The 72,089-nt window shown below is 36.7% G+C and overlaps 1 protein-coding gene across 2 annotated transcripts; it reads right to left on the bottom strand.

Moving 5' to 3' along the window:
- Positions 1–13,801: 13,801 nt before the first annotated feature.
- Positions 13,802–47,598, bottom strand: LOC109814590 (Spc97 / Spc98 family of spindle pole body (SBP) component). 2 transcript variants are annotated; one of them, XM_020379050.3, is made up of 19 exons: positions 47,407–47,598; positions 45,941–46,075; positions 45,151–45,282; positions 37,915–37,998; positions 37,734–37,832; positions 37,558–37,649; positions 32,613–32,685; positions 32,374–32,526; positions 32,116–32,235; positions 31,623–31,676; positions 23,419–23,502; positions 23,197–23,271; positions 22,982–23,113; positions 22,779–22,904; positions 22,593–22,700; positions 22,243–22,305; positions 15,665–15,739; positions 14,274–14,467; positions 13,802–14,171 (listed from the first exon to the last, which is right to left on the bottom strand). In XM_020379050.3, exons 1-19 carry the CDS (start codon positions 47,467–47,469, stop codon positions 14,036–14,038), a joined length of 1,998 nt encoding a protein of 665 aa, XP_020234639.1. In that variant the 5' UTR covers positions 47,470–47,598; the 3' UTR covers positions 13,802–14,035. The 2 variants fall into 2 exon arrangements, with proteins under 2 accessions (XP_020234639.1, XP_029130443.1); XM_029274610.2 differs by lacking the exons at positions 45,941–46,075; positions 47,407–47,598 and having other exon boundaries at positions 45,134–45,274.
- Positions 47,599–72,089: the final 24,491 nt, after the last annotated feature.

The raw sequence follows: 72,089 nt of genomic DNA, 5'->3' as shown, positions 1-72,089 counted from the left end.
GTGGCTTGGAAATTTCATATGTTTCAAGCTTCAACTTAGGATATCCGACTAGTTGCTTACATTGTTTCCTTTAAGTTTCTTGTCCTTAATTGTTTAATTTTGCTGCCTTGAAACGTCTAGAATTGTGTAGTTTTATTTGTTCACGCTTAGTTTAAGTGTCAAAACAAACAATTTGTGAAAAAAGCATTCAAAATTTTTGTGAAAAGTTTTGGGGAATCAAAGATACCACAAAGGAGTTTAGTGATTTCCACTTGAAAAGACTTGGTTATTAAGTGGCTCTTAGTAGCTCACCTCCCTTGATAGTGCAATTTGTACACTTAGACTTCCAAGTGCTATTTTTGTTCCTAGAAAATCTCAAAAACATTTTATAACTTTTTGCATAGCATATAAAATCTCATTGCTTAATCATGAGTCACCATTCTCCAAGTAGTAGTCATTTTGATACTCCTAAAAGTTTTAAAAAAATTGCCAAGGAGGTTGAAGCACTAAAACTTTGGAAAAATGATGAGATACTTCTAAAACAAAAAGAAAAGCTTGAAAAGGAAGTACAAATCATGGCTTTAGAACAAGAGATTCAAAAGATTAAGCAACGAGAAGAAAAACTTTTAAAAAAAATAAAAATAAAAGTCAAAAAGGTTCTTCAAGGAGCTCAACCAAGAGCTCCAATGATTCTCAAAGCCAAGATAATGATGGTAGTATGCATATGGATGCTTATTATCAACCCACACCTAGGAGAGTCATTAAAGAACACAAAGTGAGGGAATCAAGGATTGATCTTCCTTACTTTCATGGAAAAGATAATGTGGACACCTACTTGGATTGGGAGATGAAAGTGGAGCAAATCTTCACTTGTCATCAAGTAGGTGAGGAAAGAAAGGTTCCTTTGGCCACCCTAGCTTTTCAAGGACAAGCCATGTATTGGTGGACATCCTTGGAAAGAGAGAGAAGACTTCACAATGATCCTCCCATCACTTATTGGAATGAATTGAGGAGTGCTATGAGAAGAAGGCATATTCCTTCTTATTATAGTAGGGAGCTTATGGATAAGCTCCAAAGACTCCAACAAAAGAATATGAGTGTTGAGGAGTATAGACAAAAAATGGAGTTATATCTCATGAGGGCTGGGATAAGGGAAGAAGAAAGATTGACCATTGCTAGATTTTTAAGTGGTCTCAATTTTGACATAAGAGATAGGGTTGAGTTACTCCCTTATAGGGACCTTGATGATTTGGTCCAACTTTGTATAAGGGTGGAACAACAAAATTTAAGGAAAAATTCTTTTAAAGGTAAAACTCAAACTAGCTCTTATATCAAGAAAGAAGACAAGAGGGAGGGTCAATTTGACTCTTCTAAAAACTCTAGTAAGGGTCAAGAAAAAGAAATAGAAAAAGAAAAAGATAAAAATAAAAATGTTGTCACTTCTAGTAGTAAAACTAGTGACATCAAATGTTTTAAATGTCTTGGGAGAGGCCATATAGCTTCTCAATGTCCAACTAAAAAGGTTATGATTTTGAGAGGACAAGACATTTATAGCACTCATGATGAATCTAGTTCTACCACTTCAAGTGATAGTGAGACTAGTGAGGAAGATCATCCAAGTGAAAAGCTATATCCTGTTGATGGTGATCTTCTTCTGATCAAAAGGCTTCTTGGAAGTCAACCTTGTCCCACTTCACTATCACAAAAAGAGAACATCTTTCACACAAGATGTTTAGTTTCCAAAAGAAATTGTTCTCTTATTGTTGATAATGGATCATGCTCTAATTGTTGTAGTACAAGGTTGGTTAACAAGTTAGCCCTTACCACTATTCCTCACCCTCATCCTTATAAACTTCATTGGCTCAATGAAGGTGAGGAATTGGAGGTAAATCAACAAGTGAAGGTCAAGTTTTCTATAGAGGACTATAAAGATAAAGTTTTATGTGATGTGATCCCTATGGAAGCTTGTCATATTTTGCTTGGTAGGCCATGGCAATTTGATAAACACACTATACATGATGGCATCACTAACAAAATAACCTTCACTCATAAAGATAAGGAAATTGTTTTTAATCATTTAACACCATCCCAAGTGTTTGAGGATCAAAAGCAAATGAAAAGAAAAAGAAATAAAGAAAGGAAAGAAGGAAAGAGTGTGGATGAAGGGGACTCCACTAAAACATTTGTGAACAAGGAGAGTTATTTTATTACCAAACAAGCCTTGCAAAGAACTCTCTTTATTCATAAAAGTTTTGACTCTTATCCTAATGCTGCCACTAATCTTAAAGTTGAGAATGAGGAACAAAATCAATTTCAAACAAAGAATTCTCAACTTCGGGATATAGTGAAGAAGGAGAGGACTATTTTTAGTTTTACTCCTTATACTACTTCCTTGGAGGTGCACAAGGGAGAAAGTATTTTTGTGGTCTTAATAAAGCACCCAATTTTTGGTTTATATTGTTTGGTAGATACAACTTGTAATAATCTATATTCTATGTTTGCTTCTATGGGAAGATCTTATTCTTTTGAACTTAATATGATTCCTTCCCTACAAGACAAATATAGTTTATATGATTATAAGTATCTAGCAAACAATCAAATCCAAAATTGTTTAGGATGTTTTCTAGTAGTTTTTTCTTTATTTTTTAGGAAAAGCCTAGGTTACCATTTAGGGTACTTTAGGCAAGATATAGTAGTGTTTAAAAATCAATCTTTCCATTGTCTTAGTCATAATCTTCTCACATTTTTAGGTTTTACTTCTAGGTTATGCTTAGGAGAGGAGCCTATTTCTAGAGAGTCTAATATTTTATCTTTCTTTGTTAGGTTAGAAAGTAGGACTCCTCTTAGGATCCATGATCTTTTTTCTTACCATGTCACTTCTTATTCCTTGCATGTTTTACATGTAGGTGCTAATGTTTCTTCCATGCATCCTCTAGATTTGAGGACAAATCCTTTTCAAGAGGGAGGGGATGATGGAATCATACTTGGGAATGCAAGAGGTGACACACTCAAAGATCCAAGAGGAGTTGGCTAGACATGAAGGTTTGGGCCAGTTAGGGCCTAATGGGCCTGATGGGCCTGAGAAGGCCCAAGTTGAACTTTTCATGGGCCATATTTTGTTATAGCTATTTTCATATGTTTTGTATACATCATGTTAGTATAGGTACCATATATTTTGGTCTTGTATTTTGGACCACATAGAGTAGCATTTTAGGTTTTAGGCTAGTTGGGCCTAGTTTCGGGCTTCATGGGCCTTTGGGCTTTTGGTACCCAATATTGGGCTCATTTTCATTCTTGTAATTTTTCCTTTCCATTGTAATTGTTTGACCAATGTAATTAGGTCATTAGAATAGGAAAATACAAGGAATACTAAAGTATGCTAATTAGGTTAAACTAGGTTTAATTTGGAAGCCATTTAAGTTACATTTGAGTCACATGTTTTGCACCATTGGTGGCTGAACATGTGACACTCAAATTAACCCTAAATGACTCTCAAATCAGACCTAAATGCACCTTGGGACCTAAATTTTCGGACTTACACATGTGCACCAAAGTTTGAATTCAAATTTCAAATTTGAATTCAAACTTTAGGTGCCAATTTGTGTAGCTTTGGTTTAGGTGCCTATGTGCTTCATTTCCGTGCATACTTAAGTCCTCCCTTCACATTTTTATATTCACTTTGAACCATTTATGAAATTTGTGAGCCATAGTGCCGAGTTTCTCTCTAAAAGTCTCTTAGAGTTCATCTTCAAAAACCTTAGGAATTCACCTAGATTCCTTCTCTTTGAAGTGTGCTCTCCATTGATGCTTGAGCTCGGATGCTTCCATCCTAGTTTTAGGTTGAGTTCATCCGTGAGTTCTCTAGTTTGCAAGTGTTCTTGAGTTGAAGAATCAAGTCTCCATTGAAGAAGATCCGGCCTAAGCAAAACCATGTAGAAGAACCTCCATTCACTTCTCCTAGTTTTGCTATCATACACTCACTAAGGTTTTCATCCTTAGTTTTAGCAACGATCGAGTGTAGTTTAATCTCACATAGAGGATACAAATTGTTACACTCCCTAAGGTACACATTCCTAAGTTACACTTAAACTCCTTAGTCTACGGAGAGAAATACACTTAGGTACATTTGACTCTATATGCTCTGTCTCTAGCTTCGTTGCTATATGAGCTTGATATCACTTTTTGTTTGTATTCGAAAAGGCAACCTTTCAAGGTTTGAAGCAGTGATAGATATATAGTCTCGTAGAAATTTTCCTGTTGCAAGTGTCCGTTGAAGCTTATATAGTCGTTCATGACTAGTTTGATCCTTTCATTTAATGCACTTGATGTTGCGTTAAATGTTGCTTGCTATTTATGAACATTGTGTATGTTGTTCTAGATTTGTAAAATTCTAACTTTCACAAAATCCTAGGGATTAGCTATAGAGACGTTATCTTTAGCAGAAAAGTAGGTGTCATTTTTCTAACACACTCGGGATTTGACGTTTTGTGCTTACTTTCCTTATTTCTTCTTGTCTTCTCACAATTTCAATGACTTCGTGTGTTCTCCTATGGGTGTGGAGGATATTCAAATTTTCCTTTGAAAGTTGATTCCTCACGTGATTGCGTGACAATTTTCTTCTACGTCTGGTAGTCTATATGTAGCTCAAGTTTTGACCTTTGTTTGAGCACTTGTTATTAATGCATTGACTTTTCCTTTCGTCTGGTCAAATTTTATATGGTTAGGCTTTCAAATTATCTTTGACCAACCTTCGTCTGAGTCTTTATGTTTCGCTTTAGGTTGTGCTTGACACGCTTTTGTCTTGTTCTTGATTTGGTTTGTGGGATGCTTGTGTTGGCCTTTCATCTGTCGTCTTGTATCATCTGGTCATTATGCTTGTTCTTCACTTTTCATGTACTTATGTTCTTCTGAAACACTAACACACTTATTAGAGATAACCACGTGCATTATATTTGTCACACTCAAAACCTTTATGGGAATTGCTTTGTCTGGCTTAACAATACCCTCCTAAGTATCCTCACTCGGCCAAGGACGAATACCAGAATCCCTCACAAGCTCAGACACTTGATTAAGGTTTATTAGGAATACCCTCCCAAGTACCATCACTCGACCATGGGTGAATACCATAATCCCTCCCAAGCTCAAACACTTGGTCAAGGTTGATTAAGAATACCCACCCGAGTACTATCACTCGGCAAAGGACGAAAACCATAATCCCTCCCATGCTAAGGGACTTGGTCAAGGTTGATTCAGAAAACCCTCCCGAGACCTATCACTTAGCCAAGGAGGAATACCATAATCCCTCCCAAGCTCATGCACTTGGTAAAGGTTGATTGAGAAATCCTTTTCGAATAAACCCACTTAGCCAATGTTACTGATGGAAGACCATGGGCGAAAGGTCCAATGACTAGAGATATGGCTAGGAGCATACGGGAAGGATTGGCTAACGTAGAGGATGGTGGGCCTACCAAGCCCAAATTACTCATCACGTGGGCCATCACATCATGAGGCTAGGCCTATTAAGATTGTACATAGTTAGGCTTATTTTGTTATATTTCATCAGCCTTGTATTTATAGCATTTTTTTACCATAGGCTTTATATAGCTAATATTGGTGTTGTTTTCTTTATCTTTTTATTTTGGGAATTATTGTATCATTTGTTTTTGACCTTATATTTTCAGTCACTCAGTATACGACATTTTAGAATAGGAGAACCTTCATGTTCATTAGAATTTAATTTAGGGTTGCATTTTTTATGCATTTGAAGCATGCATTAATGGTCACGCCTAGGTGCCATTTGCATGAATCAAATCCACATGAAATATAGACTAAATTAAATTCCAAATGAACCCAAGATTCATGTGCTATGGTGTGGAATGAGTGGGACGGCCAAAGCCACCCAAAATTGAATTTAAAATTCTAATTTACGCGGACTAAGTTTAAAAGAAACCATACCATGGTTCTTTTTAACCCTAGTTAAGCTTAGTCTCTCTCACAAGCTTCCTAACCCTTTAAATAAGCATATTTCGACATTTGTAACACTTATGATGCATATGTGAATTGAGTTTTTAGAAAATTCTCTCTTTAAAGAGTCTTCTAATCTAGGAGAACACTTTCTCTTTAAGAACCTTCACATAGGAATCCTTCCTTTGTGCCTTCGGTTCTTATTCTATTTATAGGAGATTGGCGTGCCAAACCTTGCTTCCAAAGCATTGGATTGTGATTTATCAAGTGTTATTCATCCTCAAAGAAAGATTGTGGAATTTGGAGGAGCAAGGACAAGAGCTTCAATTTAATTCTTCAAGCTACTTCCATTAGTTAAACACCAAGTTCTCCTCACAAGTATCTTCACTTGACCAAGGTCGAATAGAATCCCTCCTTAGTCTATCTACTTGGCCAAGGTTGAACACCATGTTCCTTCCTAAGCACCTACACTCGGTCAAGGCCAAATTAAATCTTGCAAAAATATACCCATTTGGCCAAGATTGCACATCAAAGGTACCTCTTGAATACTTAACGAGGATTAGGGTTCACCCTTGATCACACTCGAACACAACTTAGAAACAACACTTGATCTTGAAGCCCAAGATATCATTCCAGGGCAAGCCTACCAACCCTCCCTAACTTACCATAGTCACAAGCATAAACACACAAGGTCGAACGTGTTACACACATATCTGAATAGGCCAAAACATAAAAATCGAGGCGACAAGAATCATAAACTTAGGAAATAAGCAAGGTTGAAAAAGCAAAAAGACTGCATAACTTGTCATTAATACAAAAAGAATGAGCATTATCGGCCCCAAGTACAACCAAATATAAGACCAATAGGACCAAAATAAGCAAAGGTATACCCTCCCAACCTAAATACAGAAAAACCTACCCCTCTACATCATTCACAAAATAGATGTATCAAAAAACCCAAATGATCAGTCATCGGCCACGATCTAGTCATCCTTGTAACCATCCTTAGTATCCTCATCATCTTGAATAGTGGTTTCAGGGTCCTCGACACGGAAAACTAGGAGGGAACCACCTCATCGCGATCAGCATCATCATGCATCTTGTTGTATTTCATGTACAACCCCTTGTAAAAATCTCTGTTTACTTCAAAAGTAAAGTCCAGGGAGACACTACAAAAATAAGTTGCCTAACGGATCATATGCTTGAAACCTGACTCATGCCCTTGGATGATCTTGTTCTCGCACTCGGTTTGAAACTTCTACTTAGCTACCTACATCTTGGCCTTAGGCTTGGCCTATCGCTCCAAAACCTCCTTCAACTCAGTCACCCGCATCTTTTCAACCTCCTTAGCTGTAATGGCCCAACCCTCCATGTCGTCGAGAGCCTCCTTTAGGTGCACCATCTCGACCTTAAGTTCCAATTTCTTGGTCGAAGTGGTCTCATGGGCCTCAACCGAATGCTAGAGGGAAGTCCTCGCCTCCTCAAAAGACTTCTTCAAATTCTGAGCATCTATGATTGGCTTTAAAGCTAGTTTCCAAAGGATTGTGGTTGCATGAACCTAGAGTTCATACGCCATTTCCCACTGAGCTAAAGTAGTGGATTCCAACATCTGATGTCCTTATGCAGAAAGGAGGTTAGGGACCACAGCTTAGAAGGACAAACTTCAAGATCGAGGAAGTCACGGGCAACTATGAGCGAAGGGATGGCCAAGTCCGAATGGGTGCCATTGACTCACCTATGCTTCGAGCGCAAACCATGTACCAACCTGACTCTAGCCGACCTGAGCCAAGTTGTGCGCGGGTGGAGGTAGGGAAATTAAATCTGCATGATTAGCTTCTTCCAAAATATTGACTCGTGGAGCATTAAGAGGTGTATAAAATTCATACCTGGGACCCCGTGATTGGCGGGGTCGTTTGAATTTCTGATCAAAAAGAGTTTTGGATTTTTCCCTGGAACTTGATTCTCCCTTAGCAGTGAAACTGTTGCGAACAGAATTTCGGAACTCGGCGTGTTCCTCCATTTGAATGTATCCTGCTGCGCGGGCTCGAAGTTCATCCATACTGGTTGGTTGATGTCGACACAGACTATCAACAAAAGGTCCAGGTTTCAATGCCAAGCATAGAATGGAGAGCGACCTCAGGGTTGAGATTGCGGATTTTGATAGAAACACTGACAAAACGCTCCATAAAATGACGTAGAGACTCGTCGTCCTGTTGTCGGAGATTTGAAAGTGCGGCTGATGTGATGTGATGAGGTCTACTAGTGGCATACTGGGCAGAGAAAAGGCGCACCAGAGTATTGAAGTTATCTACCGATCTGGGTGGTAGTTGGGTATACCAACTAAGGGCGGCACCCTTAAGGGAGGTAGGGAAAACACGGCTCATGATGGCATCTTCGTTTGTGTAAAAGTTGATTTGAGTGGTATATGCATCAATGTGCTCATCCGGGTCTGAGGTGCCGTCGTATCGCTCGATATTCAGTGGCTTCCAGGCAGGCGGGAGAGGAACTTCCATGATTCCGTCGACAAAAGGATGTCGGCGGACTGATTGACGATCACCAACTGGATGACTAATATGAGTTCGCTCCGAATGATGAGATCGAGTTGGATAGGTAGGATCTGGAGAGGAGTGATGTTCCTCGGCGGCGGGAGAGACATGACTGGTGTGTGGTGGTTGATGATTTTGCCATTGATTTCGAAAAGCAGTATGCTCGGCACGCATTTGTTGGAGGTCGGCCTCATGTTGCTTACGAAGATTTTCCATTGCTTCGGCATGTTGCTGTCGCATTAACTCGACTTGTTCGAGTAACCGTCGCAAGGTCGGGTTATCTTCCATGTTTGATGTGCTAGAACGTAATGGACTCGTCGCTCTGTTGGTCTGACTTCGGGTTGATACCATAAGGGAGGAGGAGGAGAAGTTTTACCAGGCCCTCCTTCTAGCGCCAAATGTACTTACACGAACTAGGTCGTCTTCCTAACTCGGATAAGTCATCTCTTCTGCTCGGCTTGTTTGAGAGCGTACGAGGTTGATTGACAAGATGGGATTCCTTTTCTTCGGTCTCTCTGTTTGAGCGTCTCGGATGTACATGCAAAAAGGACTCCGACCATCAAGTTAGCCTAGGTTTTCCAGTTTTGCATATTATATTATTACCTGTGTGGAGTCGTCCGAATAACTGTGCAACTGCTATATGGTTATCTTCTGAGGGTGGTTACTTGTCCTTGTTTTCGTTAACTTACCGAGGTATCTTAATGATGCCTTCTATGATATGTCAGCATTCTCTGACGTCATCTTGGCCTGCTTAAGAGGTCACCTCGGGGTGGATTAATTTGTGGGTATAGCCAAGGTTGGCTCTAGTTAGGTTGGTACAATGAACTCGGCTCAGGTCGGCTAGAGTCAGGTTGGTACACCATCCTATGCGCTAGGCTTTGCCCTCCTCTTACCCTTGTCCATTCACTTCTTACCGTGAGATTCCAGAAGAGGAATATCTCCAAGAGGGCCTACGCCTCACTAGTTGTAGGTGTAGCATCGATGGCCATGCATCAATGGTCTTTAACCGAGGTATTGAAAGGGGCCCGGTTACGCACTACTTGACAATAAGAGAGTCCCAATCCTTTTTGCATCATCCAACCTGCAAAAAAATAGTAACGAATCAACCTAACCTGAAACCTAAAGTAAATCATCATAAGCACAAACTTTCTAAGTCAAAGCGAGGCAGAGGCGACCTCGGTAACAAAACTAAAAACCGAGACAACATCTCTCAGGGTTGAGTATTCAGATACGTTAGCGAATCGGCCTCGTCCGGAATGAGCAATTGGATTAGATATTCATCATATTTTTGAGGTACTCGAGTTTAATATATGGGGAACAACGGAGTCCCTTCACTATCATAGAAGTAGTTCCAGCTGACCACCAGATCTATCATCACTTTTAAAAACCCTGCCTTGAACCCCTTAAAGGAAGAAATAAATGCCTTAAAAAGAGGTCAATCCATATGCCTTCCCATCGACCCACTCATACCCCAAAATCTCACCGGAGGGAAATTTTGTCTGTAATCCTAAGGATCCATCTCAGCATTAGGGAGTTCTGACACATAAGAATTACCCAAACTCTCAATGGCATTGCTACCACAAAGTTGTCTCGAAGAACTCGTAGACATCTCGACATCCCTAAAATTGGTCGAATTCCCAGCACCAGACAAAGATCCAATTGATAAACCTAACACTTCAACAACTACCATGACGAATAACCCTAAGAGATCTGATCAAACATACAACACACACAAATGTACCTAAAGAAATTTTTGAGAAGGAGAACAAGGAGAAGAAAGAATATCTCGATATAGACAAGAAATGCGAGGCTTCACTCCCAGGAACCTTTATATATAGATCTCTCGGGAAGAGGAAGGGATGCCTCACTTAAAACACTCAATTAACCCAAATCTAACGGATAGATTCGTACCATTTCAAATCAGTGCACGAATCTCAAAATATATGAAAACAACGCAATTAATTCACTATTGTAGAGGATAATGAACTCCACATCCTGAAATAATAACATGCACACCTCTTAACCAATAACACACACGTTGGTTCAGGGAAATATACACCCCTTCGTCCAGCTAATGGTGAGAATACCTTTTTAAAACACAAAATTGTGCATGAAATGGTACACTCCTTGGCCACATAATGGCATGAGTACTCTTCCAAATCCTTCAACCATTTACGAAAGGATACACCTCTCCGGCCACATAAGGTTACAAGTACCACTTTTACGGAAGGATATACCCTTTCGTCCATGAAAAACCATAAACACCTCTTTGGCCAGTCAACATACCGAGCACCCTTGCAAATCACGTAGGCACACCTTTCGGCCAACGCAAGTCATAACCATCATATGAACAAATCACACCACAACGGTTTTAAACTTGTTCGGACATCTCGATACCTTTTTGTTGTAACCAAGGGTCGCATCCTCAAATCTCCCCATTCCTTGAACCTCTTGTTTAAATCCCTTCGTCATGCCTCCTCGAGCTTGGGGGGAAGTGTACTGGGGAATCAAAATAACCTTTTGGTCTCCACATAAGCCAAGTACCTGATACCCGACCGAGCACCCCTTCGGCCTTGGCACGACCTGAGTGGCCCAATTACCCTTGAACATGCCATGTAGTCCAAGCACCTACCCAGAAGTCATGACAGCCGAGTGCCTCTTAAAGTAACATGGCTTTCCAAAGTTTGTCATTAGTGATAAAGATTCCTTTTTCTTAAGTAAGTTTTGGAAAGAGTTTTTCGTCTTTAAGGGACTGTCCTATGGATGAGTGCCTCTTACCATCCTCAAAAGGATGGGCAAACAGAGGTAATGAACAGGTGCTTTGAAACATATTTGCGCTATTTTGTTTCAGAACAACTCAAATAGTGGCATGTCTAGGCAGAATTTCAGTATTACAAAAGCTTTCCTTATCTCTTGTTGATTCAAACCGAGAAGAAGACAATAGAAGAAATGAATTTCATACAACCTTCGACTCTAGGTTTCCAACTCTGAAAGCTCGAAATCTCCAACTAGCCAAATGAATCGGCTACAAGAAGGAAGAAAGAAAATATTTTCAATTTAGAAGAAAGAGAAGGAAACTTTGGGTTGAAAGAACTTCCCTCTAGAATTACTTAAAATATAAATTTATGATATTTACGTCTTAAGAAAAATCTTATATACCTTTCTCGGGGCTAAATAAACTTCATTACACCTAAGATTATCTCAAAGATAACCTAACTCTTATAGTGTGTTTGGATGAGAAATTTTACAAATTCAAGGAATTTTAAATTCTTGGTATTTGAATTACTTTGATTTCAATTTCTATCATTCTTAAAATATTTTGTTTGGATGAGTCAATTTAAATTTCTTAAATTTTAAATTGTTAGGTTAAATATGATAATTTTATTCCATCATAGTAAAATTGATTTTAAAAATATATTTATATGTTGAAATTTTTAAATTAAATTTTATAAAAAAAATATTAATCCATTTTTAAATATTTAATAATTTTAAAAATTAATATTAGATAATGTTTAACAATTTTAAAAATATTTTTGAATATCCAAAATAATTAAAAAAATGAAGAGATAAGATAAAATATATAAGTGAAATAAGAAAAACAAATATGAGGAATTTCAAATTCTTCCATTTTTTGGAGAATTTGAAATTCTACTATTTTAAGGAATTTCACAAATGCTTGAATTTCAAATTCTTTGTAAATTCCTCATCCAAACAAAGCATTTCATCTCAAGGAATTTGAAATTCTTCAAATAAATGAATTACCCTATATAAATTCCTCATCCAAACTAGGCATGGCAACGGGGCGGGGCGGGGGTGGGTTTTACGTTCCCCGCCCCCGCCCCCGCAAATTTAAACCGCCCCCGTACCCGCCCCCGATACCCGCCGGGGGTAAAATCTAGGTCCCCATCCCCGTCCCCGGCGGGGTTCGGGTTTCCCCGCCCCGTCCCCGCCCCCGCTCCTATTTTTTTTCTTTTTTTTTTCTTTTAAATAAATATGAATAATTTTAAAAAAATAAAAGAAAAGAAAAATAATATAAATTTTTACATAGAAATATTTTTAATTTTGGTTTATATATATATAAAAATAATTTTTTAATTATATTATTAAGCGGGGCGGGGGCGGGGGGCGGGTATGGGTGCGGGGGCGGGGTGGGTATTAACATCCCCGTCCCCGCCCCCGCCCCCGATTTTATCAATCGGGGAAAACCCGAACCCGAACCCGAACCCGATAAACACGGGTTTTCCCCGTCCAAATCGGGGCGGGTTCAGGCGGGTACCCACGGGGACGGGTTAGATTGCCATGCCTAATCCAAACACACCATCAGAGTCTGTTAACCACCAAAATTCTGAAACAGTAACACCATCAACCACTTACAACTAATTATACCATTAATCATAAAATTAATTTAAAACATAACAAAACATACAATGTTACAGAAACATTATTGTAATTCTTTAATTCTTTTTCTTTTTTTAAAAAAAGAGATGTTTTATCAATATCACTAAAAATGTCATTGATGTGTATGTATTGCATGTATAAACAAATATTGCTGAAATATAAATTATGTAATCTAAAACGGGAGTTAACAAAACATCGGTTAATTGATTAATGATTCTTTTATTAGTAAAAAAATAATATAGAAATATATATCTTGGAAGTTAAATTTTAAAAATGTCAAAAGAAAAATTGATTGATGAATAATTCCATTTTGTTATGCAGAAGTATTTATTGGTATTCAATTTATAATTGAAGAAATATTTTCATTTAGATTTTTTAAAAAGAAAAAAAGACTTCAATAACTTTTTCGTAGTGGTTTTCAATTTCGTTCTTGTAAAATACTTTTGCTTCATTTTTGCCATTACCCTCAAATTAACCATTAAATTTATCGACGAAAAAAAAAATAATAAAGGCCAAAACATTAGAGACTAGACTTGGATATCTTTCCATCCCTAAAATATACCTAATTTTGCTTTTAGCCCAAGAAAAGCATTGTTCAAATATTTGCCACGTCATCCAATATATTTCATGGACCATAAGCAAAAAAATCAATATATTTCAAACAAAAAAGATACTTAAACCCTTATTCCATATTCAAAAGATTGTTATTACTAGAAGTCGCAACGCAACCAACTAAAATCTAATCTCTTGAAACATAAAAATCGTCAAAATGAAATTTCTCTCCTAGCAACGCATTTTTCTTGCACGCCAAATGAAGTTACATTTACAGGCTCAGTATTCACAGTAAATATTGAATTAGTTCGATGAGAATTACTAATTCCGAGATCTTTTCTTTCGAGCTAATAACCACGGGATACGACTATCAAATAGTTGTTGCCTTTGAGGGCCAAATCATTAATTGGCAAGCAAATTTTAGCAAAAACGTATCAGAAAACACTCCCAAAAAAACACAACCAACATTATTCTCAAATATAAAATATACACTCGTAGCCACCGGCCTTAGTGAGAATGCCAATGCCTATACTTGAAAATTACACTACATTAAGCATAATTGCTTAAGCATCTTACATAATCGAAGTTAAAACCCATCACAAACCTTTCTGTTCATTTTTAACACCAACAATCCATTGTGCAAGATGAGCTAGATATGGCTCTGCCTGGGAGCTACTACTCAAGATTGATCCAAGACTCTGAAGCTCGGTATTAAACTCTTTCTCAAATTTGCTGCAATTATTTATTTTGGTCAGAATGCTCATGTGACGTGAAATAATTAGTATAAAATAAAACACATAATATGGTTGCCAAAGGTATTGTTTTTGGACTTACAGGACAGAATCAGTGACTGCCACATTTCTAGTGGTTGACTTCAGGACCTGACCTGATTTCCGATATTTGCCTTTATTCAAGCCAATTGAATCATCAATAAGTTCCTCTGGATTATGTAATTCAATAGAAGATGATATGAGCCACTGAGTTGCCGCTGCATATTGTAGGCACATGGATTTAAGCCTCTCCACCTTCTGCAATTGAGAAACATCAATCATGAGAAGTACAAACCTTTCCAATTAACAAATAGAAGATATCAGCGTGTACTTACTTTGACCATAAAACGAAGAGTTAAAATAAGCAAGAAAACATAATTCTGATTAAATTTATCAAACTCCACATTCATGAAAAAAAGTAAATTCATTATATTAGCGTATCAATAGGTAAATAGCAAACCAAAAAGATTATGTTAATACACATCCACTATTTTCCATCTACATTACCAAACATGATTGTAGTAGGCAATGGAGCTCTAAATATAGCTTGTACTATTCTATAGAACATCAACAAGGATGGGTTAGAAGTTTAAGCATTTTAGTAAACAATGCATCCTAGAATTTCAACATTGTGTTGTAAGATTACTATGATATTAAGAAAAGCCCCTTTCATTAGTTTTTATTACAAATTCGACTATCATTGCATTTCATATTCTTGGTTCTTGGTTAAATTGCATTTAATTGAAGAATCAAGAGATTAAGGTTTGATAACCTGAGCACATTCCACACAATGAGCTGAAAAGCTTGTTCAATCACAAATTGATTGGTTGAACCAATTTGGTAATTCATTGAATCATATGGCAGGCATATTATTGATATTTTTTTTTCTCCAATCCCAAACATAAATAACATTACTTCACTATTTACTAATCATCCAAGACATGTTTCGCCAATCTATTTGCTAACCAAAGAACAGTTTTATTGTATTACCTATTTCAAGCTTGAAAAACAAATGTTGCATGATCCAGGAGTTTGTCATATCATATGCATAAGTGGGTTTGTATCTCATGTTTCAACTTTCAAGTTTTTTTCTTTATCTTATTTGCGGCTTTTGCCCATCAAAATATATTTGGGCTGTGATTTTGGTTACGCATGCTAAACTATTTTAGTTGATCTTGGCCTCCTCCCATTTTGTCCATAAAATATACAAGTGGTTATGTTATGCTTTTTCTATTTTAATGTAGTTTTCCATTAAGATGCTTTTAGTTAAGATATTTCTTTCGCTCCAAAATCTTATTTGGGATAAGTGATACCTTTGGTACCAAAATAATTGCATAACCATTAGAACAAAAAACAGAAAATTATATGAAAGTACAACGCAAAAAAAAAAAAAAAAAAAAAAAAAAAAAAAAAAGAGAGAGAGAGAGAGAGAGAGAGAGAGAGAGAGAAACTAACCTTCAGCAGCTCAGGTAAAAGAAGTAAACATTCTCTCAAACATTTATCAAGGAAAAAATCATGATGTTGTATAACCTGTTTCAGACATATAATGTTAGACTTTCTTAAGCATCCACCACCCCGCCCAGCTGAAAAAAAAAATACCCCGACACAACAGCCAAAGATATACACATTATGTACGTCACATGTAATTTTTAACTATATTGCATCAGATAGGAACCTTTGAAGAACAACATCACAAAAGTTAACCATTGCAGTTGGAGAGCTCAAAGACCTTATAAACCCCACACCAGAATCCCATAATTCCAATGTCGAACTCAAGTCCCCTACTTAACATTTGGATCCTTACATTCTGCTTTGGTACTCTGCAAACGCCTTTGATGACGGTAGTTCTAGGAATAGAGATTATTCGAAGAACTTACGGATTTAAGGATTTTAAAGATGAATCCGAAGAATTGTATATCAAATAGAGAAAAAGATTAGAAGAAGATTGTTTTCAAAAGATTTTATAGAGGTGCATTGCACCAACTAACTAAAACAACCAACAACACAAAAATTGGAAATCCTAACAGAATTATCAAAATTAAACTGATTGGCTGCCACGTGGCTTCCTTATTAACTTCCTACATCAATTCCCCTGCCTTCAAAAAATCCTTGACCTCAAGGATCAAAGAAGAACTCCCAATTCGCATCTTCTATTAACTGGTGCTTCCACTTGACTAACACCTTGGTGACAGCTTTGTTGCCTCTCTTGACAGTTGTTCTATCCAGAATTCTCTCAGGTTCTTTGCCTCCCATAACATCATCGGAATCTGTAGGAAAGGAACTTGAAACTGGTGTTTCACCCACATGCCTTTTTAAGCTGTGACACATGAAAAACATCATGGATTTTAGACCCCAGTGGAAGCTTCAGCTTGTAAGCTACAACTCCAATCTTATCTTCAATCAAAAATGGCCCAAAGTACTTAGGTGCTAGTTTGGCATTAGGTCTGAATGCTACTGAAATCTGCTTGTATGGATGGAGCTTGACATACACAAAATCACCAATTTCATAGGATCTATCACTTCTCTTCTTATCTTGCAATTGCTTCATTCTTTCTTGAGCCCTTTTCTCTGCAAACTTCTATCAATTACTTCCACCTTTGACTCCCCTGGTAAATAAGGAAGGTAAATTGGAGGAGGTTGGCCAAACATAACCTCATAAGGACTGCACTGTATGGCAGTATGATGGTTGGTATTGTACCACCATTCTGCTAGAGGAAGCCATTGAGACCACTCATGAGGAGTATCACAACACATACATCTCAAGAATGTCTCCAAACATCTATTCACAACCTCAGATTGACCATCAGTTTGGGGATGGTAAGCTGAGGAGAGCTGTAACTGAACCCCTTGAAGTGACATCAAGACCTTCCAGAATTGACTAACAAATATAGGGTCTTTATCACTGGTTATGGAGTCTGGAAAACCATGTAACTTGAACACATTATCCAAGAAAGATTGAGCAACTTCAGTAGTAGTGTAGGGATGTTTTAGGGACATGAAGTGGGCAACCTTGCTTAATCTGTCCACTACCACATAGATCACTTGTTTTCCCTTTGGAATTTGGAAGTCCTTCAATAAAATCCATGGTTATATGTTGCCATATCCTCTCTGGAATTGGTAAGGGTTGTAGCAAACCCGGATAGGCAGATTTGTCATATTTACATATCTGGCAGACTTCACAAGTTAGCACAAATCTTCTGACATCCTTGGCCATGCCTCTCCAATACACAACTGATTTCAACCTGTTCAATGTAGCTTCTCTACCCGAGTGGCCACTAGTAGATCCAGCATGTACCTATTGTAACAAATCAGTCCGTAGGGTAACATCTTTCCCAACTTCCAATCTTCCCTTCCTTCTGAGCTCATTCTAATTCCAAGTATAATGCTTATGTGATGAAGCATCTGTTTGTAAATCTTGGATCAATTTTTGAATGTCCAGATCAGCCTGCTAAGAGCCTATGATTCTGTTCAACATATTGCTTTCAGGTATGAGTGTGGTGATTGCCTGGCAGTCGACTGTGTCCTGTCTTGATAAAGCATCTGCTGCCAAATTTTCTCTTCCCTTTTTTAATTCAATTGTAAAATCAAATTCCATCAATTTCACCAACCATTTCTGTTGGAATGTTGTGGTCAATCTCTAACTCAGTATGTACTGCAGGCTTCTATGGTCTGTTCTGATAATAAAGTGAGTACTCAACAAATAATGCCTCCACTTTTGGACTGCAAAGACCACTGCCAACAATTCCTTCTCATATGTGGACAGTGATTGTTGCTGCAGATTGAGGACCCTGCTAATAAAAGCAATCGGGTGGTGATTTTGCATCAGTACAACACCAATTCCATAACCGGAAGCATCAACCTCAACCACAAACCCCTTAGAGAAGTCAGGTAATGCTAATACGGGTGATTAGATCAAACTATCCTTGAGGGATTGAAATGCAGCCTTTGCCTCTTCAGACTAATGGAAGTTATTCTTCTTCAACATGTTAGTTAAAGGCCTTGCAATACTGCCACGTGGCTTCCTTATTAATTTCCTACATCAGCCTTGGTACCCACACGGGCTGGCTATACACTAGCCCTAGGTGAAACACCGCCAGTATCACCACCATGGTAGTCAAAATCGCGGTTTGCCGCGTAAGATCGTAAGTGTTCACGATCTTCTTCACCAATTTCGTGCTCGCGCTTGCCTTGGATCGCAAAATTTGCGGATCGTACTGGATCGACGTGGAAGACCGTAAATCGCACAGAAGCGACGCTCTTTTGCGTGCCTAATTTTAGGTTTGTGGGTCGGACTTGTGACCTGGTTTTATGACCCAGAATTTAAAACACATTCAGCCCAAAAAAACCCTAACGGAAGCCCATATTCCCCCAAAGCCCAATAACTTAAGAAACATTAAAAGGTGCCCTCTGCCCCACATAGATTAAAAAAGATAAAAACCTTTCCACTCCCATTACAAAAACAGAGAACTAGAAGCCTTCGCTGCCTTGACTGCCGCTCTTCTTGATTCTTCCCTTTACAAAAACAAAGACGGCTACTCTTCTTTCATGAATAAAAATTAAATCTTCTTCCTTTTACGAAAGTAGAGACTCCCGCTCTTCATACATGAATAAAAAATAAATTACCGCTACTTCTACTCTTCTAAACCTATTTAATAAGTTCCAATCCCACTTATATTTCATTCCATCTTTCTTATTATCCCTTTGTGTGGGCTGTGAAATTCTGATTTCCTCTCCTTGCTTATGTTCTCTCTTGCCCTAGAAGTTACAAACTGATTCAGAATTGGATTTTGTTTACTGCAAGCCTGTACGTTTTTGCTGTAACCGTAAGCCTACACCTTCTCTTATTTGTGCCATTTAATTCTTTTATTTTTTTTAAAAGACTGTTACATAAATTATTAACTCTTCTACTATTTCTTATCTTCTAGACAATCATTAAAATGACTTCAAATCCAACTCCAAATTCCTCTGCCCCTGTGCCTCCCAAAAATGCTCCTGGAAATAGGAGTGATGTAGCTTGGAAGCATTGTATTTCAGTTGGTGGGGATACAAGGAAGCTTCAATGTAAATATTGCCAGAAGGTAATAACAAGGGGAGTTTATAGGTTGAAGCATCACTTGGCTGGTACTCAAAAAGATGTTGGTGCTTGCAAGGTTGTTACGGATGAAGTGAAGAAGGAAATGTGGGAAACTGTTGTTGGTTTGCAACAAAATTTGATCAAGAAATCAAGCCTTAATAAGGAGGAGAAAAGTCTAGAAGCTGGTGATAAAAGAAAAGGCAATGAAGCAATTGACACTCGCAGTCCCATAAATATTTTTAAGAGAGTAATTAGTACACAAGCCACCATCAATACCATGTTTAAGAAAGGTGTAAGAGAGGAAGCATGTCAAGCAATTGCTAGATTTTTCTACAACAACGCAATACCTTTAAGGAATTCTTTGCTATGTTTGATTTGGTTTCAAAGCATGGCCTTGGATTTAAGCCTCCATCATATCATGAGATTAGAGTCAAACTTTTGAAGGAGGAAGTGAAAAATACATCAATTACTTTGCAATCATATAGGGATGAATGGGAGAAAACTAGATGCACAATTATGACTGATGGCTGGACTGACAAGAAAAGAAGGACAATAATCAACTTCCTAGTGAACAGCTCAAAGGGAACTCTATTTTTAAAGTCCATAAATGCTTCTACAATATCCAAAACTGCTGAAAAAGTTTTTGAGATGATGGATAGCATTGTTGAAGAGGTGGGGGAAGACAATGTTGTTCAAGTTGTAACAGATAATGCTGCAAACTATAAAGCTGCTGGTCAAATGTTGATGGAAAAGAGAAAAAGGCTATTTTGGACACCATGTGCAGCACATTGTGTTGACTTAATGTTGGAGGATTATGAGAAGAAAATCCCAATTCATGAGGAGAAAATTCCAAAAGGTAAAAGAATTACAACCTTTATCTATTCAAGAACTTCTCTAATCTCTCTACTACAACATTTCACAAAAGGAAGAGACTTGGTGAGGCCAGGTATTACTCGCTTTGCCACAACTTATTTAACATTAGGGTGATTTCATGAGAACAAAGGTGCTCTAATTAGAATGTTTACTAGTAATGAATGGAAGTCTAGTAGGTATGCAAAAACAAAGGATGGAAAAACAGTTGAAAATGTGGTTTTGGATAAGGGTTTTTGGAGTAATATCATAATCTGTTTAAAGGGTGCGTTGCCTCTAATTGAAGTGCTTCGATTGGTTGATTCGGATCAAAAACCAGCCATGGGGTTCATTTATGAAGCAATGGACCAAGCTAAGGAGAAGATACAAATGGCTTTCAATGCTATCAAAAAAAGGTAACTAAGTATATACTTATTTATTTAATTATTTGAAACTGAAAAACAGAAAAATAACTCAATATATTTTGGTTTAGTTATTTGCCTCTGTGGAGCATCATTGATGAAAGGTGGGACAAGCAACTTCATAGGCCCTTACATGTTGTAGGCTATTTCCTTAACCCTCAAATGCATTATCGTTCAGGATTTAAGGCTAATTTGGAAGTAAACGAGGTCTAATGGACTGTCTAACAAGGATGGTGAAGGATGAGGATGAACAAACTTTAATTGATGTTCAAATTGATGATTTCAAAAAACGAGCTAAATATTTTGGTTGTCCCTTGGCTACTAGGTCAATTAATTTAAAGACTCCAGCAGATTGGTGGGAGTCTTACGGTGATGAGCATCCAGAACTCCAAAAATTTGCGATACATGTATTAAACTTGACATGTAGTTCATCAGAAATTGGAGTTTCTTTGAAATGGTAAGTTAAGTAGAATTAAAATATATTATATATCTATAAAATAGAATTACTAGTCTACTATACTTGCTAGCTTCTTATCATATTTGCATTTGTTTAGGTCTACACAAAGAGAAGGAATAGGCTAAAACAAAGCACAATGAATGATGATGTATATGTTATGGCTAATTCAAAATTAGCTAAGAAGAAGCAAACAAGGAAACCAGTTCAAATTAATTTTGATGATTTCTCATCCAATGATGAATGGATTATGGAAGATGAAGCAAACAAGGAAACCAGTTCAAATTAATTTTGATGATTTCTCATCCGATGATGAATGGAATATGGAAGATGAGCATGTGGAGAATGAAGGATTGGATTTGAATGTAAATAACTTGGATTCAGATGAGAACTTGGCTCCAATACAAGTTGGGGAGGATGAAACTGCACCTCTAGATGATATGGAAATTGCTGATTTGAATGGTGAACAAGATGGAATTGAAAATGATGGAGTTGAAGATATCTTAAGCGATTATGATTTTAACTTGCAAGATTATTTGCTTTAGAGTTTAGATAGATTATCTTTTTGTAACTAAGATAGAATCTCTATTTGATAACTAGGATGGAGCCACTATTTTGTAATTGGGAACAATGGGAAAGAGTTACAGTTTTGTAACTAGGATGGGGTTTTTACTTTTTAATATATATTAGCAATTTGGCTTACTACTTTATATTATATAAATATCATTGTTTTTTGTTTATCTAGTTGAATTTTTACTGTTTTTTACTAGGATGAAGCTATTTTTTTTTCTACAAAACTTATGTGTACGTATATATGAATTTCATAAGCTTTGTAGGATCTTACGATCCATGTTACGATCTTCCGTTTTACGATCCATACTTCCCTTTGCGATCTTGAGTAAGATCTCGATTTTGATTACCTTGATCACCACCCATGCCACATGTATGTATATAGTTTAGGTGAACTCTAACACCAATTAATAACGACTTAGCAAGAACCACACACAAGAGTTAGTAATTATAGATGGAGTCCAAGGCCTTAAGCCCTACAACAAAAGCCCATACTTCCAATGAGGGACTCAATTCCCATAACTCAGTTGCATCCTAACTTTATGCATGGGCATAAGAACCACTTATACTTCATTTTTACATATCATAGGCTTATCAAAAAATAATATTATGCACATAACGTGGTATGCATCAGTTTTGAAAATGTAAGACCACAATAACTTACCTCATCTATGCTATTTGCTGACTGAAGTCTGTTATACATCAGATGCCAATTGGGTTCAATAACCTAAAAGATAAGGTAAATAGTCATAAACTAAGAACCACCAACCTGCTCAGTTTGGACACCAAATTTATGGAAAAAAAAAAAAAAAAAGAAATGCTGAACACTTGTATTCAATCCTATAAATCTCAAAAACCCAGATTAAAATTATTCTTTTGCAATTTAAAAACATCATATTAACATAATTTGAATACAAAATATAGATTCAACAATTTCAATTTAAAAGCATACAGATTTATATTACATTACATACAATGGAAAAAGAGAGCATAAAAGTCAAAAATAAAACTTGCCTCAAATGTCAGGTAGTGCAAAAGGCTATTAATAAATTTAAGCATACTCCTGCAAAGAAGAGATGATCTGGAGATAGCAGTTCCACGTGTATTAATAGAACGAACTCCCTGCAATATAGAATCAAAATGGTGTGAAAGGAGATACAACACAAATAGACAAAGTAGAGTAAGCGCACTCAGCCATACCTGATGTACTTGCCATGCTCCACACAACTGTCGATCAACATGTTTACAATGGAACAGAAATCGAAAAATTAATTGGTACTTTGCAAGGGCTTTACGTGATAATACTATAGATAATGGCCACTGCACCTGAAACCAGAACAAAAAATACAAGCATTAATAACGCAAACACAATGAAGACTGAGAAACTCGCAAGAAGAAAATACCTTGTAACTAAGTGAAAATGTTTCAAGGCCAGTGATGCTAACAGGCTCCTCTAGATCATTGTTACCAGAATTTCTCTGACCAACTTCAAGATCATTAAATGTGTCCAACCTTCTAAGCAAAGAAGATCTTTCCTGAAAGTAAAATGTTTGAATCATGTGTGAATACTGAAATTTACAGCTAAAAGAGTTTCTTGCAAGCTGAATTAGTTACTTGCCACAACACAAGTTAAGCCTTCATGAAAAGGATCTGCTGCAGCTGCTGTAGTACGCAATGCAAGGTCTAGAAGAGACTAAACAGGATAGAGGAAAATAAAGAAAGAAAAACACATAATTAGAATCTACGTCCCTTTCAAAATTAAAATTTCTAATTGCCAATTTAAATTTAATAGGAGAACAAAAAATAGTATGGTAAACTGAAGGATATTTCATTACCATACCTGCAGCTTCTCAACTGAGACTTCATCAGGCTTTTTAGCTAACTCATCTCGAGCAATATCCATAAAATGTACCAAGAAATCACCCTGTGTGATCATGAAAATTATAATACTATCAGCCACGAAAAAGTTGTTTCTAAAGTATACATTATCATTGAGATTTCATTTCAGGGAGGAAGAAAACCAATCTTCGATATGCATTGATACAATTAAGAGTAAACTCCTAAATTAGTCTTTGGGGTCAGTCACTTTTAATCCCTGACTTTGTATTCATTCATTTTAGTCCTCCTTGTCAGTGAAAAATGAGTTAGAAAAGGATAAAAAGATAATGAATTTTTACAAAATTAGGGACTGAATGAGAATTTAAAAAGGGACAAAAGGGTTAGGGACTAGTTTGAGAGTCTATCCATACAATTGCATTGCCTCTATGTAATTTTGAGGATTAGAGACATTTATTTCGCAAAAGCTCTTTTTCAGCATACAAGCACTTAGATTACATATACATAAGAGGCCATTTGATTTGAGAAATGCTTTATGTTTTCATTTAATTAAAAAAACATATCACTTTGATTTTACTTTGTTTCCTGTTTTCAGAAGTTGGTATAGGAAACTATGAAAACAAAAAACAATATAAAGTTGTTTTCACTTTTCACCGTTTTCTAAGTAACTTTTTTAAAACATGAAACAAAGCGAAAACAAGGTAGCATTTTTGTAATTAAAAATAAAAATTGCAACATTTTCTCAAATTAAATGGCCCCAAAATAAACCATCAGAATGAAAATCCTTATGATGAATTTCAATTGACCATGGCAATGAGATTAATGTCAGGGATTTTAAACAGAACAGCCAACCAGAAACTTTATTAAAGAAAAATCATCAGAATAATATATACGTAAGAACATAAGATCAAACCCCACCATGAGTCATGGCTCTTTCAGAGAAACTAAGTCTCTGCCTCTAGCTAAATGCTAGTAACTCTGTTTCCTCTTTCTCTCCTTCCTATCCCCTTCTCCTTTAATAGATATTATCCCCATAATTTATGCTAACCTACCAACACCAACAGACTACTAACCTCCACTCAGATGCATATTATCCCACCATAACAGAATACATACACTTCTCCTAAACAAGTATCAACAAGGTATTCCTCTCACTTGAATCTGAATAATTTCTTATTGATTCTGAATTGATGGGTACAATCAAATAAATAATACATGTAACAGAATCAATCCCTAAAGTTTTGGGATTAAGATAAATCTGACTAAGGAAACTAAACTATAAATAAGGAGAAGATAAACTAATATCTCTAAGCCATATCTTTTCAGAATAATATCATAGAATATCTTAACACTCCCCCTCAAGCTGGAGCATATATATCATATGCATCTAGCTTGTTACATATATATGTTATCCTAGGACCTCGTAAAGATTTAGTAAAGATATCCACAAGTTGATCCTTGGAGCAAACTGAGGAGGCCTTGATACCGGAGAGGATCTTTTCTCTGATGAAATGGCAGTCAACATCTATATGATTTGTTCTCTAATGAAAAATTGGATTAGAGGAAAGGTATAAAGCTGACTAGTTATCACAAACTAATTCCATATGACCAACCTTGCAAAACTGCAACTCATGAATTAAGAATTTTAGCCACAAGAGCTCACATGTGGTGTGAGCCATGGCACGGTATTTTGATTCCATACTTGATCGTGCAACAACACTTTGCTTTTATACTCTTCCATGAAACAAGATTATCACCCATGAAAACACAATAGCCTGATGTTTGACCGTCTATCACTTGCATCACCTGTCCAATTTGCATCTAAATATCCAACAATGTCTGTATGTCCTCTATCTTGTGATCCTTTGATGTATCTAAGGATCCGAACAACTGCATGCCAATGACTCTCACAGGGAGAGTTAAGAAACTGACTTATAACACTGGCAAAAAAGGATATGTTAAGTTTGGTCATGATGAGATAATTAAATTTTTCCACTAATCTCTGATATCTCCCTTGGTCAGGATAAGGCTCCCCCTAATTAGGCATAAGCTTCACATTGGGATCCATGGGAGTGTCAACTGGTTTACAATCTGTAAGTCCAATCTCCTCCAGAATATCAAGGGCATATTTTCTCTGAGAAATAGCAATATTGAACTTTGACTGAGCAACCTCAATCCCAAGGTAAGAGTGTAAGGGACCTAAATCCTTAGTTTGAAAGTGTTTAAATAAGTGTTGCTTCAGAGCCTTAATGCCCTCCTGATCATCACCTGTAATTACAATATCATCTACATAAACAGCAGGATAGACAAATTTATGTGTCAATGAGCGTCTAAAGAAGACAGAGTCATTTGCCGGGCAATGGATCATTCCAAACTCTTGTATAACATTGCTAAACCAACCAAACCAAGCGCGAGGTGATTGTTTGAGGCCGTACAAGGACTCTTGTAATTTACACACAAGACCAAACCCCCCTTGAGCAACAAACCCGGGTGGTTGTTTCATATAAATCTCCTCCAAATTACCATGTAAGAAAGCATTTTTGATGTCTAATTGAAACAAAGGTCAATGTCTCATAGCAACCATGGCTAAGAAGAGACGAACTGAGGCCATCTTCGCAACATGGGAAAAAGTGTCGCCGTAATCCAAATCATATACTTGCGTGTATCCCTTAGCCACAAGACGGGCTTTCAATCTATCCAGATATCCATCAGGACCCACTTTAACATTAAAGACCCATCGTCAACCAACAACAGATTTTCCAGGCAGAGGTAGGACAAGTACCCAAGTGTGGTTGGAATCTAAAGTTGTCATCTCATCAATCATTGCTTGTTGCCATCTTAGATTGGTTAAGGCCATCTGCACTGTCTTGGGAATGGTAATAGAGGAAATAGCAAAGACAAAAGCATAAAAGGTAGGAGACAAATAATGATATGAATGAAAGTTCTAAATAGGATGAGGATTACAAATAGAACAACTACTATTATGAAGAGCAATGGGGAAGTCAAATAAGGTTAGTAGGAGATGAGACCGGAGTAGGGGCGGAATCACATGGCTCAATTATAGAAGCACTGGAAGGAACAACAGTATGTGACCGACGCTCATAGGTTATCCCAAATCAGCGTAAAGGACGACTGGACTCTGGTAGTGTGGGAGGAATCTCTAGTGTCCCTAAACTATGAGGTGTAGGAGGCATACTGTGATCAAAATGAGGAATAGGCAATACCTGAGAAAGGAGATCTAAGTCAACCGGTATTGGAGTATAGTTTTACTCCTAAAGTATATATATACACATTTATTTCTGTTAATATAGACCAATATAAATTGGCTCTATATATACCTGTATTGTACTCACTTTTCAGCTAGCTAATGAAATTACAATTTTCTGTCATAACTTTCTCTCGTTTCCTCTGTTTTCTTTTCTCTCTCTCACCCCCTTTATCTTTCTCTCTCACAACTCTATTATGGTATCGTAGAGCTCGTCGATCCTCTTCCCTGCTTCTTCGTCTTTTGCTCTAAATCATCTTGAACAATTTTGATCATGGCTGATTCTAACCCACCAACAAACTCTTCTAAGCCACCACCGCCTCCTCCACGCATCAATGCCGCACCCATCAATATTGTTGCCTCCAAGAACCCCCCCAACCCCTCACCCATCTCTCACCTTCTCCCATACCATATCTGAGAAACTTGACACCAAGAATTACCTTCTTTGGTGCTAGCAAGTTGAACCCGTAATCAAGGGGCACCGCCTCCACCATTTTCTTGTCAACCCACAAATTCTGCTAAAGTACCTTACGCTTGCTGATCGTGATGCTGGACTAGTCTCTGAATCATACCTTACCTGGGAACAACAAGACCAACTTCTACTGTCTTGGTTACAATCCTCCATGTCAAAAGATATGCTAACCCCGCGTCATAAGCTGTAAAACTTCCTTTCAACTCTAGGACAAAATTCATTTGTATTTTCACTCTCACATGAATGCCAAAGCTCACCAGCTCCGCACTGAACTGCGCAACACCAATGTTGACAATCAGACCATCTCCGATTATACTTTTCGAATTCAAACCCTCGTGGATGCCCTGACTGCCATTGGTGACTCTGTTTCTATGAAAGAACATCTTGATATCATTCTTGAAGGTCTTCCTGAGGAGTATGAGTCCACTGTGTCGCTCATCAGTAGTCGCTTTGACTTACTATCCATAGAAGAAGTCGAAACCTTGCTTCTTGGCCATGAATCCCATCTTGAGAAATTCAAGAAGAAAGTCTCTGCCTCTCTTAATGTTACTACACCCTCATATGAACCCAACCCATCCATACCACACCCACAAGCCAACCTCACTCATCAAGACCTTCGCCCTCAGTTTGCTCACCGCCATGGGGGACGCACCAACTCTAGGGGTGGTCGCTTCCCAAATCGTGGTGGCCGCGGACGCGACAAATACACGGGCTTTCAATGCCAGGTTTGTCATCGTTATGGGCATGTTGCTTCCTCATGCTACTACAGGTTTGATGAGACCTATGTCCCTTCCTCTCCACTTGAATCTCCACAATTCACTGCTGCCAATTCTGGTCCTTGGTACAACACTAAGTCTGCACCAGCCAACTACATTTCGCAGCCCTCCCAATCCTCTCACTCTGGTATTCTTGGACCCAGACCCCAACCACCCTCACAGGTCCACTTTACCACTCCTCCTATTCAACCTCAGGCCATGCTCGCCTCATCTTCTTCCACGGGAAACAGCAGCTGATACCTCGATTCTAGTGCGTCCAATCATGTAACCAATGTGTCCCAGAACATTCAACAGTTCACCTCCTTTGAAGGCCCGAATCAAATTCATGTTGGGAATGGCCAAGGACTCCACATAAATTCCGCAGGTGTCACTACGTTTCCTTCTCTGCTTAATTCTCAGTTTTGTTTTGCTCTAAACAACCTTATTTTTGTTCCCTCCATTACCAAAAATCTGATTAGTGTCAGTCAGTTCTCCAAAGATAACTTTGTTTTCTTTGAGTTTCACCCTTCGGTTTGCTTGGTCAAATCACAGGCTACTAGGGAGGTCTTGCTCCATGGAACGGTTGGCCCTGATGGCTTATATCACTTTCCAGCCTTGCTCTCCAACACCAAGCTGCAACCTGGCTCGACCCCTGCCACTGCTCAGCAACGTTCTGCTCATTCAACCACCAAGGGCTCTGTTTCGTTTGCCACTTGGCACTCCAGATTAGGTCACCCTAATACTGATGTAATAAAACTTGTTTTTCGCAACTGCAACATTCAACCCGTTAATAATACTATACCAGTGTTTTGTGATTCATGTTGCCTTGGTAAATCTCATAGATTACACTCTGGCCCTTCCTCATCTGTCTACTCTGCTCCCTTTGAATTAATTTTCAGCAATCTGTGGGGCCCTGCCTCTGTCACCTCTACGTGTGGTTTTCAGTATTATATTACTTTGTTGATGCATATACGCGTTTTACATGGATTTATCTCATCAAAAACAAGGCACAAACTATTGGTATCTTCAAACAATTTCATAACATGGTTAAAAATCAATTTCAGCTTCCCATCAAAGCCCTACAAACTAACTGGGGAGGAGAGTATCGCCCTTTTACTGCATATCTCAACGATGTTGGGATTCAACATCGTCTCATATGCCCACATACGCACCATCAAAATGGTGTGGTTGAACACAAACATCGACACATCGTTGAACTCGGCCTCACCATGCTGGCTAAAGCCAATCTACCCATGCAATTCTTGGATTATGCCTTTCTTACCAGTGTTTACCTAATCAACCAGCTCCCATCCTCCTCCATTCAAAACGAAGTACCTTATCAAAAACTTTTCAACAAAATCCCTGACTATCACTTTCTTAAAGTCTTTGGATGCTCTTGCTTCCCACACCTTAGACCTTACAACAAAAGCAAACTTCAACTCCGGTCACAAGAATGTCTCTTCTTGGGGTATTCTACCTCTCACAAAGGCTATAAGTGTCTTGCAGCTAATGGGCGCCTTTACATCTCCAAAGACGTCATCTTCAATGAAGTTAAATTTCCCTACAAGACTCTCTTCTCTCCGTCCCCAACCCATGCTTCTCAAGATACTGTTACGATTCCCCTTACAGTAACCAATTCTCCCGCTAACACTTCGTCCCCCTCTTCATCCACTCAAACCCATGGATCACACTCAATTTCCCCTCATACATCCTCGCCCAATGTGGTTTCTGAGTCTTCCACACCTGTAACCCCATCTAATTTTCCAAACACCACTCCCGATCTATCTCCCAACTCCCTGCCTATACCTACCCAACCACCTCCAGAGCCTGCATCACACCCTATCATTCATCCCCACAACACTCATCCCATGGTCACAAGAGCCAAAGACAGCATTGTTTAGCAACGCCTTCAACCAAAGATTTTACTCACCCACATTGAACCCAAAACCACTCGACAAGCCTTGTCCAATTCCACCTGGTTCGCAGCTATGCAAGCAGAACATAATTCTCTACTTCACAATGGCACCTGGTCTCTTGTCCCTCTGTCACCAAACAGGACTCCCATAGGCTGCAAATGGGTCTTTCCTGTCAAGGAAAACCCTGATGGCACTGTCCATAAATATAAAGCTCGCCTGGTGGCCAAAGGCTTTCATCAACAATTTGGCTATGACTATAATGAAACCTTCTCCCCTGTCATAAACCAGAGCCTAGGCCTCTTACATACAAATACTCTCCTAACCATCACTACACAATCTGCCTGAATGTATATTCTCTCTCCTGCCACATGCTACTAAATCCCTACTGTGTAACAGAATACTATCTCATACGGCTCTCAAAAAGACCAATCGGTACATGGTTATGAATTTTACATTTTAAATTACAATTGTTAGTGAAGATCTGAAGAATTATCTAATAGTAATGCTAGTGATTTGTACCTCATTTTTGAATCCACCTCATTACAACCTCATTTCCATCTTCCTGAACATTACCAGATCTTTAAAGAATCAAAAATTAAGAATTTTACTACATGTAGCATATATCATACCAACCTTTTTACATACCCACAGACATAAATGTCTACTATGCTCCAAAAGAATATAACAACCAAGAAGACAGTCCATACCCCATAAGTCCATAAATGGCATTTTATTTCTCTCTTGTAATCTTTAGGTAAAAAAGGAAAAGATTAAATTCAATTAGGAAGGAAAAAAGAAAAGGTGGAAGGATCAAAGATCTTCCTTAGAAACAAAAAAATTGTCAATAGATATGAATCCCTAGTGAGGACCAAGGTTTTCAAGAGGCTTATTTCATTCACAACACAGCCAAAGAAAAGAACCTGATTTTATTTTAGTGATTTTGGAGTTTAGATAACAATCTGAAACCTTATTTTCTTTCTAAAAGCCTGTCAAATAAACTATATATCATTATAACAGTTACATCATAACATGTAACTTCCTTATTCAAAATTAACATAAAAATAATTGTGTAATAACTTCCTAATTCAGAACTTGGTCTATCACTGAGCTCACGCAAGAAATGGTCTCAACTCTCAAGATCAGTGGGCAATGTAGTAACTATAATTGACTTGTTAGTCACAAGAAACGTCTATTTATAATTGACAGTGCCTACAGTAATTATCAATAACATAATTATAAGGTTAATTTCAATTTTTTCATAGAGCCCTATGAATGTGATATTCAATCTGGCAACTTTAGGTACTGTGAATAGCCAAAAAATAATTGTTTAATTCTTCTTTATCCCAGCTTAGTTTGTTCCTGGTTTCCCACAATCATCCTTTTCCATCTTATAGTCCTCTCCCTTATCTTCTAGCCAACAAAAATTATTGAATCATAATGGCATCCCCATCAAAAGTTTCAATGCATCTACTTACCAAATTTCATGAATCGTGATCATACATGAAAGATGCAAAATTCAACAGTAATTAAAAAAAATCAGTTAGAATAAATTGTTCAGAAAACTCAATTAGTAGCAACGAACACTATATCTGCATTTAGAACTGTGTTTATTGTTATTATGTTGCATTCAAAACTTATGCCTTCAAAGTCCAAATAGTCCAGTTGTGACCTTTTTTGTAATTATTAGTGAAAATCTATCAACTGAAAATAATTTTTTTTTAAAAAAATACCATCCAAAGTTGTTTTGCTAGCATAGTTAATTAGTGTCCCCAAAATTAACAAAGATGGTCATTATCATACCTGATCAAGAAGAAGGTAGTGTTTTATAGAACGCAGCCTTCCTGTTAGATCATACTAAACATAAAACATAATTTACCATCAGAACTTGGATCTTAACAATAACTATTGCAAAAGTATTATAATGTAAGCTGAGAAACTCATTGCTTATTGAGAGAATCAAGAAAGAAAGGAAGGATCGATGAGCTCTATGATACCATAATAGAGATATAGAGAGAAGTTGAGAGTATTTCTGAAATGTAAAATATGTATTCAACCCACTGAATAGAGAGGACAAGTAGTTTATATAGAGACAACAGCTTCTAACAAGCTGTTGAGCTATAACAGCTATTGGGCCTATAACAGAAAATAATAAATGTGACTAACAGGACTAACTGCCGAGGAATACAACAGAAAATCATAAAATGGAAAAATGTAAGGTCCTACACTACTGCTGTACATATAAGTAAAGTGTAAAACTATGCTCCAATATTGCTTTATTTATATTCAAACTCACCTTTTCCTTGATGAGATTCAAGAGTTCACCACTTGCAAAGTTATAAGCAGCCTTAATACACTCAAGATAATGATGATTTGAGCCAAAATTCATTAATTTTGAATTTTCTGATGGAGGGACCTAAAGTAACAAGGTAATTACATTTAGTGAAGCAATCACTTTTAAATCAATAAAATATTTTATAAGTAAACTCCAAGATAAGGGTTGAGGAAAACAAAAACTTATTCTACATGCAAAACAAACATAACAGTGACAAACCTGAACATTGTGCCCACATTCTCTCATGACATTTAGATATTTTCCTGTTGTCAAAATTGTCCCAGCAATATTTGCAAGGAAACTAGGAATTCCATCTTTGAGGCTGTAACGTTGTCGCCAATACTTAGCTTCATAATCTTGAGTGAGACTCTCCTATAGAGAATTTTAAGTTGAGACCATATGAAAAAACAAGTTTTGATATTATGGGTTGTTTTAAGCAATAATAGATTTTGATCTACCTTTTGAAGAGATTTGTCCTCTGCGATGAAAAATTCACCATAAGGATCATCTATTACACCTTCGTAAACCCATCTTCAGAATAGTTCAATTCCCAAATGAACAAGAAAGTGAAATGCTAAACCAAGTCAACTACAGCTTAATAACAAGGGCACACAAGGCAATGGTAATTGTTATTGCACACCAAAGGCCGTTAAGCATCCTTGCCAACCAATGTACATTTATCAACCAAAATAGAATAAAGAAAAAGATACATCACATTCATAACATAAATTAGTTTTGAAAGAAAGAAACAAAGATCTCATTTTCTGAATATGCTTAACTAATCATACCACCCAGCAGAATGAGTTTATTTCTATGAAAGAGAATTACAAAGATAATTAGTGCCAAAACAATTCACCACTATTTCCTATGATGCACCGAACCTAGCTATACCAAGTATCTAGGCAACTTGGAAAAATAAACATTAAAGTTATCATCTCCTAAAATCCTCCTATTTCTAACACTTTCCCTCAAGCTGGTAGATAAATATTTTTCATTCCCAGCTTGCATACAAGTCTTTCAAAATCTGAACTGCATAACCCTTTGGTAAGAATATCTGCAAGTTGATTTTGTGAAGAGACACATGGAGTACAAATCAAGCCATAATCAAGTTTTTCCCGGATAAAATGTCTGTCAAATTCACATGTTTTGTTCTATCACAGAAGAGTTTCATTGGTCCATCCCTTTTGATCTTCAAGCCATCTAAAATAATTTTCAACCGAAGTAGCTCACAAATACCTTGTGCCATAGCATGAAATTCAACTTCAGCACTAGATCGTGTAACTACATTTGTTTCTTACTCCTCCAATTTACTAAATTTCCTCCAAAAAAGGTACAATATCCAGTAGTGGATCTTCTATTGGTCACTGAACCTGCATAATCAGCCTCAAGAAATGCATTCCCGTTTCCTTTAAATAAGATTCCTTTCTCTGGGATTCCTTTAAGATACTGCAAAATTCTGAGTGGCCTGTAAGTGAACTTCCTTTGGAGAGTGCATAAATGAACTAACCAAACTTGCAACAAATGCAATACCTACCCTTGTGTGAGAAAAATATATTAGTTTTCTTACCAAAAACTGATACATCTCCTTATCCACTACTGCATGGTCATCTACTTTACCCCATTTAAGATACTGCAAAACTCTATGAGTGGCCTGTAAGTGAACTTCCTTTGGAGAGTGCATGAATTGACTAACCAAACTTACAACAAATGCAATACCTGGCCTTGTGTTAGAAAAATAGATTAGTTTTCCAACCAAACACTGATACATCTCCTTATCCACTACTGCATGATCATCTGCTTTACCCCATTTAAGGTTTGAATCAATGGGAGTACCTACAGGTTTACAAGTTGCATTACCTATCTCCTTTAGCAAATTTGTGACATTTTTGTTGACATATGAAAATGCCTTTCTTCGATTGGGACACTTCAATTACCAAAAAAATATTTCAGCCTCCCAAGATTTTTTCATCTCAAACTCCTTGGCTAGATGTTGACTCAATACTTGTTGTTCCTTCCAATCATCACCGATAACGATAATATCATCCACATACACTAATAATACAGTCATATGCCTTGAGGTTTGAGTGTTTATTAGAATAGAACCAATAAATGTATTCTTTTATGCTTTCATTAGTCTTGTAGTACAGGCTCCTCTTTGAGAGAGAGAAGGTAGTAGTCACACGAGAGGGAGGGTGGGTAGAAATTGGTTCCAATGATTTAAGTAATGGTTATGGATCAACTAGCTCTTGATCCCATAAAAGAATTCTAGGTTAGAGAGAGAGAGAGAGAGAAGAATTTTGCATGTAAAGTATATTTGCATTCTGAGTATGAAGTGCAATGAGCCAAGTATTATAGTATATATAGGCATCAGATCGAACTAACATATAACAGAATATGTAACTAACTCCTAACAATAAAGGGAAGAAAGATACAGTGCAGCAGGTCTCATAGAAGGAGACTGTACCTAGACAACTAATGAAAGCATAAAAGAATACATTTATTTATTCTATTCTAATAGAGTGGCTTTTGGGCACATTTTCTGGTTCATTTTCTAAAAGCAATTGGAACAAATAGGTCATCATCAAGGTTTGGGATTTTTGTTTCACTTAGGGAAGCTAAAATATTATTATGTAAAATTGGAAAATCAGAAATTGTTACCTGATCTGAAGGAGTTGAATTGGCCTCTTGGGCATGTGTTAATTAAGGAATGTTCTTTGATCTTCTTGTGTAAACCAAATTTTTCCTGAACCTTGTATCATTTTCAAGTCTGGTTTGAACATCTTTATTAGATTCGACTAGAATTGATGACCTCTTTATCAATATGTCAAGAATCTAACTTGAGCGAGGAAGACAAGTGTTTTAGAAAATATCTCCTTATCTTCCCACTCCCTCTGAAGATAAGGTTGAGAGAAATAATTTGTTCCTCATGAAAGGTGTTGTAAATAAAAATATATTAAGAGATTTGATATAATCTTTTCTTATTTTTTTTATATTTGTTTATTTTCAAAGTTACCTGTTTTAGGAACAAATATATTTCCATAATAGGGTAAGAGAAGAATGTAATTAGTGCAATACAAATTAATAATATCCTCTCTTTCAACTAAAGGTGACATCATAAGGCACAAAGCCTTTCTTAGATGGTGGATGGTAACACATACGCTTTTTGAATACAGGAATATCCAACAAAAGAGACACTCCCAAAGATCTTTGGTGGAAGTTTACTAAAGGTGGACGTGTTAGAATAGAAAGCGGAAAGTAAATCCATAGGATTCAATTAGTCAAATGTATTTTTGTGAGAATAGCCTCCCCCAAAAACTTTTGGAACATTTTTTCCAAACAATAGTGTTGAGTTTTGGTCTAAGAGGTGCCTATTTTTTCTCTACAATTACATTTTGTTGAGGTGCCTATTATTCTCCCTTGGGCAAAAAGGAGTAATGACTTGATTAAAATACTCATTCCCATTTTCTGGTCTAAGTTTCTCTATGGAAACACCAAATTGAGTTTTAATCATTGAGAAAGAAATTTGAAAGATATTGCTTACTTCAGATTTTTTGCTTATTTAAGTAAGAAAACCCAAGTGAATTGAGTACAATCATCAATAAAAGTGTTAGAAACGACAAATAGAATTAAGGAAAAATAGTAGTGAATAGCAATCACTACCAAGAAATTTGTGTATTATGAAGCAAAAAGGAGAATACAGAGGAATAGTGATCCCCATTGCCCATAGCAAAGCTCCTTCAGAGTCACAATTGCTCTCTGTCGATAACCAACTTCAACCTCCAAAATTGTCTTTTTGTTTCCCCCTCTGGACCCCCTATAACAAAATTCCCTTTACAGCCCAAAAGCTATTACTCTCTCTCTCTCTCCGCCACCTCAACACTCCTTTTCTTATTTCTTGTAGAATAAACCCTCAAAATCGAGGGCCTCAAACTTGGGCTTGAGTCCACATTTGGTGTGCTAATATTACAGTATAGACTTCTATACTTTATTTCTTTCTTCTTTCTACTTGTATATGTAAATATTGCTATTGTTGTAGTTAGTTGGTTAGCTGTTAAGAATCTGTTACTCAATCAATATTTTCTAACTAAAAGGTTTCTGTGGCGGACATCATGGCGGACAAAATATATATATATATATATATATATATATATATATATATATATAATATGATGCAAAAACAGAAAAATAACAAACACATTAAAACCAACAATATAACAATCTAAAATTCATGGCATTCATAATCTAGTGATAGTCATCATAACATAAATTCCTAACCAACAAAAGGATTAAATACCCATCAAAACAAAGCAACAATGTTAAAAAATTGCAAAACACAATGGTGGTCGGGTCGGATGCGATGGCAACAGCGACGGCTGAACTCAAAGAAGGAGATGTGCAGAGGGAGAAGGAGTGGTCATGCACGGAGGAGCAGCGGTCGCGTTGGAGCAGCTGTCGCGCGAAGGAGGAACCAGGCGCACGTGGAGGAGGAACCTTCGCGTGTGGAGGAAGAAGAAAGTCGCTCCAAAGGCAATGGTGGTGGCCGCGTCAGAGGCGATGGTGGCAGCCGCGTCGGAGGAGAGGGCGTGTTGCACGGAGGAGAGGGAATGTGCATTAGGGTTTCTACGGCAACCCGATTTTGCAGCATTAAGTTACTGGGTCACAGGTCGCCCAACCCGGAAACTTGGGCCCAAATGGAAAAATGAAGAAAAAAAAGCCCAAAACGGCGCCATGTCCACCACAAACGCCTTGGTCCGCCATGTTGTTGCCGTCGTAACAGCCGCCATTTTGAAAATGGCGGATCCCTGCGATACATACCCCAAACGGCCATAACGGATCACGGCTGCCGCCGCCATAACGGCCATTTGATAACATTGGCAGCTACCAAGCTAGTTCTATGATTAGTCGAGACAAATAGATCAAAAGGCGTTTGAAAAGGAAGCTTGGATACTATGTCCCCATAGTCACCAGAGGTATGATCTGAACCCAACAGGCAATGACAATTAAGTTGACCATGTTTTCTCTATATATTTATTATCAGGTCAAGGTTTCTTGATTAACTATTCTTTAATTTTTACACAATAGGTCATATGACCAAGCAAGGGGGTCGGAAATAGATTGAATAATTGAACATGGCTAAGGCTTTGTGTGACCATCAAGACTATGTCCGGAGGGAAGGAATGTGAAGAGAAAGGAGGGATCCTTTCAGAGGGTTTTATGGAAGGAGAAAAAGAAAAAGAAGGGTTATCAAGTGATCCTCCCCTCCTAGCCAAAAGATTCCTCTAAATTTGGAAGATTACCCAAAAAAAGAGGAGAATAAATAGTAATTACTTAACCTTCACCCACCCAAATCTCTTCCAGAAAACAACCAATATTGCTAGTCAAGGATGAAGAGCAAGGAGCCACCTTTCTAATATGCTCATATAAGCACTGCTTGCACATTGTGTCATTTTCTCAAGCAACAACCTGACAGCATTATCTCCGGCCATAGCTTTTGCCTAGATACAACAGAAGCCATAGTGGAGAGAATTAACTGCTGACATATACAAAAAATGGTAGCAACTGCAAGGGAATTTCATTACCTGGCTCTGCAGTAAGTTAAGAACAGCAGAACCAGAAAAATTGTTGACTGAAGCCTTCTGTATGACAGTGGACAGTGCCTGCATTGACCTCATCATGGGCTGAAAAATATCATCGAAAGCACCATTAGAAAGCATTGGGCAAACATTTATATTTAACTAAAAAGTCAACACAAATCCATACCTGACAGTAGAACCACAATCCCTGGAGGGAAAGTCTCCCAAGACGAAATTGGTGTTCAAGCTGTGCCACCATAGCCTGGTAATCCTGGTAAAGATAACCCCATGATGGTAAATGTAGGTTCTTATTCAAATAATGTATTTAAATCAAAGCAATATGATCTGTGCACAACTGCAACAGAGGTGAACATCAATTGCATAGTACAATCAATTTAGCTTGCTCATTCTAGTCATTTGGATGTTAGGTCATTACAGAGCTCAGGCATTAAATTCTGACACAAAAGGCACAAGAATGTACAGAGTGGCATGGTATTCAACATGATTTACCTAAAAACTATCACTTGAAGGTTTACTTTTAGCTAGACCAGTTAGCCCACCGGACACAACAACACTTAACAGTTTTACAATAGAATTTTATGGCCAGGTTTGATAGCTTCCGAACAAAATAATTTATGGTAGGCAATAATCATTAACTGCCATATGGTTGCTGATCTACTCAACACCCCCTCCCCTCAGTCCCTTTTTTTTGTCCATTGCCTTTTTGCCTGCTAACCTATCTCATCATGCTACTTTCTTTTTTTGTTTTGTTTTGAGGAACAGGCACTAATTCACAATACTTTTGGTCAAGAGCAACTCGGACATTCATTTTGGTTATTTTGACACCCTCTATCAGGAGGGCATGCCTTGGCTCAATAGTAAGTCTTAGAATTTGGGATTAGGACTTCTAAAGTGAGAACTGCCCAAACCATAGTAGTCAATACCAGATAGTGGAACGGAGCGGCCAATCCCAAGAGTGGGATAGCAAGATTGCAGATAGCAGGATGACCACTTTAAAATATTATATATATATATATATGTACAAGCTAAAAAACAAAAATAAATAACTCTAAATTCATGCATTAATCATTTTTAATAATAAAAGTTCATTCTAATCAAACAAAACATAACATAAAATGTTAAGAAACAAAGTGCTAAAGCTTTAAGTAACTAAAAAAAAAATTAAAGTTCAGTCTTCTTCCTCGTCAATATTAAAGTCAAAATAAAAAACTCCCACTAGTATTAGAATTATATTCTTACTCTACTTCATCTTCATCTAAATCCTCTCCTTCCACTACTTCCATCATTTTTTTTTTCCTTTTTCTTTCCTAGACGTAGATGCAATTGTTGTTGCCTTCTTCACTTGTGTTTGTCTCCTAGTGTAAAAAACGAAAAATGAAAGAAAAAAGAGAAAGAAAAGGAACAGAAAAAGGAAGCAAATAGGAAAGAAAATGAAAGAAAAAGAAGAAAATCATGGGAATGTTGGAGAGAAGAAAGGGAAGAAAAAAAAAATAAGTATAGAGAAAAAAAAATACCAACAAACAAAGAGAAAGTCATCGGAGAAGATGAAGCAAATCACAGAAATGTCAACAGAGAGAGTTGTTGTAAAAGATGAAGCAAATTGTTTGAGCAAGTGAGGGAGAATAGAGTTACAACGGGGTTAAGGCAGTTCATCACTCAATAGAAAAGGAGAAGAGACTTACAGGCTTTAGGGCAAACTACGTAGAGGGAGAATCTGAAGAAAAGGCAAAAATACCCTCATTTAATGAGGTATTTTTGGTTTATTTTTAAACTGCCGCAACAGACCGCAATTTTCGCCACTCCACTCCGCCATGATTGTACCTACTCCAATCACTACACAAAACTACTCTGCTCTAAGGTTCATGTAGTGGCACGAAGCCACTATGCTCCCCACTATCGCAACTACTTTGGCCACTATTGACTTCTATGGCCCAAACCTTATAAGGATTAGACTGATCATATCTCTAAACGATGTGAATCTCAACACACCTAGGACTAAATATCTGGAGCATGAAAAATGGAAATGGCCCTATAACAACACCCCTCCACGCCTAAAAATAGACATCTAGAACATAGACAAATACAGGTTGCCTGATAAGAGATCTAGGATAGGCTCTAGTCAACATTATCAAATAACCATCATAGCGTTGCCATTAAGGTATAACGTGGTATTTTTGGAGCCATCCACCATTTGTCTTCTGTCCATAATTTCCATGGCCATGGCTTTGTGGCAAAACTTCTCCCCAAGCTTTTTTTCTATATTTAAGAAACTCTTTTAAGGGTGCATCAACAAAAAAGGGAAGATTTCTCTTGTCTTCTCTCTTGTGAACATCCTAAAACAACTTCAGCAAGCCTTACCAGGCCAATACCCTCACAAGAGATCTAAGTCATGGTGGCCTGAGCTCCGTCAAGCTTTTCCAGGTAACAAATCCAGCAACCCTTAACAAAAAAAAATTTCTGTTTTATTTTTCTTTTTCCTTTCATTTCTTTCTTTTTCTGCGTTTGTTTTCCATTTGTTGTTCATTTCATTAGATGTCCCTCTCATCTATTTTTCTCTCTTGTTTTCTCTGATTCTCTCTTATTCCCTATGTGACTGTTCTTGTTTTTCATCTGATCAATGTTTTTGTGCTCTGTTTTTTTTTTCAAATTTTGGAATTTAGTTGTGTTTTATAGAATTTCATAATTATGTTCTCTATTCTGTAGTCTCTATTTTCCTTATTAAACCTATAATGTCATTCCCAATTCTTTTTCACTTATAAGAAAATGCCAAACACCCAAAATCAAAGTTATGCATCTTCAAACTCTGTTTTAAATTTATTTTTGTTGTTTATTTATTTACATAAATATAAAGGAAACATATCCAGTGAGAGGAACATTTCTTATGTGAGAATGAGAGAGACACATTTCAGCCATTGGATTAAAAATAAACCTTCCTCTCACTCACTCTCACATAAGAAACCTTCCTCTTACTAAATATGCTCCCTATGTAAACAGATACATTATCCACCATGGCTTCTGCCATAGGCCTGCTACACCATCTGCATATGTTTCTTCAACTCCACAAAACCAATTAGTAGGCTAAGGACTTCGCAAGCCTTGTAAGTGTTGACATTTGAATATACTTTTATTTAATTGTAAATTTGGGTAGTTAAGATCAACATCATGCTTACTCTGATTTGATTTTATTCTCTCTTATTATAGGAGATTTAGTTAGATGGAATCAATATCAGATTATTCAAATCTGATTTGATTCTCCTTTATTTGCTTCTCCTTATCTTATCTTAACATTTATTTTGTAATCAGTGTGATTAGGATTTATTCTAATCAACTCTATCTATATAATCCCCTCATGTAATTATGATCAACGTAAGAAAATAAAGATCTTTTTCTTCTCAAAATTATATGGTATCAAAGCTTCAACTTTGATCATGTGTTTGCCTAACATGATTTCCGCAAAGTCTAGATGCGTTGAAGTTGCATCATCATTATTGTACCCTCAAATGGAGAAAACATGAGGCAAGATGGTGACTCCGAGTCACTTCTTTTCACTAAGGGGCAATTGGAGCACTTGTACAACAACTTTTCATCTAAAATGTCAATTAAGCCATCCTCTTCTCCATCCCAAAAAGGTATTTGCTTTTCTGATGTCCTTGTTAGCACTAGACAAAATTCTAAAGCTTCATGAATCATTGATTCTGAAGCTATTGACCACATGACAAATTGTTCAAACTTGTTCTCCTCATATAATCCTTGTGTAGGTCATAAAAATATTAGACTACCATGAATCCAATGAACCATCAAGTAACAAACTAACAATTTTTCTAATTCTATCCAACCTGTTCAAACTATAGTTGAATTTGTCCTTGATGATTCTAACCTTCCTATTGTTGTTAGAAAGGGCATTAGATAGTGTACAAATCATCCTATCTCAAATTTTTTTTCTTATGAAAACTTATCCCCCTTGTTTCGAGCTTTTACTTCACAACTGACAAAAACATAAATTCCAAAAGATATACATGTTGCTTTGAGGATTCCTGAGTGGAAGGAAGCTGTCTTGGAGGAGATGAAAGCCTAGAGAAGAATCATACTTGGAAAATAGTGGACTTGCCTAGAGGAAAGACAATTGTCGAGTGTAATTGGATATTTACCATCTAGTATAAGGCAGATGGATCTATTGAGAGATACAAAGCCAAGTTAGTTGCTAAAGGCTTTAACTAAGACTTGGGGTGTTGATTACTCAGAAACCTTCCCATTGCAGTTAAACACCATCAAAGTTCTTTTGTCATTAGTAGCAATTTAGATTGGTCATTGCAACAACTAGATATAAAGAATGCCTTTTTAAATGGGGATTTAGAGGAAGAAGTATATATGAATGTGTCTCCAAGTTTTGAATCACATTTTAATCATAAAGTATGCAGGCTTCAAAAGTATCTATGGATTGAAACAGTCACCTAAAGCTTGGTTTGTGAAATTTGCCCAGTTTGTTAAGAAGCAAAGATTTGTTCAATGCCAAAGTAATCATACAATATAAAACATTCATCTGTAGGAAAAATGGTTGTTTTCATTGTTTATGTGGATGACATTGTTATTACTATAGATGATTTTAATGAAATAAATAAGTTGAAAGCTTCTCTTGCTCTTAGGTTTGAGATTAAAGACCTTGGATCCTTAAGATATTTTTTTGGTGATAAAGGTAGCACGATCAAAAAAAGGAAATGTAGTGTCACATAGAAAGCATAATCTAGATCTTCTTAAAGAAAATGGCATGATGGGTTGCAAGCCAGCTAAAACTCCTATAGATCCTAATATAGAACTTGGAAGTGAATAGAAAGGTGATCTAGTAGATACAGCTCAATACCAAAGATTAGTGGGAACATTGATTTATCTATCTCATACCAAACTAAACATAGCCTTTGCAATAAGTTTAGTGAGCCAATTCATGCACTCACTACATTAAGAACACCTTGAGGCAGTTTATATGATCTTGAGGTATTTAAAAAGTGATCTAGGAAGAGAGCCATTTTTAAAAGAAAACTAGGCAACAAGGAATAGAAGTCTTCACTGATGCAGACTGGGCAAGATCCATTATGGATCGAAAGTCAACATTTGGCTATTGTACATTTGTTTGGGGAAATTTGGTTACTTAGAGAAGCAAAAAACAAAATGTTGTGGCTAGAAGTAGGGCAGAGGTTGTATATAGGGCAATGGCACAAGGGGTTTGTAATGGCTTAAAAGAATTCTAAAAGAGTTGCAACTTCCTCTAACTCTACCCATTAAGTTGTATTGTGTGACAACAAGGCTACAATTAGTATTTCTCAAAATCCAGTTCAACGTGATCGAACCAAGCATGTAGAAATTGACAGACATTTTATAAAAGAGAAGGTGGATGCAAGCCAAATTTGCATGCCATTTGTTCCTTTTTCACAACAAGTGAAGCATTCTTACAAAAGGGCTGTTTAGACCTAATTTTGAATTTTTTGTCAACAAGTTGGACATGTTAGACATCTATGCAACAACTTGAAGGAGAATGTTGACAGTTGAATACACTTTTATTTAATGTTGACAACTGAATACACTTTTATTTAATTGTAAATTTGGATAAGTAAGATCAAAATCAAGCTTACTCTGATTTGATTTTATTATCTTTAATTATAGGAGATTTAGTTAGATAGTGTTAACATATTCTATGATATTATTCTTATAAGATATAGTTTAGATATATTAGTTTATCTCCTCCTGATTTATGGTTTATCTTAATCCAAAACTATAGGGATTGATTCTATTACGTGTCTATTTATTTGATTGTACCCATAAAATTCAAAATAATAAGAAATTGTTCATATTCAAGTGATAGGATCAATATCAGATTATTCAAATTTGATTTGATTCTCCTTTATTTTCTTCTCCTTGTCTTATCTTTACATTTAATTTGTAATTATGGAATTGGGCCTTATTTTTTGTTCATGAGAAGGTCCTAAGTAAACAACTTCAAGTGATTCATGTCCCAGCTATAGATCAATAAGCAAATGTTCTCACTAAAGCTTTCTCCCTATCAGTTACAGCTTCTCAAATCCAAGCTTAGAGTGGTGGATTCATTCAAATTCAACACTGTTGAGCTTGCAGGGGCTATTAGAGTATAGGTTTTTACTCTTCTTTTTTGTATTAATGTATTTTTCTTTTTCCCTGTAATTGTTTCTCTTATAACTGAAAGTGACACCTGTCACTTTCACTTTCACTTAGTTTGTTTTTAGTTAGTTAGCTTATCATGTAAGCTAGGTTTGTGTATCTTGTCTTACACTCTTCTGCAAGTATATCATATATAGTTGCTCTCTCCTTGTATTTCATGACAAAATATAATCAATAATATTTTCTTTCATTCTCTCTAAAATTTCTCCAATAATGTGGAATCTCAACAATAAGGAGTTGAGGATGTTGTTGGGTGACCTGACTTGACAGTCATGGATTCAAATTTAGGAAGCAACCTCACCCAATGCAAGAATAAGGTTGAGTACATGTTAGGACTACAGGGAAGGGGGAGTTGATTAGGATAGTTAGAATATTAATTAGTTAGAGGGCTTAGTTAGATATAAATAAGGGAAGAAGGATAGAAGGGCTCATTCATATGTATTGCCACTTGTAAATTGATCATTTGCTTTTTGAAAAGGGAAAACCCTTGGAGGAGAGATTTCTCTCCTATGTCTTGTTCTTCTCAACCTATTAAATAATTTCTTTTCTTTTCTTTCTCATTTCAATTATTGGTTTCTAACAGTACATCTACACATTACAGACACACTAGGTGGGAGCCTCATGAAATGGGATGCCTTTTTTAAAATCATTTACTGAATATCAAACATAAATGATTAAACGTATCCTATTGACACCTCAATCTAAATGTAAGATGAAAATACTAGGAGCTTACAGAAATAGACAACATAATACAAGAAGCATTAAAAAAAATCCCAGTAATTGGCTGATTCAAGCTATAAAAGTGAATACACATATATAAAGAAACAAACAACCATTTCATGCGCATTGTACCAACTGACTCACTATTCAGGAAAACCTAAATGTCAGATGAAAATACTCTAGGTGGGAGCCTATTACAGGAAAACCTATTACAGACACACTAGGTGGGAGCCTCATGAAATGGGATGCCTTTTTTTAAATCATTTACTGAATATCAAACATAAATGATTAAACGTATCCTATTGACACCTCAATCTAAATGTCAGATGAAACTACTCGGAGCTTACAGAAATAGACAACACAATACAAGAAGCATTAAAAATAAATCCCAGTAATTGGCTGATTCAAGCTATAAAAGTGAATACACATATATAAAGAAACAAACAACCACTTCATGCACATTGTACCAACTGACTCACTATTCAGGAAAACCTACGAGAAGAAGTGCCCTCAGTGCAGCAGAAAAGGCATGATTAACCAGGCCACTCTGGAACTGAGACCTTGACTCCACAAACTGGTTGATCAACAGAAAGTACTTGCAAAGAGGGAATATCCGTTTTGCCAATTCCTGCAACATAAAAGCTGTCTCAGGCACAGTTACACACAGTCTATCATTTGATGCCATTATATTGTCCGTAATCTAAAGTTACACTATTTTAGAATAGTTCCAATATACATTCCTCTTTAGCTACCCACATGTCTTCATTGCTGTTCCAAAACCATGTTTTGGGGGCACATTTACAATTCCAGGCCAAAATTCTAAACAATAACCAAGACTTCAAAACATAGTTGCAAATATTATATATATATATATATATATATATATATCCTTTATTTTAACTACTGCTAAAATCATGGAATAAAGTTTTCAGTTAAAAAAACACATTATATTATTTGAATTATAAGATAGTAAGATAAATGTTTCACATTCCATAACAAGATTCTACCAAATAAAATAATATTTACAAATGTTGAAAAAAAATTCTAGACGAGTAATAAACCTTTCACCTTGGTGTGAAGCAACATGTTAGGAAACTGTGCATATTGAATACCCAAAAAGATTTGCGTAAAAAACACTTCTGTTTCCAATCTGGCTTGGTTTACAGTTTGCAAACTAAATATTCTATCATAACTATAGCAATAAAGCAAAATGTGGACGTATAACATCCCTAGTGTATAATAATTGCAGCTCAAAATATGGTAGCAAACATTATGGTAAATCTCACCTGCAGGGCCAAATCCGTTGATGGGTCAACCAGGAAAGAAATATCATCATTCTTTCCCCGAACTGTTTTTATTAAGATATAACGTCCTTCAATGCCAACCATGGCCGAGAGCACATCGTCAATAACAATAAGCTCCTACATTTCAGGAGAAAACAAATACATAGATTAAACTTCTGAAGCATGAGAGCCTAAGCTGACAATGAATGTAGACATCAACAGTATTTTGAAACAGAAGCTTCCACAAAGCCAAATACACATTTAATCATACACATGAATACATACACAAAAAGCACTACTTAAAAATCAAATCCAAGACCTGTAACAAGTGAAATCTGGCTTCGCTTAATATTTACACAAAAATATTTTTTCAGACAAAAGTTCACCAACCATTTTAATCATAAGCTTTTTTTAAGAACACAAAATAAACTATTTCAGACACATATTACGGACTTATTTGGATAAAATTCTCCATGAACACTTGCAAGAAAAAAGTTAATAGGAAAATTGGAGTTTTTTGCATAAATTAAATTAAACTTATATACTTAACTTTTATAAGAGTTCTTTCATCTAACTTCGCAATAGGTTGAAATACACAAGTTAATTTTAGCTTAATAAAGAAGCTCAATTTTTATTTTCTTCTCTTACATATAGTTTGGTTGGAGGGAAGTGGAAAGGAGAAGAAAGACTTTTATAAACTTTTGTTGTTTAGTTCAATTTTTAGGAGGGAAAGGAAATGGAGGAAAACAAAATCCCTCCTCCTCTAAGTTTCGCTCCTCTCCCAATTTGTAGGGGAAGGGAGAGGACTTAAACAATTTTGAGTATAATGTATAAGATAATCTTACCCATTTTTTTAAATTTAAAATTATAAGAATACAAAATAAATTAGTTTTTAAAATCTTTTTTCTTCCCTTAGAAACCAAACAAGAAAAGATTTATCTCTCCTCTTCTATTTACCAAACAGAATTTCTAACTTCTCTTCTCATGCCCTGCCCTCCTTTGAACCATACAGTCCCTCAAATACCAACAAAAAGGAACAAAAATCACGAGCAATCCAGTAAACACCACTAGGGGCAACAAAACTAACATTTTCTAAATTCCCAGCACCGCGACTTACATTCGTAATTAAAACAAAACATGCAGACACATATTTCCACAACAAGTTATTCATAAATTTATTTCAATTTCCCTCACATTAGGTCAAAATTGCATTCAACAAAAGCCAATTCCGCCACCTAACAACGAGTAACACCAAACCAATCCACGCAACAAACGCATTCGGAGGAAACAAAAGCTGACGCTAGAGCCAAAACCTAAACGGAAATTCACAACGAAGGACACAAGAAAAGAAGGCAAAGTAGCGGATCGAACAATGCTTCCATCGAACAATGCGAAATCGAGGCAATTCAGTTAGAAAAATCAAATGAATATAATTACAACGGAAAAGTGAGAAGAGAAGAGAGCGATACTTGAACTGACGGAGCGTAACAGCCTATTGGTTTTTCAAAGCTGGTGACGGTGGTTTGGTTCATTTTGGAAGAGAGTGCGAATCTGAGAAGAAAGAAAGAGCGAAGAGATGAGAGAGAGAGAGAGAGAGAGAGAGAGAGAGAGAGAGAGAGAGAGAGAGAATGGAGAAAGTGAGTTACGGGACAGTGAGGTTGAGGTGAGTTGAGGGATTCGTAATATATATACGGCTTTTATTTGATTTCTTCCTTCCCTCCGGTATTTTGAATTTTATATACAGAGGAATATTAGAATGGGGGGAGATATTATTATTGTCTTAGGTTCCATGATTTAACTCTTAATTTAATTAGCAATAATAAAAAGGTTTAATCAACTTTTGCTTTTTCAGAGTGGTTTAGTTAACATTTTAATCTTTACAATAATATTCATCTTTTCCTTACAAAATAATCCTTTGTAAATAAGAGGTAAAATAGAGAGAGAAAAAAACAGGGATGATAAAACAAGATAGAAATAAAATGAAAAAAATAATGTTAGGATAAGTAAAAATAGAACGAAGAAAGTAAGAAAAATAAAATTCACGTATTTGAATGAATAAAAAGGTGAATGAAGTGAAATAAATTGGTTATATAAAATGTTTTTTATTCTTTTTTGAATCTAATGTTGTTTTTGACATAAATTTAGTTATTATTTCAAATATATATATATATATATGTATATATATATATTAATTATGAAATTCTTAAAAAAATACTATTTTTTCACATTTTTTTTCTTGAACAAATGATGAAATTTTAATATTTTTATCATTTTTTATTTCCTTTTATTTTATTTCTCTTTAAAAGAGGACGGTTAGCATCGAACATTACGGTAGTTTCTTGAAAAATTGAAAATTTTGATATAAGTTTACCTCATTTCACATATTTTTATTTTGGTCTTTCGACATTTTATCATGCCTATTTTTAAACACTATATAGACACGTGAAAGAAAGAAAAAGATAAAATTAAAAAAAAAAAAAAAAGTAGAAGATATAATGAGTATATATCATGAGAATGTCATTTTTATATGAGAACGAAAATGCTCAATTTCAATCATTAAATTAAAATAAATGACTTAAATTAAAATATTGAAAATAAAGTTACTACACATATAGTTACAATCTTAATTATATTTATTATTGTTATTATCACTACCATCATTAGAATTGTCGTCACCACCACTCTTATTGTCATTGTTGTCACCATTGTCAATTGTGTGGGAGGGTCTGAGTAATAAAAATTTGGAAGATTAATATGATAAGTAAGAGACTATGATATGTTTTAATGAATGTTTTTAATCAAAACTTTTTATTTTAATCTAACAATTGAAAGTGATATTGCTCATTTTCACATAAAATGTATATCTCACAATATATGTCCATATATATGTATATATGCATGCACACGCAAACACACATAAGAAAAAACATTCGATAGACATCTGCTTTTTAATTTTTCTCTTCTTAATAAGGAAGCTATGTGGAGAATGTGAGTAAGAAAATATGAAAAACATTTACCCCAAAAACCAAAATGCAATTTGCAGGACTTTGAAAAGGAAGAGAGATGCATGAGGCTTCTAAAAAGGGGGGAGAAGATAAAAAACTTTTTTGAGAAGATTTGATGGATTTGATCTTGGATGGAGGCCTCGTAACCATTATTGAAGATGGAAATGGGGATGAAGGTGATGAAAAGTCACCATTAAAGGAGTGGGTAACGTTAGAGTTGTGGAGTAGGCATAAATGGAGTGAAAACATGGTTTCCAATAACTTGTCACATGATTTTAATGACTTGCAAGTAATTTTCACATATTTAAGCCATAGGAACAAATAAGCATATTGCTTGAATCATTGTAGAGTTTGACATTAAAAGATTTTCCATTGCTTAATTAATTTATTAAGAATATTGTATGAAAATTCAATTTTATTTTTTTAACAATTGACTATTATTATAAATTGTTGTTTTATTGTAACAACATTGATTTATGTTATGATTCCTTGTCTTTAGAGATACTAAAATATAGTCAGTGTCAAAAATCATTTTTTTAGAGGAAGATTAAGTATGTTGAAGCACTAAAAGAATATGAAAATGAAGAAATTATGAAGAGCATATATAGATTATATAATGTATTTTATTCTTAGTATTCATAAGATCATTAACGGGTTATTGAAGAGTTGAGTACTATAAATAAAGAGTTTGTTCATGATTTTGTGAAGGAAGCATTGGAATAGGCACATAATGGATTTCACCATTTGAAAGTTGTTGCTTTTGACAAGTATAATTTAATTAGAGACAACCAATTGATACTTGCAAAAAATAAAGAACTTGAAGGAACGATAGTTTGAATTGAGGATGAAGTAAGAGCAATAAAAGAATTAGTATATCAGGCAAGAATGTTAATATCATCAACTAATCCTTTTATACCAAATTATACATGTTATCTATGCTTTACAAGTGATATTGAAACTTTGAATGTGAAAGTGGGTAATGAAAAAAAAAAGATGAACTTGAGTTGCAACTTGAAAGTAAGGTTGAAAATGTTTTGGATTATGAAGCTTTAAATATTTATACTCAACTTAAAGATCATCCACAAAATCTTGTTGGTAATGTAATGACAAACATTATGGATGACATATTGTAGAAAAGGCAATTAGTTTCCTAATTTGTTTGAAATAATCAATTTTTTATATCAAATGAGTTGGTCTCAAATAGAACACGAATGTAGAAGGAGGGTTGAATAGATTCTCACTTAGAAGGCTCATATTTATCTATCTTACTTTCTTACTTATTTAACAATCTTTCTTGAACCAAATTTACTAATCACATTCAGATTACAAACCAAATAAGATACAAAGTATATCGGGTTTATTACACAATGAAATAGATATTGTAATCCAAATTGATTTTAGTAATTACCTTCCTTCACTTCATTACCAGATTGCATATATCATATCAGATTTCTTTTACTTTCTTGAAATTCTTTTTATCAATTCAACATGAATTATAACAAGATATAAAGGTAAAGAGAGAAATTGCAAAGTGATCTTTACTGGTTCAACCATACAAAGGCCTACGTCCAGTCCAGTTGTAGACTTAGCTCCCCACTAAATTCAGTCTTTCTACTATAATATTCTTTACAAACACCATGTACAATCAATATTATAATCAGAAACTCAATCACCTAATCTTGATCCCACAATATTATACAATCACCATAATTCTTACACCTCAAGAATCCACTTGAGAAAACTTATCTCAAGATTTCTCTTTCACTCTTTCTTGAGATATCCTTATCTCAAAAGAGTAACATACCATAGCATATCTAGTTAATCAAACAAGAGTTTAAAGATAAGAATTGATACACCTGATGTGAACATTGATCTTCCACAAAGAGTTGTTCAGCAATCTTGATTTTCTTGAACTTCTTTCAAGATAACATCTGAAAAATATTTGATCTTCACTAAAAATTGATTTTCAGATTCTTATAATCATATGTAATCTTTTTTCATATCATTGTCTTTTAATTTTTGAAAAGAGTTATGTTTATAGAGCAAATAAGATTTTAACATTAAAAACTCGTAACAACAGTAATCTATTACCAACATCAGGTAATCTATTACCAGCTTTTAATGAACAAGAAATCTATTGAAACAAGAACTGAGGTAATCGATTACTGATCCTGGTAATTGATTATCTCGTGTTCCAGAAATCATAGAACTCACTTTTTGGTAGAGGTAATCGATTACTAAAGTTGGTAATCGATTATCTCAATGTTTTTCCAACTTGTTTCAATCAAAAGTCACCATGATAATCAACTATGTAACGACCCACCATGGCCATCACACTACGAACAACATCACACACTACTGAAATATATATACTAAAATAGTATAATAAAATATTTACAACACAAGTTGCTAATCGAGCAACCAACGAAAACCAATTATATACAACAAAATATGCTACTATAAGGTAGCCTACAAAAAAAATCCCTCTCCAAGCACCTCCTGTGGCCTCTAGTAACTATCTCCCAGCCTATCCCTGCCCTGCACCCATACCAACGTATGACCATCGCAGTCCAAACCACATGGAAACACGCAAGGGTAAGCTAGAGACAATAAACAGCTCATAAATATCAAATAAGAAACACAACTATATAATCATCTTCACATCCGACACAAAAGATAAACAACACATATATTACACATCTTTCAACAACACATGTTTAAAACAACTTACAACATAACAACACTATCATCATCTTCAACAGGATCAACACACAACACAATCACAACTTAACAACATAACAACATAGATACAACTTTTATCAACAATAAATCAACTCATCAACAACTTATGCGTCGTCACGCATTTCAACTTTGAGATCTCCAACAACTGAAGTTGAGCAGTCTAGGTGGCATAAACCCTACCGAATCCAATGTTTGACCTATCTCAACCAGGTCAGGTATAGAACAGCGTTAGAAACTCCGAAGAGAACCAGGTATAGACAACAATAGTTGATTGCTCAGGTGTGCCACTTAGACTCGGAGGTCCAGTACTACTGTCAGGATAAAAGGGTTTGGGTATGGGCCTACCACGGCCTTGGCTAGCATCACCAATCCACATATGAAGTTAGCCCACCCACTGTCCTCCAAGTACCACGCACCCTCCAGTACCTAGTCAAAGACTACATCTCTAACTTGATACCTTACTCAAATTGGTCATTCAACCATGACATGGATCAACTATTTTCATGTCGCCCACACAGTACTAAGGGATTCAACTTTAAAACAATTTTCAACTTTAAAACAACTTTCAACTTATCACCTTAGTACTATCTATCTCAACATAGGACATATATCTTCACCATATGTCCCCAACTTTTCAACTTTACAACAATAGAAACCATAACAACTTTACAACAATAAACATCTGGCCGCTTGTAATCGGTATAGCTCGGCCTGGCCCCTATACCGTGGTCGCTTTATACACGTGTGCCTCGACCTTGCCCACACACGGGATCAACTAAGTCCTAGAGGAGAACAACACAATTTCCACTCCAAAGGACAACTTCCCAGGAGGGTTTTCAACAAATTGGACTCTCAGAGCACCATAACTATCTCAATCCGCACCATGGGATGAGCAACTTCGAAAACATCTCCTCTAGTCCTAGTGATCAACAACTTATCATCACAGTTTTTTTTACAACAATAGGAATCTTAACAACTTTACAGCAATAGACATCTTAACAACTTTAGACAACTTACAACAATACAACAATAGACATTATATACCAGCTTGACAACTTCTTATGCAATTATACAACTATGCAACTTTAATAATTTTAACAACATGGCACAACATACAACTTTATAGCAACATACAACTCTTCTCTAACAACTTAACAATATTACCATCATGCACTTCACAACATATACATGTCCACACATAACATATAGCAACTTTATCAACTTAATTTCAACTAGCTTCAACAATATCATAGATCAACACAACTTGTAAACAACTTCACAACTTAACTACCACATGCATCTCCAACAACATCATTAACAAATATTTAACCATATATTAGCAACCCACAATATTTCATCACATAACACAACTCATACTAATCAACCTAAGTACCCAAAGGAGTTCTCAACTCACATACAACCAACAACATTACAATCTAGCTTCCCTTACCTGGAGATTGGCTCAGAATAGCCAAGAAGCAGAATTCCCTTTCCGAAGCTCAACCCGGAACTTCAATCCACCCAAAGCAAGCTTCTTAGTCCAGAGTTCTTCTCTCTAAAACTTCTCTCTAAAAACCTCCATTTCTCTTCAACCACCCAACTCTATTTATAGACATTCAGGAGTGGCTAAAACAGTCTGTTCCGAATTCAAAACGGCCCGTTCTGCACCCCTTCATCATGTGTAAAAATCACATGCAGAACGGCCCGTTCTGAAATCAGAACAGCCCGTTTTGGGACTCATCCAGAACGGCCCGTTCTCCATCTAGAACGGCCCGTACTCCCTTCAGAACGCCCCATACTCCATCCAGAACGGCCTGTACTCCATCCAGAACAGCCAGTTCTAGGGTTTGGAACGCCCCGTTCTCAACTACAATTTATAGGTCAAATCAATAGTTTGGAACGGCCCGTTCCAGTTTGGGAAGGGCCGTTCTAGACTACTAAATCACCTATACTGGGCTTTTGAGCCTTCTAAAACAACTTGCTATATTATAAACTACATCAATAGGTAATCGATTATCACAGAGAAGACTTTGAATTCCACTTCAAAACTAAGCTTTAGTAATTTATTACCTCAAATGGTAACCTATTACCTTACTTAATCATGAATTCTTTTGAATGAACCAAGTTTCATTTTATGTCAAAACACATTGTAATCTCTTAAATTATGTTTTCACATGAAATGAGAAATATTAAGTTGAAATATGAGTTTTATGCTTTCTAAAACTAAATGTAATTTTGAAATTAATTCATCATAGTAAGCAAACACATCCAAGCCTAAGTCTAATAACAAGCAATACATTATCCTTTTCAACACATGAAATACAAAAATGAATGAAGCAAACTAAACAAAATTATACAAATCTAATGCTAACATCATCAAAACTACAACATCTTCAGTCTTCACAAAGATCTTCATGAGGGGCTTCAGTAATTGACTCAACAATTAACTCAAATCTCAACAATCTCTCCCTTTTTGGTTTTGATGAGTCAAACACTAGTTGCTTCATGATATTAGAGTTTGTGTGGCTTGAACCTACAAAGCTAACAAATACTTCCAATATAAACCATTATGTAGATTTCTATTTCAAAATTGTGTTCAATACAAATAGAACAAATTAATCCAATAATTTTCTCCATATACTCATATCAATATCTAATAATATCAATAATATCACTATGATTGTGAGGCCCCTTTTATTTTTTTTTCTTTCTTTTTCTTCTCCTTCTCCCTGGACCCATTCTCATTTTTCTTCTTCATCACTTTGCTAGCCCTCTATTCACTCACTTCTCACTTGCTTTTCCCTGTGACCAATTTGGTGCTCCATTTCAACTTAAGGTGATGATTGAAGGGTGGATTCTGGTCGAAATCGTGCGGAGCCTTTTTCCTCATCTCCTTTTTCAACTATCTTTTTCTCCATTTCTTCCCGAAGCTCGATTTCCTTGAGTGAGGTAAGGGAAGTTAGTATTTTGTTCTTTTTCGCTATTTCTGGTTGTGGACGAATTCTAGGAACTCGTTAGATGCTTGTCGATGGCTGATTTCTGGCTGGATTAAGGAAACTTGTTGTTTTTGGGGTTTCGGGGATTGTTGAGAAATTTTGGGGAACAATCTTGATTGTTGTTGCATGTTGGAAAAGGTAGTACTTTTGGACTCTTGGATGAAAATGTAGTGTTTTGAACCGATTGCATGTGAAGTTTCTGGTCTTTTCGCAGGTCTTTGATGAATTTATTCGAAAATGGTTGGCTGCTGCTAAGCTTCGCGCTGAGCGGGGTTCTTCGCGCCTGGGCGCGCGGCCATCAAGGGACCTATTTGGTCAAGCCCGCTGAGCGCCATGATGAGTGCGCTGAGCGCGCTTGAGATTGTGGGTCTCTGGCTGGCCCACGTTGGGCGTGACTTGGCCCGCGTTGGGCGCGATACCAGTTGTGGCAGGTTTTGGTTCCTCTTTTGGGCGTTGAGCGCGTCCCTTGTCGCGCTGGGCGTGAGACTCCTTGGGAGTCTCTGCCTCATGGGCGCTGGGCGCAATTTGAATTGCGCTGGGCGGGAGACCAAGGGAGGTCTCTGCCTTCCCCGCGCTGGGCACAGGGTTGTGCACGCTGGGCGCGTGAGACTCCTTGAGTCTCTGTCTGGCCAGCGCTAGGCGCAATGGCTATTGCGTCAAGCGCGAGAGAGCCTCGGGTTCTCTAGTTGAGCCCGCCGGGCGCGGGCACACCTGCGCTGGGCGCGCGAACCCCCTCGATACTCTCTGGTTGTACTGCGCTAGGCACAACTACTAGTGCGCCGGGCGCGTGAGTGAAGTTGTATCATATGATGTGAAATTGTTGTTTATGCTGAGTTAATTTGAAATGGAGGAATCTATAGTAGATAATAGTATTGATGATGTTAAAATATATTAGTTGCATATTCTTGTAAGTTGATATGTGAGTGTATTAGTTGTGCAATGTTGTAAGTTGATATGTTAAGCTGAATAGTTGTGTGTTACTATGTGTTGCTTCTGGATGTTGTAGGCCGAAAGGCTGAGGTGTTGTAGGCCGAAAGGCCGAGGTGTTGTAGGAGATCTCCGAGGTGATATGCGTGACGACGCATTTTGTGTGTATTGGTAAATCTGTGTGGAAATAACTGACTGGATGTTTATTGATAAAGCGTTGATGGTCAGAAATTTTGTTATTGTTAAAGATTTCCCATATGTTGTTTCTCTTTATACTAGCTTACCCTTTGTGTTTTCCATGTGGTTGGACTGCGATGATCGTACTATGTACGGGAGCAGAGCAGGGATAGGTGGAGGATTTGTGATGGGTCGGCAGCTGAGAGTTGAAGCTGATACCTATGGATGTTTTGTCTGTTTGTTCACTTGACATAGTGACATGGATGTAATTGTTTTGTTTTCATGCCCTAACGCTAGTTGGATTTGGGACATATGTATATATTTATATTCTAGACTCTATATTTATATACTTGTTCTATTCTGTCTAGTGTTTCCGGTGTGTTTAGTGGTAAGTGAAATGGCCAATCGGGTCGTTACAATGATCAAGTATATCATCAATTTTCTCATAGAACATATATAAACACAAAGTATAAAAACTATATCATCAATTTTCTCCCCTTATTTGGCTTAATCCAAACAAAAAAAAAAAGTAAACCTGAAGAAATAAATGATATATAGAACACAAAACAAATATCTATATATAAAAGATATAACAAGCATTAACCATTAATAACTGAAATGTAAATTGTTCAACATACAGCCAAATTAAAACAAATTACAACCCAAAATTTTAAATTGTTCAGAAATTACATTCAAATATAACAAAAATAGAAATATAATGTAGTGCCTAGTAAGTTAGTGTGTGAGCTAATTGTAACCCTTTTTCCAGATTACATATATTAATTGTAACTAATTATTTAGGTTACTAATATTTATATTAGTATGAATAATGTGTAGAAAATATATATTAAAACAAATTAATACATTTATCTAATTAAAGTTTTATTCTATAAAAGTCACTAGATATTACAAACCATTTTTTTTCTTATGCAAATATCACAACTTAATAAAATAAATTCTCATCCTATGCTCTGGATTTTTGCATCTGAACTTCTAATTGCACATCCCATTTTTCTGCATTATGAGATCTCCAATATCTGGGTTTAAAAATATTTATGGGGTTAGACATTTAATTTCATTCACATCTCACACAAACATCATACAAGTGCATAATAAGTTTATACAAGTATCAACACACAACAACTTAATTAGATATTTCACTAATAATAGTTCAAATAATGCAATATGCGTATAAGTTGCAGATTTTGACTCAAAATATACTTTTAAAAATCATTTTGACTCAATACTCCATTGAGATTTTTCCTTTTGAGTACTTAGTGATGCTAGAGCTAAACATCATTCTGTCTAGGGATTCGGCAATGCCCCACTAAACGCGAACAAGAAGATAGTAGTTAGAGTGTTAGTGCACCCAATAAGTTACCACAACACAAAATCAAATAAAGACTGGCCATCTATGGGATTGCCCATGCCTAAACACTCCCTAGACCAAAGGTCTATCCCCCTAGATTAGAGTTCCCGTCTTACCCATTATACTCAAACCCCATTTACTACCTTTTGACATTGGTAACATAAAACAAATACCTTAGTCAAACTTTAACAACCATATCAAGCTCTTTCTCGCTCTATATTTTTCCTTTTCTTTATCCATCTTGTACTACCAACTATCCTTGACAATACCCACTATAACAATCAACCTCTTACCACCTATGTCTCGGATAGTAAACTTAAATAAAATAATTCACATAAAAAGCATCATTTCAAAATTTCAAAACTCATTCTTTTTCTATCAAATATCCTTGATATAAAAGTCATTTCTCAAATATATTTTTTAAAATTCTTTTCTTTTCCCCCCAAAAATATTTTGACTCAAAAACCACATTATGCAATATGCAACATGCTTCATTATTAATCTACCATTTCAAAAATTAATCTCAATCAAACTTTTCAAATACAATTCAAACAATTTCAATAACAACATTCAATCATAAACAATCAACCACTTCAAGATTCAATCTTAAAACATCAAATCTATCAAAAAGTACACTCAAAAATCATATCAACTAACCTAAGGTTCCATGCATTAAAACTTATAAGTAAAGATCAATACTTATTCTACAACTATATAGACATGAATAAAATTAAACATCTAACTCATATCTATTTCTCCAAGCTTGCTAGTTTTCTCCTAATTTCCTTGATTTCTTCTTTTCCTACTTCTTTTTATTCCTTTTCTCTTCTTCCTTTCTTCCACTTTTATTGAAATTTTAGTTGTTTACTCCTTGTTTTCCTCCTTGGTTATGGCAAAGATAGAGTACTTTTGGGTGTTTTTTTGCTTGGTTTACGTCTTGTTGTGAAGGGTTGTTTTGTGAGCTTTTTGGGGTGGTTTCACCTATTTATACTATCCACCTCCATTCTCAAATCTTCTAGATTTGTAGATATTTCTTGATATTTCCTAATATTTTTAACAACATTGTGATAAGGTGTCCATGTTGTAGATATTTATAGGACTTTTTAGAATTTCTTTAAATTATTTAAGTATCTTAATGGTTAAGTTTCCAATTTATTTAATCATATGGTGATGAGATGTCCATTTTCTAGAATTTTGTAGAGTTATTTAGTTATCTTAATGGTTAAGTTTTTAATTCATTTTAATCACATGTTGATTAGGTGTCCTTTTCTTTTTTGTAGAATTTTGTAGATCATCCTAGAATTTTTTTTAGAATTATTTAAATATCTTAATGGTTAAGCATATAATCCATTCTAGATTTCTATTTTGTAGAATTTTATAGAACTTTCTAGAATTAATTAAGTATCTTAATAGTTAAGATTCCTACCCATTAAATAATTTGGTGAGTATCTATCTATTTTGGAGAGTTTTGTATAACTTTTTAGAACTCTGTAGAATTATTAAAGTATCTTTCAAATTAATTATAACTTTGATAAACTAATATCATCATTAAAATCTTCACCATTAAAAGCACAAAGTTTGGTGATGGACTCCTTCCGCCAAGGGGATGAACAAACGTCAATGGTGAAGAAGAGCTCCTTGCCAAGGCCAAGATAGTGACCTTAGGGGGTGGATGTCCTTCAAGGGTGAGGAAAAAAAGAAGGTGGGCGTAGATGGTGATGGCTTGGGCGAATATGAGAAATGAAGGAAGGATGGTGTTTTGGGTGTTCTAGTTGGCTCTCTTCACTAAGTGGAGGTGAAGGCCATTCAAGGTATCCCTAAACTCACTCTAAGGAGGAGATAAGAGAGGTAGGCCAAATAGACTTAGTGACTAAGGAGAGGATTTGAGGCAAAAATGCTCACTCAAATTCATATATTCCAAAGTATTTACATGATGCATAGCCTAGGGTATTTATAGGAGTGGAAGGCATCTAGGGTTGCATTTGGAGAGTGTATGGACGAAATTCAAAATCCAAATGCACACCAAATGAAATGCAAATGAACCCTAGATGCAACTTGGTGGCCAAGGATGGAATCTTTGGGATTAGTTAGGCTACATCTAGGTGCATGATAAGACCATGCAACCTTTGCCCTCCACTCGGGCCTAAGTCTTTCTAACACCAAAAATAGGTCCAAGAGCCACAAAAAATATGTCTAGGTTTTGTTCCCACCCTAATCAAATACCTTAGCCCAAAAATAAAAACCTATGATCTAAAGCACCCCATAATACAAGGGTAAAATGGGAAATATAAAAGAAAATAAATTCTATGACTAAAATACCCCAAAATACAAGGGTAAAATTGGAAATACAAGTAAAATAGATCCTATGTCTAAGATACCCCAAAATACAAGGGTAAAAATGGAAAATCAAAGACAAGGGCAAAATAGGCATAAAGATAAATTCTAGGCTATCAAAGCTTAGGAGAGTGATTAGTGTATTTTAATCTTGAGAAGCATGTCTTCTAAGGTTTTGACTTCCCTATCCTCTTCCACTCTCCTAGCCATTGGCTTAGTGATGGGTCTCACATGAAGCTCCATGGATGGTCCTCCATCATTTGGTCTCTTGATCATCTCTTATTTATGTTAATGAATATTAATTAAATTAACTAGAATTTGGTTATGTGTCATAATTTGATTGGTTGAGACTTGTATTTTAGTTTAACCTAGCTAGACATTTTTATTAGTTATTCTAATTATACTATATATTGATGATAAAATTATTTAGATCCTATTGAACATTTTTCCATAATTTTCGAGCTTAAGGTTTTAGTAGAATAATTTCCTCAAGTTAAATCGTTAGAGAATTTCTATAAATTTTAATTTAGAGATTTCTCTCTTAACTGTATTTATTCTTGATCTACACTCAATAAATTATCATTTAGGTTATTGATCACTTAAATTTTCTTAAATTGAGTTTCTCAGATTTTATAGTGTGCTCACAATGTTGTTTGAGAAACTGTCAAATTAGACAATAAAATACATGTCACTGAATTTAGAAAATCTTGCTAGATAATGCTACATAAATTTCATTCATAGTAACTTACGTAATGTTTAATAAATATTTATCACAATAAAATATATAATAATTTACATAAATTATATACATAAATAGTTACTGAAAATTAGGATGTACACTAATCATCTGGATAAAGGATATTCATAGCATCAAGGCACTTAGTGATGGAAAAGCATGGGCAAAGGGTCCAACCACTAGAGCTATGGTCAGGAGATTACTAAAAGACATGACTGCTTCAGAGCTTAGTGGGCCCAATGGGCTTGGTGGGCCTAAGGTGCTCCTCACTTGGGCTTTACTTGATTGACACCATGTTTTTATTGCATATTCATAGAATAGGGATTTACTTTGCTTTTGGTCTTGTATTTTGACCATAGATTAGGGTTTGTGAACTTTGGGCTTGTAATTGGGCTTCATGGGCTTTTGGGCTTTTGATACCCAATATTGGGCTCATTCTCTTTCTTGTAATTTTTCCTATTCATTGTATTTCTTTGACCATTGTATTTAGGTCATTAGATTAGGATTTAAGGAGGATTATTAGTTTAAGTGAATTAGGCAAAACTAGGTTTAATTTAGCATGCATTTAAGTTGCATTTTGAGTCACATGAATGGCGCCACCTTGGCTGAACATGTGTGACTCAAATTCAACCCTAAATGCACACTAAATCAAACCTAAATACACTTAGCACTAGTGGAAACCGTACTTGTACATGTGTGTTAAGATTTGAATTCAAATTCAAAATTTGAATTCAAATCTTAGCGCCACATGTGAAGCCTTCACATTGGCGCCAAGTGTCCCCTAATTCCGGTTGCTTAAAAGGTTCCCTCCTCACACATTGTACTCACTTTTGAACTAATGAAATTTGAGAGCATTTTCTGCCAAATTTCCCTCAAGAGTCACCGAGAGAATCACTTTCAAACCCTAGGAAAAATCACCTTAGTTCCTACCTTTTGAAGTGAGCTTTCCTTTGTTTCTTAAGCTTGGATGCTTCCATCCATAGTTTAGGTAAACTTTGTCCGAAAACTTCCTCCATTCAAGTGTTCAAACTGTCAGATTTCAAGCTCCATTGAAGAGGTCCAAGCCTAGGCGAATCCAAGGAGAAGAACACCTACCACTTCTCCTAGTTTTGCCATCACTTAAAGATAAACTCAAAGCATTGCTTGAGCTCTTGATATTCTTGCCTTTGTGTTTCCCTTAGGTCATCCAATTTAGCTAACACAAAAAGTTCAAATGCTGAGAAAGGCTTAGGTTCTTCAACTTTAACTTTTGGTTCTACTTCCAGTTTAGGTTGAGAAGATTCACCAGCTTCCATATGTGGCACTTCTTCCCTTGACAACCAATCTGCATCTATTTTCACTAGCTTCATCATCTTCAAAGCTTTATCCTTAATATCATGGATATCTCTGGTTGATTCTATAGCTTCTCCTTCTAGAGGTACATTGTAATAAGCTAGCAACTTGTTTATGAAGACAACATATGGACACTTATAATCCATCATCCTTTTTGTCTTCAACATTGTGTCTTCAATTACAAAGACCCAATTAATCTGAATTTGATTATTTATACTAGCCATAAGAATCATATCATCCTCACTCATTTAAGCATGATTACTTCCTCTAGTAGCAAGAATCCAGACAATAACATAATGTAGTAATCTATCTTCCACAAATAATCCACTTGTATTATAAGTAACTTTATTCTTTTCTCTTCTTTTAATTGCTTTATCTGCTTCCAAAGCATACTCAAACCAAACCTGTCTAACTATCATTGTAAAGCCTGAAGAGGCTAGGGAAAGAATACTTGTAAAGCCCGAAGGGGCTTGTCAAAAATACTCATTACTAGCCAGAAATGGCTGATAAGAGAATACTAGCGCTGGTGAGTGAAGCTGGCGGGCTAGGAGTGGTCGAGAATACTTGGGGAATCAGAAGTGGTTAAGAATACTAGCGTTGGTGAGTGAAGCTAATGAGCCAGGTGATGGCATCCTTACTTGCATGGACATGAGATGATGAGCAAAAAATAGGACGCCTTCTCCAAGGATCAAGTTCTTCAAAGGTGGCACAAGGTTTTAGGGTGGATGATGATGGAATGGACGAAAATGGAAGTTGGGTAGAAGGTGTTTGAGGAAATGCTTGAGAAGGGTACTCTAGGGTTGGCTCACTTCATGATGATGAAGGCCACTTCTAGGGTTGTTTCTCTCAAGGTAGAGATGGGAGGGAGGTGGCCGAATTAGCCAAGGGTGACTAAGGAAGGATATAAAGGCACAAAAGGCTCTCTTTATATTCAATATCCAAAGTATTTACAAGGTGTGATGCCTAGGGTATTTATAGGAGTGAGAGGCATCTAGGGTTGCATTTAGGGTGCCAAATGCACACCAAATGAAACCCAAATTAACCCTAGATGCAACTTGGTGGCCAAGGATGGAATCTTTGGGTTTAGTTAGGCTACATGTAGGTGCATGATAAGACCATGCAACCTTTGCCCTCCACTTGGGCCTAAGCCTTTCTAAGTCCAAAAATAGGTCCAAACACCACCAAAAATATGTCTAGCTCCCTAATTAAATACCTTAACCCAAAATTAAAAACCTATGATCTAAAGCACCCCATAATACAAGGGTAAAATGGGAAATACAAAAAAAAAAATCTTATGACTAAGATACCCCAAAATACAAGGGTAAAATAGGAAATTAAAGACAAGGGCAAAAAAAATAGGAATAAAAATAAATGCTATAAAAACTTAGGAGCTAAGGCCCAAAAGTAGGCTTACTCCTCCTATGATTTTTCAATACTAACCCATTCCTTTTGCTTCCTTCAATACATCTCCTCTTGGACTTCTTGGCCTTAGTGTTATTCCATCATTCCCTCCCTCTTGAAAATGATTTGACCTTAAATCAAGAGGTTCCTTATGGAGGACATCATGACCAATAAAAACATAAAAATAAGCATTAGAGGTAATAGTATATGATAGAAATGGAAAGTGTATCCTAAGAGGAGTTCTACTAAAAATGCTAAAAATATTGTCTAAATTAAAAGGACTAGACTCTTTAATGCAAAAGATAGGATCCTCCCCATGGTGAAGTCTAGATGTATAACCAAAACCTAAAAAGGTAAAAAGACTAAAACTATAGCACACTAATGCATTAGTCCTAAAAACTAAAATATCTTGTTGGAGGTACCCAATGTAGTGACCTAGGTATGTACTAGAAAATAAAAAAAACTTAACTAAACAATTAACTAAACAACTTTGTATTGCATAATTTGTTAGATACATATGAGAAAAAGGTGTTAAGAGGAGTCTAAAAAACTCATATAATCTAAGTTTGTCTTGTAGGGAAGTAACCAAGTTAAGTTCAAATAAATTTGAACTTCCCTCAAGATCAAAAATAGAAAATAGGACACCATTAGATGTATCCAACAAATCATACAAATCAAAAGTTGGGTACTTTATGAAGACAACTAAAGTAGAAAGAGTCTTAAAGAAAGAAGACTTATCTTCCTTGGGCACCACGAAGGAAGTAGCACAAGAAGTGAGACTAAGTGAAGTCCACTTCTTCTTCACTAAATCTTGAAGTTGAGATTCTTTTTCTTTAAAAAGGATTTGTTTTTGAATCTCCACTTCATGACTAGTGGCAACGTGAGAGAAAGAGTTAAGGTCTTGATGAATGAAGAGAGTCTTTTTTAAATCATTTTCAATGGGAAAGTGACTCTCTTTAAGCATAAGCCCTTTGGAGGAAACATTATCCTCCTTACTCTTCTCTAAGAGTGTTGGTTGTGTTTCATTTTCTAACCACTCTTGAACTTTCTCTATACTTTTCTTCATTTTTTCTTTCTTTTCTATTTTCTTTTCTTTTTCTTTTCTTCTAAGTTCTTCCTCTCTTTTTTTATTTTCTTCCTCAAGCATACTCTTAGGGATTCTAACCTCTTTGGATTTTTGATACCTAGTTGGGACAACCCTAGGTTTGGATCCACTAGTTTCTCTCCCCTCAACTAATTTTGCAAGTAATTATTTTATTTCCTCCTTATTCCTAGCATTTTCTTTTCTCTTTTTCTAATTTCTTCCTCTCTTTTTATGTGTACCTCTTCTTTTTTTTTTCTTATGTACTCTTTTAACTCTCTAATCTCATCTCTAACACTAGACCTAGTACTACAAGAATTATAACCGTGTACACTTGAATGATCACTCATCTTTGATCAAGAAAAGGTTTTTTCACAAATTTGTTTTCAAAAGGTTGGTAAAAAGGTTTTCACAAAGAATGAGTGATAAAAAAGTTTTCACAAAAAGGTTTTCAAGATGCAAGATTGGTATGAAAAGGCCTAAGTGTACAAAGTGAACTATCAAGGGAGGTGGACTACTAAGAATCACTTAAAAACCAAGCCTTTTCAAGTAAAAGTCACTAAGCCTTTTCACACTTTTCTAACAAAAACAATTTTCACAATACTAAGGTGTGTGATGTGCACGCCATCCTAGTAGGCAAATGAAGCCTTCTAAACGAAACAAATAAACAATGTAAAGTCCTAGGCAAATATACTACCAAAGCTTTAAAGAATGCAAAGGAAAACACTTAAAGCATATGCTAGTCGGTTTCCTAGGTGAAGGTTTTCAAATCACCTTCAAACTACACGAAACTACCACCAAATTGAAGAGGTTTAAAATGGCCACTTACAACCCAAAATGAAAGAAATTAAAGGCCAAATACAAAAAGGCCGAAATTAAAACAAGAAAGAATCAAGTAAGAAAAAGTAATTTTTTGAATCTCCAAGTCTTCAAATCTCCACCCCTTCACAATGAACACCCAAGGTTATCCTTGTCGCCACCGGCCCGAAACGGGCTTTCGGCATTCGCGAAGGATGGTTGGACTCGTTTATTTGTTAAAAAATATGGATTGCTAGAATGACGTATTCTCAAACTGAGACCTTGTCAAACGAGCAATTTTATTAAATGATTCACCAATCCATATTAATCCCAAGCGGGACCCTCCATGGATTAGTGGTTTTCGCAAAAGGAGGGTTCGTGGAGTCGCCACCAATGTTTTACTCAAAACATTGGAAAAAGGGATAAGGCAATTGATTTTATAAATCAACTTTGGCCATTACAACCAGAGTTGGGTAAGGGAGTCGGTTACGCGTGGGGAAGGTGTTAGCACCCCACAGCGCCCCTTTCGGGTTCCCTATGACAGATTATTTCTAAAATAACAGTAAAATTACTAAATTACCCCTATTTATTATAAGCGATTATACTTTAAATATCTACATGATGACAATTAAATATGCACACAGAAAGCAGTAAAAGGAAGGATTTTAAGAAGAAACCTTTGAAGCGTGCTTTTATATATTTCGTAAAACTGGGAAGCTTTTTGGCGTTCCCTCGCTCTACAAGCCCGCTCGCTCCCTCCTATAAAATTTTGACTATGGAAATCCGGAGGATTTCCTTTCGACTAGGTTCGAATCTCCAAGCTAAGTGCTCGGAATTCCAGAACTTCGTCGGATCGACTCCCAGAGAGATTTCTAGGGCAGAACACTGCTCAAAAACCCCAGAATACTCAAGGAGGGAGTCAAAACTGAGTGAAAAAGTGTCAAATGACGTCCAATTGACGTCATATTTATAGGGAACAGGCCCAATACGGGCTACAGAATCAATACGGCCGTATTGAAATTTTTGAACTTCAATACGGCCGTATTGAGTTCAATACGGCCGTATTGAAGCTCAGAAATTTCAATATGGCCGTATTGAGTTCACTGCGGCTGTATTGAAGCTTCAATACGGCCGTATTGATTTCAGTACGGCCGTATTGAAGTTTCAGAAACTTCAATACGCCGTATTGAGTTCACTGCGGCCATATTGAAGCTTCAGTACGGCCGTATTAAGTTTAGTACGGCCGTATTGGGCTTCATTCCCTCCACTTCCTTATTTTAAGCTATTCTAAGACCTCTAGACCTACAGAGAACCCTCCTAGGGCCTTCCAGGAGTCCTTCTGGCTGATCTTCCTTCAGTCTTCGAGAGTCTTCAAGCTTTATTTCCGACCCGGACAATTTTAGGGGTCTACAGCTGCCCCCCCTTTACTTAGTCGGACGGCCTTTTGGTGTACCGGCTGGCAAGTAAAGGAGTTGACCCAATTGTCCGGGTGATGTGCCGACCTTCTGACTTGTAATGTCTTCCGGTGGAAAATTGTTGAGTAGCCTCTCCAGGTGGGTGCATACCTCGGCGCTTCTGACATCCTCGGTAGCTGAGTTTACCCTCTCCAGGGTCAACTTCACTCGACGCCCGAGCCGGAAGCTAGACACCAGTGTTTTAACATCACTGATGATTGAGTATTGCCCCTCCAGGCCCAACCTCACTCGCCGCCTGAGCCGGAAGTTGGACACCTCCATGTTTTCTGAACACTTTGGTGATTGAGTTTGCCCTCTCCAGGGTTAGCTTCACTAGACGACCTAGCCGGAAGCTGCGAGTACGGTCTCTCCAGATACAACTTCACTCGACGCCCGAGCCGGAAGTTAGACATCAGTGTTAACATCACTGATGATTGAGTACCGCCTCTCCAGGCTCTGCTTCGGTTGTTTCTGACGACCTAGGCAACTGAGTTTGCCCTCTCCAGGGTCTGCCTCTGTGTTCTTGACGACATTGGCAATGTGAGTTTGCCCTCTCCAGGGATTTGAGATGATTTTTGTCTCCACAGTCCACGATGCTGCTTCGACGGTTTTTCTAATTTCGTGCCGCTGAGGGCTGGATAACGCAGGGATCCATCTAGGGGATGTGCAGTCATTCACAGGTTCCTGTGCCCCAACTTGCATTGCATTGTTGGTACCCATGGGGAATCTCTGACTCCTTGGGGTATAGACACAGATGCTCTTTCTCTCTGAGTTGAGCAATGCCTTATGTTTGGCTGACGTCCTTTGGACGTTGGTGGAGTATCCCGGTTATCCTTATTCGGGTATCTCTTTTGGATTTTCTGATTTTTACTGCCTCTGTGTAGGCTGTTATCCGCTGGGGATTCTGGATGTTGATTTTGTCTCCACAGTCCACGATGCTGCTTCGACGATTGTTTTTGATTTTTGTGCCACTAGGGGCTGGATAACGCAGGGATCCATCTAGGGGATGTGCAGTTACTCATAGGTTCTTGTGTCCCAACTTTCCATTGCGTAGTTGGTGCCCACTGGGGAATTTCTGATTCCTTAGGGGTGCAGACACAAAGATTCTCTTTCTGATGTGAGCGGTGCCTTATGATTGGCTGACGTCCTTTGGACGTTGGTGGAGTATCCCGGTTATCCTTATTCGGGTAACTCTTTTTAATTTTTGGATTTTGTTGCCTCTGTGTAGGCTGTTATCCGCCAGGGGATTTTGTCATTGGTTTGTGATTGGCCTCTTCTGTTAGGCAGATCATCTTGATGTTCAATGATAGGCTGAGAGCCGGATTCCACTTGGGGAATGATTATTGATCTTTTCGATTTTTTTTTTCTTTTTTTTGAAAGAGTGCCTCTGAATAGGCGAATTATCTTGATATTTGATGATTGGCTGAATGCCAAATTCCTCTTGGGGAATGGTTATTGATCTTTTTGATTTTTTCTCTTTTTGAAGGGGTGCCTCTTGAGTAGGCGACTGGGGATTTGAAGTTCAGTGTTCGGCTGAGTGCCAAATTCCGCTTGGGGAATGGTTATTGATGTTTTTTTTTTTTTTTTTTTTTTTTTTTTGATTTTTCTCCTTTTGCAGGGATGCCTCTGAGTAGGCGACTGGGGAATGTGGGATCTTATGTATCCCAGAGTATTATTTAGGAAGCCTCTGCAGGCTTAGCCTCACTCAGCGCTTGAGTCAGAGAGCTATCTTCCACTGAGGAAGTTTTAAGTCCTTTGACTAGATATACTGCTTGGGTGATCGTGCTTCCATTGGGAATGTCGTCGATCTTGCTTTGATAGCTCTCGCTGGGGATTTTGAGTCCAAGAGCGTGAGTTGAGGTTTCTCTGGGGAGTATTATTTCTGCGAGCCTCTCCAGGCTCAATTATTCTGTTTACTGATGAGTATTGTTTCGGCAAGCCTCTCCAGGCTCGGTTATTCTGCGGGAGTATTATTTCGGCAAGCCTCTCCAGGCTCAGTTATTCTGTGCAATCTGTTTGTTGGATTTTCTATATCCTTGCCTTTTTTGTCGATTTTGGCTTTTTCTGTATTTTTGCCTTTTCTGTTGTTTTTCGGCTTTTGCTGTACAGAATTTAAATTGCTAGAGAATTTAAAATTCAGTTATTATGAGAGAGTATTATTTCGGCAAGCCTCTCCAGGCTCAGTTATTTTGTAGGAGTATTATTTCGGCAAGCCTCTCCAGGCTCAATTATTCTGAAGGAGTATTATTTCGACAAGCCTCTCCAGGCTCAGTTATTCTGAGAGTATTATTTCGGCAAGCCTCTCCAGGCTCAGTTATTCTGAGAGTATTCTTTCGGCAAGCCTCTCCAGGCTCAGTTATTCTGAGAGTATTCTTTCGGCAAGCCTCTCCAGGCTCAGTTATTCTGAGAGTATTCTTTCGGCAAGCCTCTCCAGGCTTAGTTATTCTGTATGACGCTGTTGATTTTCTGAATCTTTGCATTTTGTTTGCTGCTGTCATACACAAGCAATTTTTCCTATTTTTTCTAATTTTATGTAATTGCCTCATGACGAGGTCTTTGAAAATTTCTTTATGGCCAATACGGCCGCATCCATTTCAGTACGCCCGTATTGAGTTGAAATTTTGTTCATAACCCTGATTTTAGTACGGGTGTACTGAACATGGTACAGGCGCATTGTTTTTTTCTGAAATTTATATTATTATTTTTTTTTTTGTTTTTTCAATAAACAGAGAATAAGTGATCTTCCAGTACACCTATCATCTGTATGCATGTATGCAGTATGATGCACCTAATTCTATTTGATTCTTTTTTCAAAAGAATTAACCGATGCGTTTTTGTGTTTGGATTTTGCCATTCCTCCAGACGGACTGTGCTCTGCCGATTTCTGTTACCGAGGAATGATGCATATTTGATTTTGGTGTCATCAACCAAATGATTCTTCCCTTTCTTTAAAAGATGTGTCAACCCTCCTATTGACCACTATATCTCCATGTTTCCACAAGATTATTCAAAAATCGTTTGGGACAAGAGAGAAAAGAAGGAAAGGATATATTTTCAAAGGTTTGTGTTTTAGAGGGGATTATTTTATTTTTGAAAAATGGTTTTTGTAAGAATGGCTGGCCAATGGTAGACTTAAATGTTTAGGTTTGTTCGATTAAACACTTATGAGGTTAAGCACATCTTTGTTATTAATGATTGTGCTTTGACAACTTGGATAGCTTTTCTTGAGCCCCTTGTTGAATTCAATTGATGGTACCATCATGGATTTATTTTGTTTTTTTCTTTTTTTGACGGCCCTAACTTTTGCCTAAAACACCCTTTTGTGATGTCTTAGCGGGCTTTTGTATTCATTTTGTAACCCTAACTTTTGCCTAGGTCACCCTTTTCGTGGGATTCCTAGCGGGTTTTTGTCTTCATTTTGTAACCCTAACTTTTGCCTAGGTCACCCTTTTGTGGGATTCCTAGCGGGTCTTTTGCTCTTATTTTTGCGCAGTCCCCTTTTTGGGTTTCCTGCCGAGCTTATTATCTTTAGGATTTCTTTTATCCATGATGGCACTTATTGAGGCCAAGAAAAGGTGCTCCAAATTGACACACACACTTCCACATAAAAATGATGTGGGTTTATTATTATTAAGATGATTTTAACCTCATTCATGTTTATTCAAATAGGGTTAAAATAATGTGGTCTAGAATTTTATTGCAAGCGAGAAAAGAAGCAATAAAGAATTAATGAAGAATGATTTTATTATAATCATAATGGAAACATGTGCCCTATCGAGGCTCGGGGGTCGGGCTGTCCCCGAGGAGTGATCTCTAATAGTCACTGAATTTACACATCCCTATTAGAAGGAAAAGAACACTTTGACGACGACGACCGGCCTTGACGCTTGTGAACCGGCCTTCCTAAAGATCTGGCTTAAAGAACGTCGAGGAGGATCTTGATTCCTCTTCGTTCTTTGATCTTTACTAGGGTCATATCCTAACCCTTGTTTCCCTAGATTGTCCTTGATAATGGGTAGCTCCGGGATTCCTTGGGAGTACTTGCCCAATCCCTGTCCTGGCAAGTATCTGTTCTTTGTGAGCATATGAGCTACCTTCTTCATTTCTCGAGGAAACGTTTCAACATTGGCAATTTCCAATGCTTGGAAGGCGGTTTCCAAAGCTTCCTCTGCTGCATCCACATAAGGTATGTTGGATGGCTTGCTGATGAGTATGTCATCTTCAGCTTGTACAGTCACCAGTTTGTCACCCACTATGAACTTGACTTTCTGGTGGAGCGTAGAGGGTACAGCTTTCGCATCATGAATCCAAGGTCGGCCGAGGAGACAGCTGTATGCAGGAGTAATATCCATCACTTGGAATTCGACATTAAAGATGGTGGGTCCAATTTGGATTGGAAGATTGACTTCTCCCACCACTTCTCTTTTAGATCCATCGAAGGTTCGAACGATCATGTTGCTCGGGCGCATTTGGACTCCCTTGATCGCCAATTGCTTGAGCGTTCTTTTTGGCATCATATTCAAGGAAGATCCATTATCTACCAAGACTTTAGCGATGTGATACTCCTTGCACTTTACAGAGATGTGCAAGGGCTTGTTGTGGATTGATCCCTCGGCGGGGATTTCTTCATCGATGAAGGTGAGGTGATCATTAGCCGTGATGTGACTAACAATCCCCTCAAACTCGTCTTGGGAGATAGTGTGCGACACGTATGCCTCGTTCAAGACTTTCAACAGAGCTTGCCGATGCGGTTCGGAGCATAGGATCAACGACAACAGAGTAATCTTTGCTGGCATCTTATGAAGTTGATCCATGATGGAGTACTCGCTCTGTCGGATATATTTTAACAGTTTGTCTGTCTCCTCCTCGGATTCCTTATTTTCCTCGGTTTTTTCTTCTTTTTCTTTCCCTTTATTCTTGGGAGCTTTGTCATGAAGATCTTCGGGAGTGTAGATCCTGCCACTCCTAGTTATGCCCCCAAGTCCAGCGATGTTGGAGATATCGCTGTCGGCAGAAGAGTGGATGTCGTATATCCACGGCACAGCCTTATTTGATTTGCAAGGGAAAGGCCTTGGAACTGTGATCCTTAATGGTGTTGGACCTTCCCCTTTGTTTGTCTGATTACCAACAACGGAGTTGACGTATGCTCGCTTGGCATGGTTGTTGGCTTACACTTGATAACGAACGGCGTGCGATCCATTCTTTGAACATACGCATCGATTATTTCTTTCTTTTTATTAATATTTATTAATGGAATACTAGGAGAGATGTATGAAATGAATAACTCCTAGATCCCTCCATGATCTATATGCATGATATGAGATGATGGTGGTGGATATGCATGCATAGTGTTTATTCAACTAAGCATTATCATGTTTTTAGGATGTTCCTAAGATGATGCATGATATTGCTTGGTTTGGATAAATAACCCTTTTTTCTTTTTTTTGGGTATTTTTATTTATTATATTTTTTTGTATTTTTGGGTGAAAAGGGAAACTACCTATATGAATGTGATGAAGGTAGATGTTAACACCATGCAATGGAAGATCCTTATTCCTATTTATTTTTATTTTAAAAGAATAGGAATGTTGTATGTTTAAAGAAATGCAATGTATACTCAAACAATTTCACATAAACAATGCACAAACAATTCACTCATCCACGAACAGTCACGAGCGAATCACGAGGTGGGGGTATCCTGCAGAAAAGTGCATATTCAAGGTGGATCTAACTGTTCTCACCGGTCTGAGACCCCCAAGGTGCCCCCATTATAGGGACCCAATTCCTCTCGTCGTGGGTC

This window comes from Cajanus cajan, chromosome 3 (assembly GCF_000230855.2).
Source record: "Cajanus cajan strain Asha chromosome 3, NIPB_CcT2T_4, whole genome shotgun sequence".
NCBI lineage: Eukaryota > Viridiplantae > Streptophyta > Magnoliopsida > Fabales > Fabaceae > Cajanus > Cajanus cajan.
This window is presented reverse-complemented; position numbering and strand designations above follow the sequence as displayed.

Excerpts from the sequence above, each read along its gene's own strand:
- LOC109814590 (XM_020379050.3), bottom strand. The coding sequence starts at position 47,469 with ATGAACCAAACCACCGTCACCAGCTTTGAAAAACCAATAGGCTGTTAC. Across the intron at positions 32,236-32,373 it reads AATGTGGGCACAATGTTCAG|GTCCCTCCATCAGAAAATTC; the intron begins GTTTGTCACTGT and ends TTGTTACTTTAG. Across the intron at positions 14,468-15,664 it reads TTTTACCTGAGCTGCTGAAG|AAGGTGGAGAGGCTTAAATC; the intron begins GTTAGTTTCTCT and ends TCTCAATTGCAG.